Here is a 72,089-nt window from a genome sequence, read left to right on the forward strand (position 1 = left end):
CTATGACCAACCTAGACAGCATATTAAAAAGCAGAGACATTACTTTGCCAACAAAGGTCCACCTAGTCAAAGTTATGGTTTTTCCAGTAGTCATGTATGGATGTGAGAGTTGGACCATAAAGAAAACTGAGCGCCAAAGAATCGATGCTTTTGAACTGTGGTGTTGGAGAAGACTCTTCAGAGTCCCTTAGCCTGCAAGGACATCAAATCAGTCAATCTTAAAGGAAATCGGTCCTGAATATTCATTGAAAGGACTGATGCTGAAGCTCCCAATACTTTGGCCACCTGATGCAAAGAACTGACTCATTGGAAAAGACCCTGATGCTGGGAAAGATCAAAGGCAGAAGGAGAAGGGGATGACAGAGGATGAGATGGTTGGATGGGATCACCAACTCAATGGACATGAGTTTGAGTAAGCTCCGGGAGTTGGTGATGGACAGTGAAGCCTGGCATGCTTCAGTCTGTGGGGTCACAAAGAGTCGGACATGACTGAGCGACTGAACTGAACTGACGTTCCTCAATTCAATCAACTGAAGTTTGGACTCAGCCAACCTTTGCCCCAGTTCTATACTGAATTTTCCTCTGCTCCAGTCCCTTCATGAATATGTATGTACCCCTAGCTTAAAACTTCTAATTTAGGTATTCAGGGAGACACTGCTTTGAGGAAGATCTCTGGTGTTCTCTTAACTTGTAGTAAACAATAATAAAGCCTTCCTTCTCCCCATCTTTGGCTTAGTTGTGTCTATTGGCTTCTACCCACGAAGAAGCGAACCCAGTTTTTGGGAAACATTGGCAGTAAAGTCTGAAAAGAGGAGAAAAACAGAAGTCTAGAGCAAGGTGAGGACTGCTGCCTGCCCTCAGTTCTCAGGGCTGCTGGCATATAAACAGACAGTGAAACACAATACGAAGTCCAGAAATAGATCCAAATGTATATGGGACACTATGACCGTCTCTCCAATCAGTGGAGGAAAATGGAGTTGAGACCCTGGAAAAGCTGGCTGCCATCTGGAAAAGCTGGCTCTAGCCCTCTATCTCCTTTGATGAGGAAAGAGTGAACTGGGCAGATGGGGAACAGAGTTGGGCCAGAGACTCTTGCCCTATAAACTTGTAAGTTTTAAAGTTGGACCTACTCAACAATATTACCTACTTTAAAAAGTGAAAGGGCAAAAAAAGACAGTACTCCTGAACAATGAAAGAAGAAATGTCCAAGAGGAGAGCCTGGAATCTCGCGGACAGGACTGATTTCACGGGGAAATGAGCACACCATCCTTACAATAGGTTAAGCAGGATTGCCGTGAAAAACCTAGAAAAGGGCTCTTCGGGTCCTTCTGTGTCATTAGTCATTAGGTCACAAGCTCAACCCAAATTCAAGCACTATCCAGAAAGGGGTAGAGTCTCTATGCCAGTTTTCCCAGAACTGCGTGAAGTTTGCCAGATCAGCACAGATCTGAGCTGCTGGAGGTGCAGGACCCTGGGCAAGTAAGTTTGAGAGGAGGCACAGGCACAGGGCCTGGGGGTACCCCTGAAGCCATCAGATTCAAAGAAATAAAGGAACAACAGGGCGAGGGAATACAGTAGGATCCCAAAGACAGAAGCACTGAGCATTCACTGAGAGAGGGCAGGGGAAAAAGAAGATCAAGAGACGTTTCTCTAAGTTCACCCTCTATTAGGCCTGGCCTTAGAAGAGTGCAGACTTCCAAAGAAGCTGGAGGCTGCATGTACTGACCTTGGAAAAATCTCTCAAGCCCCACTGTTCTCAGCAGTGATTTAAGTTCAAGTGCCCAACTGATAAAAGTTTACACTTCCCAGATTTGAGGGACACAGGGTGCCTTTCACTCACACAGAGCTAATCCAGGGGAGTTGCTGGTTCCAAGGCACTCCTCCACAGAGCGGGAGGCCCTGTCCCACTATCCCAGCCTTTGATTTGTACCTCCCACCAGTGCTTCCTAAGAGGGCTCACTGCACAGGGCAGAAGGGTACCTCAGTGGGTTCCAGGTGACAAGAAAGAGAGAAGCGGAGAGCAAAATCAATGCAGCCCGTAAACTCTCATTCCCTTGACTCTCCCCACAGCTACAAGGACCACAGTCAAATTCAACTGATGTGGAAGGCACTGCTGAGGAATTGTCTCATTAACATTTTTCCTGATTATAAAAGAACTCTATTTCTTGCCCTCCTGGATCTTACTCTGGAGACTAGACACAGTGACAGCATCATTATTTATAAAAGTATCCAGAAATAAAGGATGAAACATAAGAAAAAGAATCCAAACACCAATTACACTACTACCAAGGTAACACTGTTCTATTGGTATATGTGTTTCCAATCTTAATAAAGCCTAGTTGATATAATTTGGATGATGTGTATTGTGTGACTCTTTTGCGACCCCAGGGACTGTAGCTCTGTCCATGGGATTCTCCGGGCAAGAATACTAGAGTGGGTTGCCATTTCCTTCTCCGGGGGATCTTCTCGACCCATGGATCAAACCTGCATCTCCTGCATTGGCAGGCAGATTCTTTACCACTGAGATACCTGGGAAGCCCCTAATTTGGATGATATTCTAAATGAATAGCATTAATATACTGTTAATACATACATGTATGCAAATATATTATTTGCCTATGGACTTAAATTCCTAATAATGTTCAGTGATAACGTATCATTCCATCCAAAAGTTATACTGAACTTTATTTAATCAATCCCACAGTGTTCAACTTTTTTGGTAGTCAGTTTTCACTAACATAAATAATGTTCAATAGATAATGTTTTACTTAAAAATGGATCTACATACCAGATCAAACCCCTAGGAAAATATTCCTCAATTTTAAGACTACTAGGTCAAAGGATATGTACCTTTTTAAGGTACTACAAAGTGCCAAACTATCTGCAATAAAAGTTACGTCCATTTACATCTCAGCAACTATAGATTTTAACTTTTATTCTCTATATCAAACTCTAAAACCACTTCCCAGCTCAACTGTTGTGACCCAGACTGGAAGGAGGGTGGTGGCCTATCAAACTCATCAGTCTACAAGAAGAGGCAGATCTGAAACCAGCCAGGGAGGAAGAATGCAGTGGCGATGTGCTTTTTGATCCTCAGCCTCCACTAACCTTGTTTCTGCTAACAACTGTCTAGGGATCCAGCTGAGGGCTTTTTTTCTTGACACAAAATATGTGGTATCTTTTCCAACTGGATGTCCACATGAAACACAATGAAGCTGAATCCATTCCTCACCAAATACAAAAATTAACTCAAAATGGATCACAGACCTTCAGATAAGATCTACAGTTGAAAAACTCTTTGAAGAAAAGATAGTAAATCTTCATGACCTTGAGTCAGGCAAAGTCTTCTTAAACACGACACTGAAAGCATAGGGGACAAAAAGAAAACCCAGTAATCAAAGTTAAAAGTTTCTGTGTTTCAAAGGACACCATCAAAAAAGTAAAAAACAAACAAACAAAAAAAACCAACCCACACACTGGAGAAAATATATGCAAATCATATATCTGATAAAGGACTTGTATCTAGAGTACACAAAGAGTTCTTACAACCTGATAACTGAAATACCAAAAAAAAAAAACCCACTGGGCAAAAGATGGGTAATGGATCTAAATAGGTATTTTTTCAAAGAACATTTACAGATGGCCAATAAGTACATGAAAAGAGGCTCAAACATCAAAAGCTATTAGGAAGATGCTAATCAAAACCACAGTGAGATACCCACACCCACTAGGGTAATTATGACCATTGTTGGCCAGGACGTAGAGTAACTGGAACGCCAACATGTTACTGCTGAGAATGTAATGCAGTCGCCGCTTTGGAAAATAGTCTGGCATTTACCATATGACCTAGCAATTCCACTCCTAGGTAGGTATATGCCTAAGAGAAATGAAAACATAGGTCCACACAAAAGCTTTCACATGAGTATTTCTAGCAGCTTTATCACAATAGCTGAACAGTAAAAATGCAAATGTTCATCTCCTGATGAGTGGATCAAACAAAATGTGGCATATCCATATAATGGAACACAATTTGGCAATAAAAAGAAATAAAGCACTGATACATGCTACCAACATGGATGAACCTTGAAAACATACGCTAAGTGAAAGAAGCCACTTACAAAAGACCACTATAATATGATTTCATTTATACTGAATGTACAGAATAGGCAAATGTATAGAGACAGAAAGCAGATTAGTAATTGCCTATAGTAGGAGGAGGAAAGAGATGAGGAGTGACTGCCAGTAGGTATGGGGTTTCTTTGAGGGTGATAAAGAAGTTCTAAACTTAGATTACAGTGAGAGTTGCATAACTTTATCAATATACTAAATACAATTGAATTGTACACTTTAAATGAGTAAATGGTATGTAAATTATATCTTAATAAACCATTAAAAAAAAACTGTTCTGGGCCTTTTGGAAGAGATACCATTAGTGATGCTGGACTTGGCACATTTTCTCATTTCACTCACCCCCCCTACACCCCAAGAAATACAATACTGGGCAATTCTAGTTGGGCTTCACATTTCAGGAGCCTGATCTGAGCCACCTGCTCCCCTCCTGGCTCCTCCCTTGCAGCCATGATCTATTCCCAAGCCTTCCATACTTTCTCTGCCATAGAGATGCTAAAGAAGACATTGTATACTGATCTTCAGAAAGACACTGTCAAAATTGACAGACGACACACTGAAACCACCTTCCCTTCTGCAGGCTTTATTTCTAGGATCATAAGCTCTGTGAGGGACGGTGGAGCCTGGTGGGCTGCCGTCTATGGGGTCGCACAGAGTCGGACACGACTGAAGTGACTTAGCAGCAGCAGCAGCAAGCTCTGTGAAGGCTTGAGCTGTTGACTCTGGCAAAGTCCCCACCCCAGTGCCTAGGCTATGCTTAGTTCAGTTCAGTTCAGTCGCTCAGTCGTGTCTGACTCTGTGGGACCCCATGGACTGCAGCACACCAGGCCTCCCTGTCCATCACCAACTCCTGGAGTTCACTCACACTCATGTCCATTGAGTCAGTGATGCCATCCAACCACCTCATCCTCTGTTGTCCCCTTCTGCTCCTTCCTTTAATCTTTCCCAGCATCAGGGTCTTTTCAAATGAGTCAGTTCTTCGCATCAGATGGCCAAAGTATTGGAGTTTCAGCTTCAACAGCATGCAACAATTCTGGATTACAGAAATGGCATATCCCACCTCCCCACCCCCACCCCCAATGATACCCACCCCAGAGACACATTTGAGAAACCCTTAGAGCAATGCATCCCCATCTATAATGTGCCTACAAATTTAAAGTAGGTCCTGGTTTAGTAGGTCTGGAGTTGGGCTTGAGATTCTGCATTTCTAACCAATACCCAGGAGGTGCCCAGGCTGCTGGCCTGGGAACTACATGTTGAGCAGCAGGGTCCTAGGTTGTTCTGATGAAGATGGGTTGTCTTCAGCTACACTTGAGAAACATCATTCTAAAGTCTCATTGCTAAAGAGCTTTCTTCTGCATTGAGTACATGCAGGGCTCTTGTCTCGGCTTATTAATATTCTAAGGAAGAGGTTGGTTGAGCCAATATTGTGCTCATTAAGACCATTCTCTCTTTAAGCCACCCTCCCTAGCACAGTGGTGAGAAAAGCAGAATTAGCATCACCTGGAAAGTATTAGCAAATTCTTAGCTTTCACCCAGAGCTACTGAATCAGGAACAATGAATACATTTGAAAAAGTCCTATAAGTGATTCGGGTGCTTGCTTGAGTTTGAGACCCACTGTCTTAGGACAACAGAAGGTGTGTGTGTGTCTGTGTCTGTGTGTGTCTGTGTATGTGTACACACGCACACACACACATGTGCGCACATACCATCCATCCCCTGTCCCTCAGCCCCTGCCCTCTAATGTGTCTTTTTAAATTTCTGGCTCTAATGTGTCTTGAAACCTTCCTAATTGCTATTCTCTCTCTCTGGTGTCTCAAACAGTGAAGAATCTACCTGCAAAGCAGGAAACCCAGGTTCAGTCCCTGGGTCAGGAAGATCTCCTGGAGAAGGAAATGGGAAGCCACTCCAGGATTCTCACCTGGGAAATCCCATGAACAGAGGGGTCTGGTGGGCTACAGTCTTTGCAGACACAATGAGCCATTAACACTTCTCACCTGGTGAGGCAAAGAGGAACTTTTTTAGTAAGAACAGCTGCCTCCACTTTCTCCATGGGCAGAGCACATAAATTGCAGGAGTGCACATAAGCTCCTGTAGGGGATGCTAGAGGGGTCCTCCTCTTTCTATAACTTCAGGGAGGAAGTGTCAATGGCCCTGAAAGGGGCTTTTGTGGAACTGGTTTCAACTTCCCCCCACCCTGGGCCCTGGGAACCCAGCACTGTCGCTGGCAGATGAGTGGGGTCAGAGCGCCCCAGAGAAGAGAGAGAGCTGTGTGCTGCCTGCTTCCTCTTCTGAGTCAACGTTTTCAGAAGTTCTCTTCTGCTCTGCAATGGGCCAAAGTCAGCCAGCAGGAAAGGGAACCAGGAAAGGAAACGGATGCCGTGAGGGGTGGGAGCCTGAACTGGTGACCCAGCCTGGGTACACGTACAGGCCTAAAGGGTCACAGGAAAAGACAGCTTTGGCCTGAGCCATTCACATGGGCATGGAGGCTGTTCTTTGGGACCAAGGGCCGAGCACATCTGAGTCTTGCTTCATGCTTTGGCTAGCAAGTCTCCTTCATGAGTATTTCCCCAGCACCCAGACCCGTGGTGGAAAATGGGAGGAATTCAATCACTATTCCTGTGGACAGGCCACCTGCCAACTCCCCCAGAATTATCATCCAGCCCTTTTATTCAACTGGCCAGGAAACTGAAGCCCTCAAAATCTGAGTGACTTTTCCACATCACATGGCCAACCAGTGGCAGAACCAGCCTAGAAACTGGACCCTCAGACCCCCAGCGTCTTCACCACCACCCCCACCCCACCCCCACCATGCCTCACACCCACCTGAAGTCCCCATGGCCCCCACTCATTGACTTTCTATCTGATCCAAGATATACCTGGGGAAATAGTTCAGGGACTGATTTTTTTAAGATTAACATTACATTTTGGTGCAGAGGAAGAGAGCCTCTGAAACAAGCTAGTCATTTCAATACCAGAGCTATTTTTAACCACCTTGGATCTTTGTCATCTCCAGCACCCAGTTCTGTGAATATTGCTGACAGAATGGCACCACACTGGGCCTGAGATGGCAGGCCCAGTCTATGATCCAGTTTTCTGAACTCTATTCAATCATGAAAAGCTAGCAAAACTGGAACACGTGATTGGGCCTGATTTCCTGTAAGCACTCCCTAATTAGTGAGAAGAGGCATGGTGACAATCCTTGTGGCTGGGTTTTGTTTTTTTTCAGTTTTACACTAGAAAAAAAGACTTTCTGTTTCAGACAAGGTCAAACAGTCACAAGAAGAAAACCTCTCTACCTCTCTTAATGGAAAAAAAAAAAAAAAAAACCCTTGAGTAAGTATAAATATTGATTAGATTCTATACAGGTGCCTGGAAATAAAATTATTTTCTAAACTTACCAGAATGCATTACTTACTGTACATGTCACTGAGGCAGGAGAATAGCATATTAGCAAAAGCAGAGGGTTAGGATTTTTTTTTTAAGGGCTAGAATGAGATTTGCAAGCAGCTCAGATGCAGTGTTTCTGAGCAAAGGCTATGGGGCTCCTCTCTGAGGGTTATGTTGGGCAGCCTCCGGTCTACACACATGGCAATGACAATGTCCAGAAGGACCCAGAGGCAACTGCTATTCAGGAAATCTACTCCTAAAAGGAAAGAATCCACCTTCCAGTACTAATAAAATGTTTCAGGTAATAACATCAATGGCACTGACTGTTCTGTTATAAATAATCTTGCTATATTTATCAATCAGCTTTGAACTTGAAGAACCTTTATATTCATCACCAATTTGCCCATGCAACAAACCTATAAGGTCTATGCACCAGGCCAATCTTATTTCTCTATTGAGCACCTACCATGCACCAGGCAACAAGGAGCAATGTAGAGCAAAACAGAAATGTTCCCTGCTGGAATGAAGCCAACAGTGTTGTGGGAAAGTAGATATTAAATAGTAATTCCACATGGAGAAAACTTTTCTCTTTCTATCCATCATGCAGCAATCAGGAAAAGCCCTCTCTCCACTACACTCTTACAAGGCACTACAACTCAAAGATGACCAAGACATAGCCCCAGCCTGTAGGAACTTCCTCTCTGGTTGGGAAGAGAGACTCCAAACAAAAAATATGTCACTTAAAACAAAAAAGTATTTGAATTGAATGTGAAAAAAAATGGTAGGATATTCGCTTTTCCAAAAAAAAAAAAACAAAAAGAGTCTTCTAAAAAAAGAAAAGGAGCCTTCTGGGCAGAAGAGAAAAAAGCATGGTGTGCTCAGGTGTGAGGGAGACTTGTAGTTGGGCTGGGTGGGCAGTGGTGGGAAGGCTGGCTTGTTCAAGGCCTAGAATTCTTATACCATAGACTTAAAACATGGTCTGAGCAAGAGGGGGCCTTTAAATCTCTAAGCAAAGAATCAAATCAACTTTCCATTTTAGAAACAAGAATTCTGTTGCCAAAGCAAAGGATGGATTTGAGGAAGACAACAGTGGAGTGAAAGTCATTTCGGTTACAATCTGCAATCAGACCATTCAAATACGGAAACTCCGGGAGTTGGTGACGGACAGGAGGCCTGGCATGCTGCGGTTCATGGGGAAGCAAAGAGTCGGACACGACTCAGCGACTGAACTGAACTGATAAAGGAAAAAGGAGAAGACTGTTCAGTAAATCTAGGCTGATACTACTGTGTGCTAAGAGTGCCATTTACAGGGTTTCATTTAATCCTCACAACACATTTACCAAATATTCCCATTTTATAAACTGAGGCACAGAGAAGTTAAGGAATTTCCCAATGGTCATGGGTCTAGCAAGAAGCTGCAGGCTGGATTCAAAGCCACCCACACACCAGTTGTCTGCGCAGAGCAGCCAGTCAGTAAAAGTTTGCCTTGGCCAAGTGGGCAAGTGTTGTTCGCCCTGTGAGAAACAAAAGCAGTGACTGTTGAGGCAGCTCAGAGGACAGAGAGGGGACAGAGGGACTCTCCCCCACCTGCTATCTCTGGAAGTGTCATCCAGCCCCTTTGTCCTCCAACGGAGAAACACCAGGGATACAATCACACAAAGAGCAGTCTCTGGGAAGATCCACCAAAACCTCATTAACTGAACAAAGGGTGATTAAATGGCAAGAAACAGACCACAGGGAACAGAAACTGTGGGTTCTGGCTGAGACTTCTCTTTCCACCCACTCTGCCTGCTCCACAGGCCCATACATCACTTTCCCCTCAGACTGTTAATTAGAGAGACACCCGCCATCCTGACACAACATGTTTATTATGAAAACAGAGCACTGCGCACAACATAACATGGAAATGAAGTGACATGCATCCAATTAATTAAACTTTCACAGCTCCGATGGGTTTTAATTAGGGACGCTATCCTTTTCGCTCTCCTCTCGATCGATAAATAAACTTTGCAATACATACATATTTTTAATCAATTAGCAAATGGTAGGGGGAGGGTGGAATGTGAGTCAATTGCTAAGGGCCACCATGAACTCTTCCATCAGCCACCTATGTGCATGGTACATTTTGATTCTCAAGCAACACAGGCTGAACCCCTGCAAACCGTTTCCAAGTTAAATCAAAAATAAGGGAGCTGAAAAATGGCAGCCCCATCACTTCCACGCCACCTGTCCTCATTTTTATCTGGCAAAAGGGACTGAGGGCTTCAGGAATTAAGAAATGTACAATGGCAACCCACTCCAGTATTCTTGCCTGGAAAATTCCATAGACAGAGAAGCCTGGTGGACTACAGTCCGTGGGGTGTTGCTAAAGAATGGGATACGATTGAGCATGCATGCACAGTGTCAGTGGAGAAGTTCAAAAGCTGTGTTCTTTGGGTCATCAGGACAGTGTCAGTATACCTCGACCAAAGGACAGCTCTTCCTCATTGACCAAGCACACAGCCCCTAAGGAGCTGCCCACAGATCACTTAGGCAAGATGAAGGGGTCACTAGCCTAGCCTCTTGAATCAGCCAGCCCAGACCAAGCCATTGCTGGAGTCATATAGCCAACAGCCAAATGGGCCGCATGTGCGTTCTTATCACCAACAGCCATCTAGTGCTTCTGATGGGCTGCAGTGTTCTGTGTTCCTGTCCCATCTCCTGAGTGGACTTTTAAATGGCCACTGATGAAGAGAGAACGTCATATAGACGTTCTCTAAGCAAAAGGTCCATAACCAGAGAGTCAAGAGGAACAGAAGTGAGGTATAGACTGGATTGGGCAGTTCAGGATGAAAAGCACAAAACAAGATATAAAAGCAGGGGACTCCCTTTAAGCAATAATCACCATGGGTATCTTCAAAGCACAATTCTGGGAAGTAGTGAAAGCAAAACAAGCACAATAGAGAAACCCCATACAAGATGCTGGGGAGGAGTCAAGGGGCACAGGCTGGCAAATATTCACACCTCCACCTGACAGACACAGCTAGTCGATCCCTGCTCCCTTCCATGCTGATTCCAGAAGTGACTTCAAAAATCCTATCAGTGAGTTTGACTTCAGAAACCTTGACTCAAACTGGCTTCAACAGTATGGAAAGGCATTACCTCAACTGATAGGAAGTCTGGGAGGCCAGAGTAGAGGTGGACTTAAGGGTTGCTTGATTCAGTGGCTTAATGAAGTTGTTAAGTATCCAGTTTCTCACCATCTGTCTCTTCTGCCATCCTCACAGTTGGCTTCATAGTCATCCGTGCTGCAAAATGGCTGCAGCAGAAATCATATCCAGAAGAACAAGGCCCTGAGGACAGACAGAGATCATCACACTCTACCTGCAGGAAAAGTTAACTTTCCGAGAAGTCCCCAGCAAGCTTCTTCTCACAAGTCAGTCTTCAGAGCTGGGTTGCTTGTCCTTTTCTAAATCATTTCCTAGCCCAAGGAAGGTAATCCTACCTGACTTAGACTTATCCAACTATGTTGGAATGAATGTTGGGAAATCAATTATCATATCCTCTATGGAAATCTAATTCTTCATAGCATCATGGAACCAACAACTAGCTATTGATCAAGCTGGCAACAGAGATAGCCATCTCTTGGTCATGCTTGGATTGTGAGAAGACTCAACAGCTGAAGAACTAGAGAATATGACTCAGTAAGGGTGAGGGAGTAAGGAGGTGAAGAGTTTGAGTTCTTGGCACTGAGGAGAAGGCCCATGCTCCCTGGCCAAAAAGACCTGGCACAACCTACCTAAACTTAAGAAGAAAAAGGGAAAAATTAGTTTTCAGTGAATGTGATGCAAGTCAGGAGAAGTCGTGGTTTCATATTATTGGCAAGAACTCAAGTCAATGTGCAGACTCTCAAGCAAGGAATCTAAATCGGTCATTAGCCTGCAAAAGAAAGGTCAAGAGACAGCCAGAAATCTAGAATTCAGGACCACAGAGAGCTACCACAAGCAACGGTCACATGAAGGACACTCAGAGAAGTGGGGTACCTAAAGGATGAGACATGTGCCAGTCTCTTTTCCTAGAAGAGATTTCCTCTTTTTCTGAGTGGTCATCTTAAAGATCCTTTCATGTGTCTTGAGGTGAGAAGGAAACATATAACAATCAGAATTATTATTTTTAATAATAATAATCTGATCAGATCAGATCAGATCAGTCGCTCAGTCATGTCTGACTCTTTGCGACCCCATGAATCGCAGCACGCCAGTCCTCCCTGTCCATCACCAACTCCCAGAGTTCACCCAGACTCACGTCCATCGAGTCAGTGATGCCATCCAGCCATCTCATCCTCTGTCATCCCCTTCTCCTCCTGCCCCCAATCCCTCCCAGCATCAGAGTCTTTTCCAATGAGTCAACTCTTCGCATGAGGTGGACAAAGTACTGGAGTTTCAGCTTTAGCATCATTCCTTCCAAAGAATCCCAGGGCTGATCTCCTTCAGAATGGACTGGTTGGATGTCCTTGCAGTCCAAGGGACTCTCAAGAGTCTTCTCCAACACCACAGTTCAAAAGCATCAATTCTTCGGCACTCAGCCTTCTTCACAGTCCAACTCTCACATCCATACATAACCACAGGAAAAACCATAGCCTTGACTAGACGAACCTTTGTTGGCAAAGTAATGTCTCTGCTTTTGAATATGCTATCTAGGTTGGTCATAACTTACCTTCCAAGGAGTAAGTATCTTTTAATTTCCTGGCTGCAGTCACCATCTGTAGTGATTTTGGAGCCCAGAAAAATAAAGTCTGACACTGTTTCCACTGTTTCCCCTTCTACTTCCCATGAAGTGGTGGGACCAGATGCCATGATCTTCGTTTTCTGAATGTTGAGCTTTAAGCCAACTTTTTCACTCTCCACTAGTAATTATCAAATATTGAAAGGAAGGGGGAAGATGAGAGATGAGAGTCCTGGACATGGGATGAACTAAGTCCTCATTTTTCATAATGGGAGTTAAAAAAATATTATCTAACACTCCTAATTCAAGAAACAGAGGTATAACATATTATAAGGAGATAACAACCAGAAGAATTAAATCTAAACAGATCAAATCAGGGGCTGGGGAGAGGTAACACCCAGGCAAAAGACTGCTGCTTGCCGCTACAAGCTCTTCTATACCATTTCTCTGATAAAACACTGAAAAAAAAAAAAAAAAAAAAAAAAACTTGAGAAAATAAACTGTTGTTCACACTCACATTCACATTCACTGACACATAGGTGTTTAGCAACTATTTGTTGAAGGAAACAATGAACTGTCCCCAGTGAGAGCAATCATGTGGTAAGCACCCAGCTAAGAATGTGACAAAGCTGCGCTTCACTCCCCAGAGCTGAAACTCTGGACTTTCTTAGGTGGAAAGGTGTGGGGCTGCCTATGTCATCCTCTCTGGACTCTCAGTCTGGGCCTGGCCTCTTACAAGCCTAGAAGAGCAATTTGGAACAGCTGTCAAGTTGAAATTCTGACATCTGAAGAGTATCTCCTCTAGGTGATTGAGTCCCAGTGTTGCACCGTATCCCCTAGCGTAAGTCCCATACTTGATCTGGGTGTGGACCAGGTACCCAGCTGAACAGCAGCATTCAGAGCTGTCAACATGAGTAATGTACCCACAGTGGGATCTGCGCAGAGAAGTCAAAGGAAATGGTTGTTATCTAGAGCTGTCTAGCAACTTGACCTGATGGCCCGACGCCTAATCAAATGTCTACAACAGATTACAGCACAGGTCAGTTCACTCAGCTACTGTGCCCAACTCCCCTATCTGGTCATGGGCACTGATCAAGGAGCTTTCACAATAAATGATTTTCCTGAGGATTTTTCAGGAAAAGAACTTCTGATGGTGATAGAATTTTCTTCAAGTGCACAGTAGGAAAATCCCCTTAAGGACCAGTGCATTCCTGGAAGGTCACTTTATGTTTTCTTTGATGATTCTGGAAGGCCTTTAAATTATAAACAATTGTTCCGATGTAGTGATTTGTGGTATATATTGGGCAGGAACTGACTAAATGGGCTTAGAAGGGGATGTGGACCAAGCCACAGAGTCCTCGGGGGGGCCAAGGTCTGCCTGGACCGTGTCTGCTGCAGGAGACCCCACCATCAGGAAGGGTCCCACTCCTCCTCCCCATCCTCCTCTCCTGCTCATCCAGGGCTGCTCAGAGGATCAAGGGATGATGGCCACAAAGCTGCTGTGAGGGTAAGACCACCATTGGCCACTGTGCAATCTTTGAATTCCCCAATGAATGATTTTGAGGGACTTGCTAAGTAAAAAAGAAAACACAGGCAGACAAAACTTCCCAGCACAGAACCAAGCTGTCACCCAGTCAATAATTGTGTCAAACTTCTGCTGCAGTGAGCCAGGTCTGCCGCAGTTATTTGCAAAGTGGGGCTTGCCAGATACTATGCCTTCTGCCCTGGTTTTGCTATTGTGTCATGACCCACAGATGATCAGCCTGAAAGGATGGTACAGTTAATCAAGGATATCCGGACATAGACTGAGAAAGTCTGTATTGTTGAGCTGCCAGTGTGGTCATCTCCAGCTGGCCTTGGGTGTCTCAATCGGTTTTAGCCAAAGAAAAATAAAATCCAGGAGTACTGAAGCACCATTGTTTATATTATCTCTCCTTATTTTTAAGGTGCTGCGGTTACGGTAACATGTGGCACCACCGTGAAATTGATCTGAGGTGGACTCCCAGAGAACACAGAGCTTTTGTTACTCAAGGGACTTATGCCAACAGTGATGTGACATCTGTGTATTGATCAATATCAAAGGCATCTCTCCCGGGATGAGAGGACAAGGGATCATTTGAATTATCTCCTTTCCAGCCTTTCTCTGTCCGTCTGTACTTCCCGAAATCTCACAGAGCCAAGAAGAGGAGCACCCAATAATGGTTTGGGGTAGGGGATCACAATGACTGCTGTTTACACAGCATAATAACACAGCTTCAGCTTCAAGGAAGAGTGCCCCTTACTGGCTCATGACAGCCAAGCAGAGGAAGCAAAGAAAGAAAGAGAAACGCTTGTATGAGGCAGAGGGCCCCTCGATCTAGTTTAGTCATTTGTCCCAATGATTTATAGAGGGGCTGTTCCTACAGCATTTTCACTCCAATAATGAGTCATTTATGGCAGATTCCACAATGCTTGCCTGTTTTACTGCCATACTGGCCAGCAAGAAGACCCGTGGAACACTCTCTCCACAGATTTCCCTCCCCATCTGGGAGGCTAAAACCCTGAGACGGTCAAGTTTCCTTCCCAGGGGCACAGGCTCCAGCCATGATTTGTAGTGGGTCAGCCTGACCACCAGAGGGTGCCCTGTGGTCACTTTTCCCTCTCCCTCAGCTCTAGCTTGGCGTCCCTCCTGAATCTGGACAGAACCAAATGTCAAGTGCATCACATAAATTAATACTAACGGTTTTTTGTTTTTTTGTTTTCTTAAGAATGTCTCTTGGGATGATGTCTGAGTCTCACCATACATAATTATTTTGCTTTTGGCAATGCCCTTTGACCCATGCTATTGTGTACCCTAACCAAGGAATTATTCTCTGAACATTGTGCTTTCATGGCAACAGCTGCTCATGTTTGCAAACCACTTATTTCAAAACAGTACACTATTCAAACCTCTGTGACTCTAGGATGCCAGAGAACAAGGACAGAAGTGACCCTCTTACCAGCTAATTCAGGGCTCATAGCTCTGACATGACGGTCATTCTATGGGTTTTCCATCCCACAGGTTTGATCCCCACCAATATCCTATCTGCTCTTCTATCACAGGTCTTCCCAGCCATCTTCCTTTAATGGGAAGATAATGATGCCTAACACCGTGGGTCACAGAGAGCTTTCAGCCGTGTTAAGGGAATGAACAGGTTTCATCATTCCTGCAACAAAAATCTCAATTTACAAGCTGGGTGTCTGTAACGCCCTTGGTCTATGGCCACAGACCTGAGTTTTCTCTGTGTAAAACTTACTGGTCCATCAGAATGGATGACAGCTTCCCTTCTTTTCTCAGCCATCATTTTCCTCTCTGATCTCTCTCTGGAGCCTCCCAAGTCACAATAGCAACCAGTGCGCAGTGTGCTCCTATGTAATTCTTTCTAGTTTTCAACATATTTTCATTGCATTATCACACTGGCATCTCATAATACAAAGTGGAGGTGAGGTGAGAGAGTACTCGTGAATTTTTTCAGTTCTCCGAGGCAAAATCAGTTGGTTTGTTCTGTGTTCCCATATTGTACATCCCTTTATGATAAATGTTTTCACTCTGTTGTCATTGTTTATTTACCAGGTTCTACCACTGAGTGCTTCCCTAAGGCAGGGACCAGATCTATCTGGCATGCATATTAAGTTGCTTCAGTCGTGTCCCATTCTTTGTGACCCCATGGACCATGGCCCACAGGCTCCTCTGTCCATGGGATTCTCCAGGCAAGAATAGTGGAGTGGGATGCCATGCCCTTCTCCAGGGGATCTTTCCCACCCAGGGATTGAACCTGCATCTCTTATGTCTCCTGCATTGGCAGGTGGGTTCTTTACCTCTAGTGCCACCTGGGATCTGTCTTACCATCTTTCTATCTCAAAAGCTTTGCACAGTACTTGACATACAATTAGTACTGAATAAATGTTCATTTGAAATATGACACTCATTTGACAATTAAGGTTATCAGTATCCCAGGGGGAGGGGGCAGGTGTACCACATGCCATATCCACTGCCTGAAATGAGTAAGGAAGAACCTGCATTAGCACACATTTGGTCCAACCAGAGGAATAAACAATCAGTGAGAAAATATGCATTGGATGCTGACTTTAGAACAAGCATCCTGATAAATGCAGAAGATTTAATAAAGAGACATGATCAAAGTCCTAGATTTCCATTCAGTGATTAGTGTGGTCCTTTGACTTCTGTGGGTTTCAGCTTTAACTTATTCAGGATGAGCAGTTTGGAGGATAAGATCTATAAAGGCTCACACAGATGTATCCATGTATCTGGCTTCTTCAATAGCCCATTAATGTTCTTTTATTATTATATTTTGGCCCACTGTGGGGCATGTGGGTTCTTAGTGCCCCAACCAGGGATTGAACCTGTGTCCTCTGCATTGCAAGGCAGATTCTTAACCACTGGACCAGCAGGGAAGCCCTCCCTCATCAATATTCTTGTTGGGCAGATGCTACACGTACATTTGCATAGATGCACTGCACACAGATGAACAGACACAGGTGTCGCCGGTGTAACAAGACAATATGTCATATTGCCAAGAGGAATCAAGGTGGAAAGAGCAGACCAGACACCTTGAAAAATGTCTAGAAGACAAGAGCTCAGGGAACAGAAGGCTGCACACAAACCGAACTAGCGTGTGAGTCAGGAGTGACTGAGAAGGGAGGTAAATGAATCGAGAAGGAAGTCCATTGAGTGTGTATTCAGAGGACAGACAATAGTATCAGGAAGCAGGGGAACGGCTTTTCCCACAGTAAATGCCTGTCTGTGAAAAGAAAATTTATGTTAAAAAAAAAAAAAGCTGTCTCCACTTCTGTTCAATGTCTCTCATCTGAACTCACTCCCATTTCATTTCTTTCTGCTTGCACGCTAAGTTGCTTCAGTCATGTCCGAGTCTTTGCAACCCTACGAACTGTAGCCCACCAGACTCGAGTGTCCACGGGAGTCTCCAGGCAAGAATACTGGAGTGGGTTGCCATGCCCTCCTCCAGGGGATCTTCCCAACCCAAGGATCAAACCCCCGTTTCTTGCATCTCGTACATTGGCAGGCAGGTTCTTTACCACTGGCGCCACCTGCTGCTGAACCTCAAATCTAGATTAGGTTTTACCCCACTGTACAGTCTCATACCATTCTGAACTTTTACTTTATGGCAAAAATCTCAATTATACCCTTATGTAGGGTATTGTCTGTTGCCTTTTTTCCTTATGAGATTAAGAGGTCTCTGAAAGCAAGACTTGACCTATTTGTTCATTGTTGAATCCTCCCCAAACCTAGAATAGAGTTAAGTACTTATAATAAATGTGCAATTAATAAATGAAAATTGGCCAAATTTGGAAAGTGGGTCCCTGTCTAAATGGCGGGGCTGCTTTGTAGGCCCCAGTTGCTGTGGCTGCCTCAGCAGCTTATCCCCAAGTCAAGCGAGGACATTACTGACAGGTGCAAACTCAGCCTGCCCTGCAAACCTGGACCTGGGCCAGCAGCTGGAGAAACACTCCCGTGCGGTTTCATCAGCAACCCCTGTCTCTGGCTGCTCACCACATCCCCTCCCCATTTCCTCTCAGTCAAAACAGAAGATTACACTCCCTTCCAAACAAACGTCTGATGATCTTCAGACCCCTCCCAGCCCTCCTCAGTTGCACTAAATGAAGCATCCTGCCTCCAACTCATCCTGTAGTAAATGACACTGTCTGTACACACCCAAACCCCCACCTGCACAAGTGGATGCATGCACGCTCAGTCATGCCTGACTCTTTGTGGCCCCATGGACTGTAGCCCGCCAGATTCCTCATCCCACGGAATTTTCCAGGCAAGAATACTGGAGTGGGCTGCCATTTCCTACACAAGGGGATCCTCATGACCCACGGATCAAAGTCGTGTCTCCTGCATTGGCAGGCAGCTTCTTTACCACTGAGCCACCTGAGAAGCCTTGCACATCCCTGGAGCAATTTGTGTTTAAAAGATCTGAAGCAACTCATTCTCAGAAAGCAGAGGTGACCCTGTGAAGCTCACACAGCTAAAAACCCATACAATGGAGCGGAAAAAAGCAAAGCTGTTTATCATCACATGAGTTACTATGCAATGCTCACCATCAACCAGTCATTTTGCTAAAGGCTTCCTTACTTTGATCCTGTGAATCCTTACAATACCCTGTGAGATACATCTATCACTAATCCAAATTTATAGTAAGACCAAAGTCACAGGTTCATTACATCTCCAGCCCAAAATCATTCCGCTTGAAGTCAAAGCTCTGGATTCTACTGTTAGTTATTCAGTCAGGTCTGACTTTGTGACCTCCTGGACTACAGCCCTCCAAGCTCCTCAGTCCATGGGGTTCTCCAGGCAAGAATACTGGAGTGGGTTGCCATTCCCTTCTCCAGGGGATCTTCCTGACCGAGGGATCCAACCCCAGTCTCCAACACTGCAGGCAGATTCTTTACCATCTGAGCCACCAATGGCTCCTAACTCAGGCTTCTAAATCCTGGATTCTAACTCAGGATCAAATCTGACCCCATGGCCTAAACTCTTTCCCCTGCATATTCATCACACAGATAGTGAGATGACATCTTCCCTAGCTTCTCACTCACTCACTCAGTTACAAACTCCTTAAGCAATGGGGCTACATTATAGGAAAAGTGACCCATGATAAAAAGTGTTTGGTGGGAGGATTCATGCAGAGGGGTCTTTCTTCAGAAAAATTATAAATCCAGTCTCCAGTGTCCCATATCCACTATCCCCATTTTTTCCAGACATGGCCTCTCTTTCTTGCTCTCCCATTCACATCAGAGACTGGACCTTTGATGCCTCTGCAGAGGCCTCCATTCAGGTCTTCCCTTCTTCCTTCCAATTGTTTCCCCACCACTCTTGAACTTACTCAGTTTTCCAGGAGGAGTGCCTTCAGCAAACCTAGCACCTGTAACTAGCACATGCCTGCCCTGCATATAGATCATGGTAGGTGCACAATTCAAGCACATCTTATTCACAATCTCTTTACAATCCAAGTGCATCTCACTTCAGCCAAGTCTTTACTGTTAGTTCTGCAGTAAAGTCTCATTCGGTTCTCCAACACGACTATCTGATGCTGCTGCTCTTGGCCAGCATTTCTGTCATCCTGGGAGTAACAAAACTCTCACAGCCCTGGGGGCGCCCCCTACCTGTGGCTCCTGTACTCACATTTTAACAGAGAAGGCCAGAGCATGAAGGCTGTAGGTATAGATGTTTTCCTCCTTGCATTGTCCTGCCCAGCCCTCTGAAACCAAGAGCTTAGAAATAGCTCCTATATATTGAGCACCTACTGTATACCTTCCTTCCTTTTTCCATTTGACCCCTAAAAACACTCCATAAGTAGACAGTACTGTCCTAAATTTACAGGTGAAGAAAATGAGATCCAGAGAGATCAAGATAGCTTCCCAGAAGGTATAAAGGATTTGGAAGTCAGCTTTGCCTGACCCCAGAACTTATAGTATCAGTCACCACACTAAGCTGCTTCATCCACTCTCTTAAGATTTTGCAAAGCAAAATCCAGCTCTCCCCTTCCCAGACAATGCTGGCTAGAAGATCAATCCGGGGCACTGTGTATAAACAGCACACAGAAGAGACTGCATATGACATACACTCAGACATTTGTGTTCTAATCTGCAATAAGACTTCTGCTCCCAGCTCTGAGGTTTCTTCCTGTATAATTGTTCCCACAAACCCAGTTTGATTTGCTGCTCCTCTTATTTATTCTTTAAATTTGGATTGTTTAGCTTCATTGGACCAACCAAACTTATAAATGGCAAATTAAACCAGAGGACAATGTACTACATGCACACACTATTGATCAGGCAGAGACAATGCAGAGCACGAAGCAGGCCTTTAAACATATGGCCAACATTTCTGCGAATATTGATGATTCTCTCTAAGGCTTTTTAATAATAGCTTGTGTGTTTTGGCTTTCGAACTGCCTAACCTTTGGGTGATGAAATCATAGCATGTTATTTTAATCTTTTTATAATGGACTGAAGTTGAATTCAAATAAATATGTCTCCTGAGTGCCCACACCAAGAGGCAGGAAGGGTCCAGAAGCAGGTCTTACTGCCTGCCACAAGGATCCTGAAAAGGCTGAACTGCCTCCTCCAGCTGGAATTTACAAGGGCTACTGGGTCTGCTGCTCTTTTGTCTAAGCCAGGGTTCCCAAAATGTGGTCCCCAGACTGGCAGCATCGTCATCACCTGGGAAATCGTTAGAAATGCCAGTTCTCATGCCTTCACTCCGACTGACCCTACATCCACATCACCCATTAGTAGCCACTGAATAAATATGCTCATTGAGCGCAGGGAGAGGGATGAGTACAATGGAGAGCCACACGAATGGATGCTGAATGTCACCTCCTTCCCATCCATCCAGTGGAGGCTTCTATTCCCCAGCACAGTGATGCTCTAATACAGCCTGCCTCTGAGTCATCTTAAAACAGATTTCTGTGCCCCAACCCAGAGTTTCTGACTCAGCAGGTCTGGGCTGAGGGCCAAGAACACACATGATAACAAGTTTCCTGATGCAGACGCTGCTGCTGGAGCTGGTTTGGGGACCACACTTTGAGAACCTCTGTCCCAGAGATAGGATTTGCCTATTTCCAATTCCAGGCTCTCTTTCAGGCTTTGGATACCAGACTTGTTTTTAAGGCCATCTCCCTAAACTTTTGGAGAAGGCGACGGCACCCCACTCCAGTACTCTTGCCTGGAAAATCCCATGGATGGAGGAGCCTGGTAGGCTGCAGTCCATGGGGTCGCGAAGCGTCGGACAAGAGTCAGACTGAGCGACTTCCCTTTCACTTTTCACTTTCATGCATTGGAGAAGGAAATGGCAACTCACTCCAGAGTTCTTGCCTGGAGAATCCCAGGGACGGGGGAGCCTGGTGGGCTGCCGCCTATGGGATCGCACAGAGTCGGACACGACTGAAGCGACTTAGCAGCAGCAGCAGCAGCCCTAAACTTTTAAAACTTCGGTTCAAAATACTGCCTGATCCCCAAAGAACTAAAATCAAAGCAAGAATGAATTTCTTTATCTTTCAAAGAACAAATGAGACCTTCAAAATGCAACAGCTGCTTTCTTCATTCAGGAACTAGAGAAACAGGGATGGACAGTTGTTAGGAGGTCAGGGTCAGTTTTCTCTGCTGAGCAGGTAGAGAACACGCATTCTGAATGTCTGGTTCCTTTTAGAACGAGGTTCAAAGGAAGGTTGCTCTAGAGTCGCTGGTAGCCATCAGGGTTCGCCCAGCCCAGCTGCCTGATGGCAGGCCTCAGTCAGGAAATGCTGGATCCAATCCTCTGGGGGACTGACTACCCAGAGCAGGACAATAAGCCACAAACTAATATATTTCATGAAACCAAAATAGGCTACAGCTCTTCCTCCCAGGAAACCTGGCACTGAAGACATTCTCCAGCCAGCAAATGCAAACCCTGGAGCGCAGACCCAAAGTAGGGCTGCGGGCATTCTGTTCAGTCTTTAAAGACAGAGCCACAATTTCTCACACTTGACAAGAAACACAGGGCTGCTGTCTGCTCAGAAGGGAGCAGAGAGACAATGGGGCAGCATAATAAGATCTCTGGTTCCCCCCAAAGCATCTGGGACATGTAGCCATCTTAATTACACGGCAACTGATGGTGACCTAAAATTATACACTGAAAGGTGCATTAGAAGTTTTACATCCTACACAAATGGAAAGGTGTCCCCAAATCTATCCTTTTGTGGTTAGCCAAAGCAGGGTGCATTATAAGCAGCAAGCATCATTTTGCATGCCAGAAATGGGGATTTGTGGTTACTGAAACATGAGTACTTAGCAATAAGCACACATGAAGAAACTTACAGCTCATCCAGAACACATGGAGACCACACTGAGAGCAAAACTGCTCGGAAAATGCAATTCATCCTTCTCTGGTCAACCTCCCGCCACTATCACCTTTTCCAGAAACCTGGTTAGAGCTGAAATAGGTAAGATTTTGCTTCACCGGTACGTTTTCCACCCAAATGTCTCCGAAAGAGTTACTCATGATTCACATAATTCTAATTAAAACGTGTTTTTGTGCTGGAATTATCTGAATAATTATTTCCATTTTCCTTGGCCTTGGCGACAGAACCCCAAATTTTGTACGATCCTTGCCTTCACTGGATTAGTTCACTGGATCCAGTGTTTCCAAATTTGGCTTTTGCTCAGAATAACCTTCAGAGTTTTGTTTCTTTGTTTTGTTTTTCCAGTAGGGATTCCAGGTCCCAGTCCAGACTGCGGAGTTAAAATCTTGTGGAGAGGAAGAGAGCCAGCAAGCTGTGCTGGCTTCTAACACATATGCAGGAACAGTAACCCAACTGAGGGGGTGCCCTGACCAGTTAGGTTTAGGAATGGGTGAACCAGGGAACTTCCGTGGTAGTCCAGTGCTTAAGACTCTGTTTCCACTGCAGGGGGCACGGGTTAGATCCTAGGTCAAGAAACTAAGATCCCACATGCCTTGTGGTGCAGCCAAAAAAAAAAAAAAGAAATGGCTGCACCAGATAACATGGCTTTCCAGGTCTCAGAGCACATTCTCTGTTTTATTTACAGAGTGAAGTAAATAACTTTGAAAGACCTTCTTGACAGAGACAGGACAGAAAGAGACTTGTCCAGAATCTGAGAGGCTCACACAGGAAGAGTCAAGAGCAGGTCCTCTAATGATCTGTTTCTAATCCATCCTCTCCTATCCTCAGAATTTTCTCATTTGCTGTAGGCACGTAGACTCAAGTTTACCAGATACACAGTTGCATGGGCCTTCCAAAGCTGGGAAATGACTCGCTTCCCTACTCTACTCCATCTGCACAGAGGCCTTGTAATCCATCCCAGAATTCTGGCACACCACCACGGACAGGAAATGAGGGCAAACAAAGACATATGAGAAAAGGGTCAAGTTGCTGGGACTCTTTGAACAGGAGAATCAAAGCCTTGGGGAGGAGCTGCTCACGGCTGGGAGGGCACTGGGGGTGGTGGGAGCCGGCCCGAGGCAGCTGGTGTGGCAAGCCGAGCACCCTCCACCAGTACTCACGCCCACACGGAACATCTGTTCACGCCCATGGACATGCAGGGAGCTTTTGTTGTGACTAACTAGGGCGGGGTGGAGGGGGCGGTGGCGTGGCGGGGGGCTGCAGGGGGAGGGAGAAGAAGGCATTTGGTTGGGGTGGGGCTGGGAAAAGAGAAGAAAATGAACAGTTTGTCTTAGCACCTCTAGCCCCATCAGCCTTGTGGTCTGAGAATCTGGTTATGAAGGTGATGGTCAAACACTAGACCCTGTTCTCACCAGAGGCTTTTATAAGGTTTTAGCAAAGCAGAGCTGCTCCTAGACCCAGGTAATTCCATGCTGGGTGGAAACCTGTCTTAGGGTCCAGAGAAGCAGAATCACTGTGAGTGATGTGGAATAAGGCATTTATTACAGGGGTCAGACCTCATCCGACTGGGAAACAGGAGAGATATTGCCTTTGTGAGTGCCTGCTAAGGTGCTTCAGTCATGTCTGACTCGTTGCAACCCCATGGACTGCAACTCACCAGGCTCCTCTGTCCATGGGATTCTCCAGGCAAGAATACTGGAGTGGCCTGCCGTGGCCTCTTCCATGGGTTGCCTCTGTGTCTGGTGCTAAACTTGAAGTTGCTGATCGGATCGGCTAGAAGAAAAACCGTATGTGGAGAAGAACAAGGACAAACTGGAACGTACAAGAACTAACAGGACCTGCATCTATCTTCCATCACCTCCAGTTTCCATGCCCTGGGTGATTTGCAGGAGACAAGAGACACCTCCACTTCCAAGCTGCCTATGCACCTGGCCAGGGATGCCCAGAAGCAGAGGACCTGGAGGGAGCTGCCCCAGCCAGACAGCAGACCAGTGATGCTCACCATTGGAGTGGGAAGAATGGCTGCTGTTTCCCTCCTGCCTTCTAAACCTCAGGCAAAATGTCTCTCGTAAGCAACACTAACTTGATCCTATAGAGAAAGGGAGATTCTGTGGAAGGGCATTCTTGCAAAAGCACAGTAAGTTTTCCTCCCTGCTCTGAGACTGATTTGGGCAGACCCAGTGTTTCATTGGTGGCTCAGCAATAAAGAACCTGCCTGTAATGCATGAGACACAAGTTTGATCCCTAGGTTGGGAAGACACCCCCCACCTCCCCTCCCTGGAGTAAGAAATGGCAACCTACTCCAATATGCCTGTGCCTGGAAAATCCCATGAACAGAGGACCCTGGCAGGCTACAGTCCATGAGATCACAAACAGTCAGACACAATTGAGCAGCTAATCAACAACAACAGCCTTTCAGTAAGTTTGGACTGAATTCTGGAGTTCTCCCAGTGGACAGAACTCCAAAAAAGAACAGAAAAATGAATGCAGCTTCTCAGGTCAGCTTGCTGGGCAGTACATGTCAAAAGTGTCTTGGGAAGAAAAGGGAGAACACAAAGACTCTTCCAGGAGCAAACAAATGAAAGCACAATCTGAGAGTCCCTTGGAAAACTGGGGGACACTGTGGGCATGCAGGGGGTTACCACTGCAGTTTGCACAGAAATGGAAAGGTGACCCACTTTGTGTTCAGGGATGGGGATGCCTGGACAAGCTGGTCACACCAGTGAGTGGCCTATTATAGTGAGAATTTCGTAAGAATTTCTAATTTCCCTAGCACTGCAAAGGAATCTGAGAGCCACTGCCTGGCTCTCCTCTCCAAACACCCTGTCAATCCCCTACTCTAGCCCCGTCCCCCACCCCGACCCAGTCTCCCGGAGGCAATCCACCTCCCAGGTCTCTAAACACATCACACGCTTATGTGCGCTAGAACCTGCACATTTGGTGTAGCCTCCACATGGAGAGCTCCCCTTATTCCTGCCCTTCTTCACACCCTACCTTGAATAACAGATTCAAATTTCAAACCTCAGGTCAGGCGTCCCATCTTCCGGACTTTCCTGTGTACTGTCTATTGATAGAATTCTGAACTCACCATTTCCAAGGCACTTTATCTTTAAGGAACCTTAGTGTGGCTAGATAGTATTATCACCAATTCAATGGATATGAATTTGAGCAAACTCTGGGAGTCAGTGAAGAACAGAGGGGCCTGGTGTGCTACATGGGGTTCAATGAGTCAGATATGAGATATGACTTAGTGAGTGAACACCACAAATTGAGGCCTACAGTAAACTGCACATATTTAAAATAAATACTCTAAATTCCACATATAAGCAATATCATATGATATTTTAAAAAATGACACAAATGAACTTATTTACAGAATAGAAATAGAATCACAACAAAGAAAACAAACTTAAAGTTACCGGGGGTGGAGAGAGGGTATAAATTAAGAGTTTGGGATTAACATATATATACTACCAAATATAAAATATATAACCAACAAGGTCCTACTGTATAGCATGGGAACTAAAAAGTAAAATAAAGTGAATAACTTCATACATCTTTGACATAGGTATACACCCCTGAAAGTATCACCATAGTCAGGATAATAAACAAATTCACCACCCTAAAAGTTTGGAACCAGAGATCAAATTGCCAACATCCGCTGGATCATAGAAAAAGCAAGAGAGTTCCAGAAAAACATCTATTTCTGCTTTATTGACTATGCCAAAGCCTTTGACTGTGTGGATCACAAGAAACTGTGGAAAATTCTGAAAGAGATGGGAATACCAGACCACCTGATCTGCCTCTTGAGAAATTTGTATGCAGGTCAGGAAGCAACAGTTAGAACTGGACATGGAACAACAGACTGGTTCCAAATAGGAAAAGGAGTTCGTCAAGGCTGTATGTTGTCACCCCGTTTATTTAACTTATATGCAGAGTACATCATGAGAAACGCTGGGCTGGAAGAAACACAAGCTGGAATCAAGATTGCCAGGAGAAATATCAATAACCTCAGATATGCAGATGACACCACCCTTATGGCAGAAAGTGAAGAGGAACTCAAAAGCCTCTTGATGAAAGTGAAAGTGGAGAGTGAAAAAGTGGGCTTAAAGCTCAACATTCAGAAAATGAAGATCATGGCATCTGGTCCCACCACTTCATGGGAAATAGATGGGGAAACAGTGTCAGACTTTATTTTTCTGGGCTCCAAAATCACTGCAGATGGTGACTGCAGCCATGAAATTAAAAGATACTTACTCCTTGGAAGGAAAGTTATGACCAACCTAGATAGCATATTCAAAAGCAGAGACATTACTTTGCCAACAAAAGTTCGTCTAGTCAAGGCTATGGTTTTTCCTGTGGTCATGTATGGATGTGAGAGTTGGACTGTGAAGAAGGCTGAGCGCCGAAGAATTGATGCTTTTGAACTGTGGTGTTGGAGAAGACTCTTGAGAGTCCCTTGGACTGCAAGGAGATCCAACCAGTCCATTCTGAAGGAGATTGGCCCTGGGATTCTTTGGAAGGAATGATGCTAAAGCTGAAACTCCAGGACTTTGTCCACCTCATGCGAAGAGTTGACTCATTGGAAAAGACTCTGATGCTGGGAGGGATTGGGGGCAGGAGGAGAAGGGGATGACAGAGGATGAGATGGCTGGATGGCATCACCGACTCGATGGACGTGAGTCTCAGTGAACTCCGGGAGTTGGTGATGGACAGGGAGGCCTGGCGTGCTGCAATTCATGGGGTCACAAAAAGTCGGACACGACTGAGGGACTGATCTGATCTGAAAACATCTCCACCATCACTGCCTGGAAATTTCTTCCAGTGATCCCACTATAGGCTGCTGGCCCCAACCACGGTTTTCCACAAGAACCAGACCAGCAGTGATGATGGCTCCTTCAGGTCGACAGCAATGACAGGCCTATCTAAATATTGTTGGAATGTTAAACTCAATAGAAAATAAATAGGCATCTGTCTTCTGGAGTCCTGAAACTTCCATCTTTCACAACAAAGGTATCCTAAGGACGATTCCAGTTCTGGATATATAGGAGATTAAAATAACAACCAAAAATAACAAAACTACTTGCTTCAAAAACCAAGAATTGCTGATAAAATACAATTTCAAAAATATATTGTTAGACTCACAAGAAAAAAAAAAAGGTGGAAATTTTAAGATGCCACAAAGGAGCACACAACCAGAGTAGTAGCTTAGAATCTAGTGATGCTGTGGTTACCACATGGTGAATAATACAATGGCTTGAGTTTTTAAACTGTAAGAAATAAGATGCTGGACCCAATGCAAGACTGGAGAATTGGAATTAAGAACCCTCAAATTGGAACACTCAAAAAGTGATAGCCACTAAAAAGACAGACTAGATAAAAATCTATAAGTACAGATAAATAAGAAGTTTGTTTCTGAATTCTAGATGAGTAAAAATATCTCCTTGGGGAAATAGAAGGCCCAGACAGACCCAGGGCTAAATTACTCACATTTTCTAGGAACTCCTAGAGTTGAGAGATTAGCGAAGTTTGACCCTATACCAATGATAAATCTGAGGGTCCAAGAAAAAACAAAACCATTAATGCCACAGGCATTCAGGGAAGAAAAATAGACTAACCAATTAAAAATTTCAAAATCCACAAGGAGAAACCTACCATATGCAAAAGGCAGAACCCATAATAAATATAAGACTAGACACTCAAGAACTTGAAGTAATGGAATTAAAATCTTTAAAAGAATTTTTAAAAACACTGTGTAGTATTTAAGATAATTAAATATCCAAATTTTAAAAAGCAACCTTTAGAAAAGTCACATAGCAGGCAGACAGTAGAGGTTCTAAAGAGTGTGACTAGTAAGCTTAATCTAAAGGACATTTTTAGATCTCAATCTACTCCCAACAATGGTAACCCTTCAAGCTCTCCTGTGTTCAGAAATAATTCATGGATCAATAAAATAATTATAATAAATATTATAAAATATTTTGCACTGCAAGAAATGAAAATACATACATCAAGATGTGGGGAATGCAGCTATGCTGTACTTAAAGGAAATGTTTTATAATGCATATAACAACTTAATAAAGATTCAACTAGTAAGCTAAACATCCAACTCAAAAAGTTGGGAAAAGAGCAACAAAGTAAACCTCCCCCCCATCAAAAACTGAATAATAAAGGAAATTTTAAAACGAAAGTTGCTCAGTTGTGTCTGACTATTTGCAACCCCGTGGACTGTATCCCACCAGGCTTCTCTGTCCATGGAATTCTCCAGGCAAGAATATTGGAATGGGTAGCCATTTCCTTCTCTAGGAAAAAAAAAATCAGAGGGAAATTAATAAACTACAGAAAAGAAACAATAGAAAAACAACAAAACTAGAAGGTTTTTTTGAAAAATGACTAAATAAACCTCTGACAAGATTGAGTATGAAAACAGTGATGGATTTAAAAATTACACTTGTCTCATTGCATGACCTTGCAATAAAACTTTGCTGAAAAAAAAAACAGCAACAAAAAATTTACACTCATACACATAAATCACTAATAAAGTAAAATAAAAAGGAAGCTAGTTAGACATACAGTAGGGATTGTCAAAAATCATAAGAAAATACTATGCACAACAAAACTATGAACAACATCGAAATAGATTCAATAGACAATATTTCAGAAAAATATAATTTACTAAAAACTATCCAAGAAGATGTACACAATCTGAATAGATCTATTATCAGTAAAGACAATGAGCCAATAGTATAAAATTTATTCACACACAAGCACACAGACATACACATACGTAAATATACCCACAAAAAACAAATGCAACCTCAGATGATTCCATGAGTAAGTTCTACCAAACACTGAAGGAACAGATATTTTCAATCTTATTCAAATTGTTTCACAAAACAGAAAAAGAGGAAATGCCCCCTATTCATTTTATGAAAGTGGCATATCCTTGATACCAAATCAGACAGGGCAGTGCAGAAACCGAAAACCATTGGTCAACCTCATAAACACAAGCAACAGGAAACTTTTATAAACTATTATCAAACTAAATTCAGTGAGCCTAACAAAAAAATCTCAATTGTAGGCTGCCTCCCAGGAAGATTTAACATTAGAAAATCTTTTTATATAATCTATCCAATAAAAAGTAAATAAGAAAAAGAGATGTTATAAAAGCAAATCAAAGCAAATGATAAAATTCAATTCCCATTTTGGGGGAAAAATTCTTAGTTGAAATAAAAGGAATTTATTTTAGATAAAGAAAATCTAACAAAAACAAATTGCCAATATAACAATAGTGAAAAATTAGTTTCCCCTTTAAAATGAGGAAAAATATAAAGAGGTCAGCTATTACTACTTCTGTGCAAACTTGTACTGTTAATCAGTGCAGTAAAATAAGAAAATGAAAAATCTTAACGTAAGAATTAGGAAAAAAAAAAGTCATAATTCTCAGATAAGCTTGATGAACACAGAAAAGTCAAAAACCTCTAGAGACAAACTCAGTAAAGTTGCTGGCACAAAACAATATAGACAGTCAATAATATTTTCACACACTCACAAGTAGAACATGTGATTTTTTTTAATTTATTTATTTTTAATTGGAGGATAATTGCTTTACAATATTGTGTTGGTTTCTGCCAAACTTCAGCATGAATCAGTTGCAGATACGCATATGTCCCTTCCCTCTTGAAACTCCCTCCCACCTCCCACCACAACCCACCCCTCTAGGTGGTCACAGAGCCCCAGTTTGAGTTTCCTGAGTCATATAGGAAACTCCCACTGGCTATCTATTTTACACATGGTAATGCATATGCTTCCATCCTGCTCTCTCAATTCGTCCCACCCTCTCATCCTCCCACTGTGTCCACACATCTGTTCTCCATGTCTGTGTCTCCACTGCTGCCCCACAAATAGGTTCACCAGTACCATCTTTCTACATTCCATATATATGCATTAATAGATGATATTTGTTTTTCTCTTTCTGACTTACTTCACTCTGCATTAGTTCTAGGTTCATCCACCTCATTAGAACAGACTCAAATGCATTCCTTTTTATAGCTGAGGAATCATCGTATATATGTACCACAGCTTTTTTATCCATTCATCTCCTGATGGACATCTAGGTTGCTTCCATGTCCTAGCTATTGTAAACAGTGCTGCAATGAAAATTGGGGTACATGTAGCTTTTTCAGTTTTGGTTTCCTGAGAGTATATGCCTAGACCACTCCAGTACTCTTGCCTAGAAAATCACATGGATGGAGGAGCCTAGTAGGCTGCAGTCCATGGGGTCGCTGAGGGTCGGACACGACTGAGCGACTTCACTTTCACTTTTCATTTTCATGCATTGGAGAAGGAAATGTCAACCCACTCCAGTGTTCTTGCCTGGAGAATCCCAGGGACGGGCGAGCCTGGTGGGCTGCCGTGTATGGGGTTGCAGTGTCGGACACGACTGAAGCGACTCAGCAGCAGCATGGTGATTTTATTCCTAGTTTTTTAAAGAATCTCCATACTTTTCTCTATAGTGGCTGTATCAATTTACATTCCCACCAATAAGGCAAGGGGGTTCCCTTTTCTCCACAGCTTCTCCAGTATTCATTGTTTGTAGTTTTTTTTATGATGGCCATTCTGACCGGTGTGAGGGGATGCCTCACTGTAGTTTTGATTTGCATTTCTCTAATAATGGGCAATGTTGAGCATCTTTTCAAGAACATGTGATTTTGAAAAAGATCCATGTAACAATAACAGCAAAAATTATGAAGAACATAGAAATACATCTAACAGTTCCAAACTTCTACATACTCATCCAGAGCAAGTCTGTTACATTGTTATAACTCAGGGGGAAAGGACCATCCCAGAGCCCCAGGTCTCTCTGAACTGGGAATCAGAGACCTTGCTGGGTTGACCTTGGCCAAGTTACTGCCCTTCTCTGGGCCTCAGTACCCTCATCCCTGAAGTAAGAGGTAGATCCACACAATGGGTTTTCACTTCCTGTACCCTCCACTTAAATAAAGGAATCGTATTATACTTTAAGAACAATAAAAAAAAAAAAAAGAAATACATCTAACAAATGAGGTGAAAATATTTATGAACAAAAAATTTTTTAAATTTTAAGAATATGCTTAGAGAAACTAAACAAATGGAGAGACAGATCATTTTGTTATTTGGGATATGGATTCAATTGGGTATAATAGAGATTTTGAAATAACAGCAGTATAAACTATTAGTCTCTTTCTCTCTCAGTTGTAATTTGGAGGTAGGTATTCCAGAGCTGGTATGGAAACTGGGGCAACTATGCCATATTCATATGTATTTGCAGAAATCAGTTTTCCAATATTAAATTCAAGTTCCATTATAAATCTCAATGAATCTTTGTCTAGGATAAGCTCATCATAAAATCCATATAAAAGAGTAAAGGTCCAGAAATAGCAACACAATTTTGAAGAAGTAAAAGGAAGGTATCATTTACTGAATATCGAAACACATGATGAAACAAAGAATTTGAACAAACATTTCTCCAAAGAACATATGCAAATAGCCAGGAAGCACATGAAAATAAGCTCAGCATCACTTGACATTAAGGAAATGCAAATCAAAACCACAATTAGACATGGCTTTATACCTATGAAGATGACTACAAAAACTGAGACAATAGCAAGTGTTTGTGAGGATGCAGAGAAATTGGAACCTTCATAAATTACTAATGAGAATGTAAAATGGTACAGTTACTTTGGTCGTTCCTCAAAATACTAAACACAGAGCTGTCATTTCAGCCGGCAATACTCCTCCTAGGCATCTACCCAAAAGAAATGAAAGCATGTCCCACAAAAACTTGCACATGAATGTTCAAAGAGGCATTACTCATCATAGCCAAAAAAAATGGAGTGAAGTGAACTCGCTCAGTCGTGTCTGACTCTTTGTGACCCCATGGACTGTAGCCTACCAGGCTCCTCTGTCCATGGGATTTTCCAGGCAATAGTCCTGGAGTGGGTTGCCATTTCCTTCTCCAGGAGATCTTCCCAACCCAGGGATCAAACCCGGGTCTCCCACATTGTAGACAGACACTTTACCGTCTGAGCCACCAGGGAAGCTTAAAAAAAATGGGAACCACCCAAATGTTCATTAACTAAAGAATGGATAAACAAAATGTTATATATCCATTCAATAGAATATTATTTAGCCATAAAAAGAATGAAGTACTGATACATGCAACATGGATAAAACTTGAAAAGTGCTAAGAGAAATAAGTCAAACACAAAAGATCACCTATTGTATGATTCCTTTAATATAAAATGCCCAGAATGGTAAAATCTGTAGAGATAGAAAATTAGTGGTTGCCAGGAGCTAGGGTTTAAAGGGAAGCAGGGAGTGACTACTATTGTGAAGATGGTTTCTTTTGGAGGTGATGAAAGTGTTCTAGAATTAGACCATGATTGTAGTTGCTCAACTTTGGGAATACACCAAATTTTATATTCAACCAGGTAAATTTTATGGTACATATATCTCAATAAAAATAACTTATGGGGTTATAGCAATTAAAACAATGTGGTGTTGGTATGGAAGCAGACATCTTGACCCACAGAACTAAATACATAGCATAAAAGGGATCTACATACACACAAGCAGACTTATGGCACAGGTGATATATACAGGGAAAGGAGGAACTACTGAAGCAACAATTAAAAAAAACTAGGTTCCTTCTTCATACTTTCACCAAAACTAATTCCAAATGGATTAAAGATATGGATGTGAAAAATCAAAATGGTAAAACCTATAAAATAAAATATAGTAAAATATCTTTCATGAATTTGGGATAGGAAAGGACCTCACAAGCCACAAAAAAAGGAAAAAGAAACATACAATCAATTTTAAAACATAAAATAATCATAGTATGATCACTTATGAATAACTACACTGTAGTTAAAATAGGAAGACATTCATAAGAATAACTTACATCAGGTTCAAGTGAGCAGTTACCTTTGAAGAAGGAGGGAGAAATGAGAAAAAGATATGGTGAGCAATAACTGTGTGGGTACTAATTTATATTTCTCTTTTTTAAAGAACTCTATGAATAAAGGTAGCAAAATAATAACCATTGTTAAAACTTTGTGATGAATATATAAGGGTCTGTTTCCTCTAAAATTCAGTATTTTTGAAGTGTTTGGGGAAATAAGATTTTTTTTTCCACATATTAACATACTACCTTGCCTAGAAAGTTGAAATCCCCAGATGCTTCCTCCTGCCTTTCCAGGATCAGCATTTTTGTGGTGAAAGCATAGAATGTTAATGATCTTCACAAAGTTATAGAGCAAACTTGTGATAGAAATGGGCTCAAGCCCAGCTACACTATACTTCAATTGCCTGCTCTTTCTGGAAACAGCACATGTCTGCCATGCTGGGCAAGCGTTCAAGTTCTTTCCACTTTAAAGTGTTATGTGGATTTACTAAACCAAAGAAGTCAGGGGAGAAACTTAAATCACTGCCTTTGCAAATCATTATTTGGTGCTAGTCCTGAGGACTTATTCCACCATAAAATCAATGAGGGCAGAGGGAGTAAGGGAGTGAAAATGAAGTATTTTCATTCCTCTGAAATTCAGAGTATTACTCCTGCGCTCCATGGGGTTGTTCTTCTGCTTCCCTGCTCACCTGTGGGAACACAGATGCCCAGACAAGGGCATCCACCTGCAGCTGCCAAGTCAGGACTGGGAAAAAGCACATTTAGAGCACCTCCCGCTAAACTGGGCCTTCAGCAAACAGCTTGCCAATAGCAAGAAGGGAGCCAAAAGCTGCAAGGAAACTAGAGAAAGCCCACCTGCCTAGCTCTTCTTCTTCAGTGTCAGAACATGAGGGAGTAGCTCTGGTACCAGGTTAACGGTACAGAGAGATGCAGAGCTGGGTTCTGGGAGCACACACAACATGCCCAAGGCAGTGATTCTTAACTCAAACCACACATTATCATAACTAAGGAACACAAAACTTAAATTTAAATTTAAGTCAATTTAAATTAAAAAAATAAAATACAGATGACCAAGCCCCACCCCCAGCAATCTGATGCAATTGGCTTGAAGCAGGTCACTGTTATTATTTAAAAGCACACGAGGTAATTCTAATGTGCAGCCTCTCCCGTAACAACTAACAGCAATAATTTAAGAGAAATGATTTCCTCAGGCCTGACCATAAAAAGAATGAAATCAGTAAGTCCAGGCTTATATGACCTGGGGCCAGTTATGCAATTTGACTCAACCCCTATTTTTTTACTCAAACATGGAGACAATAATACCTATCCCTCAGTGATGGTAGTAATTGAGATGATGCACTCAAGAGTGCCTACCACGTGGCTATTATCAACAGTCATCTGGACCCCAGGAATGGCTCATCTGTGGTCAAGTGCATCCTTGTGGTGCTGACTCAGAACCAGACAGAAGCCAGAGTCTGGCATGTCTCAGCCACACCCACATTTGTGGAAGAAGCTGATGTCCCACCGCACCTATCTTGTTCTTTCTGGATCAAACATCGGGCTTTGGCTTGGATAGCAAATCCTTAAACAGTTAATTCTCAGTTATTCAAAGGAATGGAAAACATCTAGTGCTAGTACTACAGACTGAAGGCTTATGTCTTCCAAAATTTGTATGTTGAAAACTCTCAGTATGATAGTATTAGGAGGTGGGGGATCTTTGGGAGGTAATTAGCTCATAAGGGCAGTTCAGTTCAGTTTAGTCACTCAGTTGTGTTCAACTCTTTGCAACCCCATAGACTGCAACACACCAGGATTCCCTGTCCTTCACCATCTCCCGGAGCTTGCTCAAACTCATGTCCATTGAGTCAGTGATGCCATCCAACCATCTCATCTTCTATCGTCCCTTTCTCCTCCTGCCTTCAATTTTTTCCAGCATCAGGGTATTTTCCAATGAGTCAGTTCTTCGCATCAGGTGGCCAAAGTATTGGAGTTTCAGCTTCAACATCAGTCCTTCCAATGAATATTCAGGACTGATTTCCTTTAGGATGGACTGGTTGGATCTCCTTGCAGTCTAAGGGACTATCAAGAATCTTCTCCAACACCACAGCTCAAAAGCATCAATTCTACAGTGCTCAGTTTTCTTTATAGTCCAACTCTTACATCCATACATGACTATTGGAAAAACCATAGCTTTGACTAGACGGACCTTTGTCAGCAAAGTAATGTCTCTGCTTTTTAATATGCTATCTAGGTTGGTCATACCTTTTCTTCCAAGGAGCAAGTGTCTTTTAATTTCATGGCTGCAGTCACCATCTGCAGTGAGTTTGAAGCCCAAGAAAATAAAGTCTGTCACTGTTTCCACTGTTTCCCTGTCTATTTGCCATGAAGTAATGGGACCAGATGCCATGATCTTAGTTTTTTGAATGTTGAGTTTTAAGCCAGCTTTTCACTCTGCTCTTTCACTTTCATCATGAGGCTCTTTAGTTTCTCTGCACTTTCTGCCATAAGGGTGGTGTCATCTGTGTATCTGAGGTTATTGATATTTCTCCCAGCAATCTTGATTCCAGCTTGTGCTTCTTCCAGCCCAGCACTTCACATGATGTACTCTATATTTAAGTTAAATAAGAAGGGTGACAATATACAGCCTTGATGTACTCCTTTCCCAATTTGGAAACCATCTGTTGTTCCATGTCTGGTTAGAACTCTTCCTTCTTGACATGCATACAGATTTCTCAGGAGACAGGTCAGGTGGTCTGGTATTCCCATCTCTTGAAGAATTTTCCAGTTTGTTGTGATCTACACAGTCAAAGGCTTTGGTGTAATCAATAAGAAGGAAGTAGATGTTTTTCTGGAATTATCTTGATTTTTCTATGATCCAAAGGATGTTGATAATTTGATCTCTGGTTCCTCTGCTTTTTCTAAATCCAGCTCGAACATCTGAAAGTTCACAGTTCACATACTGTTGAAGCCTGGCTTGGAGAATTTTGAGCATTACTTTGCCAGCGTGTGAGATCAGTGTAATTGTGCAGTAGTTTGAACATTCTTTGGCACTGCCCTTCTTTGGGACTGGAATGAAAACTGACCTTTTCCAGTCCTGTGGCCACTGCTGAGATTTCCAAATTTGCTGGTATATTGAGTGCAGCACCGTAACAGCATCATCTTTTAAGATTTTAAATAGCTCAACTGGAATTCCATCACCTCCACTAGCTTTGTTCGTAGTAATGCTTCCTAAGGCCCACTTGACTTCGCATAAGTGCAGAGCCCTCATGATTAGGATTAGTGTCCTTATAAAAGAGACCCCAGAGAGCTCCCTCAGCCCTTCTCCCACATGAGGACACAGAAAGAAGATGCCATCTATGAACCAGGAAGGGGGTCCTCACCAGACATCGTATGGGCTGGTGCCTTGACCTTGACTTACAGCCTACTGAACTGTGAGAAATGAATGTCTGTTGTTGATAAGCCACCCAGCCCATGGTGTTTTGTTACAGCAGTCTAAATGGACTAAAACAGGTAAGTAACCAAAAGATTGCCTATTGGGGATTTGAAAATGCATCACAGGCTGGCATAGGCAGAATAATGAGCCCATGAAGACATCCATATCTACTCCCCAAAGTAGTCCACTAGTGAGTACAAAGTGAATACAGTAGGTTACCTGGCAAAGAGGAATTAAGGCTGCAAAGGCCATTCAGTCTGTGTACCACCTGACCTTAACATGAGGAAATGACCTTGTACTGGGAATGAGCCCAATGTCATCAGACGGTCTTTGTAAGTGGAAGAGGGAGGCAAAGGAGAGAAAACTAGGGAGATGGCATCACAAGAAGGACTGGACCCACTTCTGCTGGAAGAAGCTACAGGAAGAACACAGCAGCTGTGAGTGAACAATGTGGGTGACCTCGAGAAGCTACCAAGTGAGGAAACGGACTTTCCCTGGAGCTCCCAAAGGGAGGCAGCCCCACTGACATCTTGATTTGACCCCATCGAGACCTGTATCAGGCCACTCACCTCCAAAATTGCCAGATCATAAACCTGTGTTGATTTAAGTACTGTTTATGATAACTGTTTTTTTCCAGCTTCTGATTCCATTTCACTTTTTTTCCTCTTACGTCTCTACTTAAATGTATAGTCTATCACCTTGGCTCAGTATACATCACCAAAATTCCCCTGAGACTTCATAGTCTCTGACAGTCGGTCACACTTGGGGTGCCCACCTTAAGCCTGTGGTAACCGCAGCAGCAGAAAACTAGCAGGACAAATGCTTGTATAACCAGAGGTTTTCAAGTCCTCTTCTTCGGGTGTCCCTGGCTAAACCGGATGACTGAGCGGTGACACAGGGAAAAACGACCTTAAGAACTGGTGCTTGAGAAGGAAATTCTAAGACCTGAGGGTTACTCATTCATTCACTTGAGAACAGTAGCTGAGCACCATCTTTGCGCCAGACAGCGGGCACACCAGGTGAGCGAGGCATGGCCGAGGACTGCAGGCCCTCCCCATCTAGACACAGGAGGCAGCAACAGAAACAAGGAGTGCTGTGAACTATGTCTCCTGTCAGCAAATCATCCCAGTGAAATGATGTTCCAGCTGAATTTGGAAAAACTAGCAGATGTCTGTGGAGCAAACCAAATCCCAGGAAAAGAGACATATGAGGCAGTGCAGGGCTCTTGTGAACACAATCCCCCATAAACCACCCCACATGGTCTGAAAACAACAGGTAAGTCTCGTGCCCTGCATGCGTGTGTGTGCTCAGGCGTGTTGGATTCTCTGGGACTCCATGGACTGCAGCCTCCCAGGCTCCTCTGTCTATGCCTTCCCCCAGAACAGATGCTCCTCCAGGACATCCCTGGCTTGACCTGCTGCAAAATGCAGGAGTCCTGGCTCACCCGTCTGTCACACAACAGTATGTTACAAACCTCTGACAGGTAGTAGGTACTCAGTTAAAATTGTTGAGGGAAGGAACAGAAGGAGGGAAGGAGGGGAAAACACCCATTTTCAGATCTTCCTCACACCTCACCCTCAGTTCTGAGCTTACTTCAGGGACCACTACTCATCCTCACTCTGACGCTCATCCCATGAGCCACTGTCAGCCCAACTCCCACTTCAGAGGTCCCCAGGACACAGTCCTGCCCATCTCCTCCCCGATGGACCAGACTCCTGAAGTCTGCACCCAACCCTCCCTCTGGTTTTCCTGTACCGCTGTCCATGGCCCAGCACTGGTGAGAGAGAAACTAAGATGCTAGAGCCTCCCTAGAGGCTTTCCACAAACCTCCTTCTCCTCTGGAGAACAGGGAGGGAGACCAGGTCACACAAGTGTCTATTCTAACGCACCAGAGACTAATCCTCCTTCCAAACCAGGAGAAAGTCACCCTCATTCTCTTTAGAGAAAGAAACAAAGCACCACGATGGTGATGCTTTTTTACAGGCCTCTGGCTCTCACGTAGAAACCCCAGTTTTTTAGAACAATAACATTCTGTGACATGGACAGCTGTCATCTCATTTTCATTTGAAGTGTGATTAAATATCTCTTAGGAAAAATACTATTTCTTCACTGATCAGTATTTTATAATCTAACGATTGTTTATTTAAACTTTAAACAGGTCCCTATTCTTCCACTCTCTTACTGCTCAATAAGATTACTATTCATACATGCTACCAGGTATAAAGTCTAGAGCCTGCCAGGGTTCTTACCACAGTGATGACTAATTATAAATATTGGCTGACATTTGCTTCAAAATACGTTCATATCTGTGTGCCATTTCCACTGGTTCCCTGAACTCTGAGCTTTTCATAAAGAAACAAACAGAAGAAAATATCAAGCTAACATGGCACAGATTTCGATCAGCCCAAAGAAGTGGAAACACAACTTTGAAGAGTAAAGAATTTCCAAACCATGATTTTAAACCAAGAACATATTCAATTCTACAGTCAACAGCACCTGTGACATTCTGCCTGTCATGCATCACTGTCCAGTCTAGACCATTAACAGGGGGATTTGCAATGGCTTCAGATGGTCCTAAGGAAGAAACCTCACCTGTTTCAGAATTTTGCAGAGGACTGCCTGGGCAGAAACCACATAGCCAAAGCCTAACATAAAAAAGAAGTACTTTACACAAACCAAGATGGAAAAGATGAATAGGTGTATGTTTTTTCCTCTATTTGTATGACTGTTTGAGGACCTAATGAGAACAACATTCAGGCTGTGTGTGGGGGAGGTGTGACCCACACGGTGAGCAGCCTGCTGCCCCAGCACTTTGTAGACTGTACACTCTCCAGGTCAGAACTTGATTTGTGGCTGTGAACCTAGCTCAGCTAGTTGATGGTTGCCTTTCTCACTCTGCCTCTGACCACGTGTGCAAAAATCCTCGGCTTGGATCGTATGGGCTGCATTGCCCACGAAGTGGATTGGCCTGCCCTAGAATGGTTTCTCACCTGTGCATAGCTCTGTCAAAACGCTCCAAAAGGCTTCAGCCCTGGGCTGAGTGTTCTATGTGACTTTCAAGCTGTTCTCACCCATCCAGAGAAGTTGCTTGCACACTTCATCTACCTCTGTGTGCAGAGCAGGCTTGGCGAGCTTCCCACAGTCACTCTGAGCATTTAATACTCAGTTCTTGATCCCTTTTTCCAGACCAGTTGGTGCCCTTATCTGTACTCCCCTTGTGTCCTGTATCCACCTCTATTATTAACATTCAACAGAGTAATATGAGGATAATAGGTGAATATATATTAGGTTGAAGCTGCATCTTATTTATCTTTGTACCTCCAATGTGTAAACTATGACTAGCATCAAATAGGTTCTCAATAAATATGTAGGTGAAGCAGATGTATGTCACTGCTGAAGCTCTCTCCCATCAAAGGAAAGTTCAGAAAGTAAAGCTAGTCCTGCAAGGGCCTGACCAATCCCAGCTAGAGGCTGGCTGGGTGGGGAGACTTTCCTGCCCCCTCTGAAGCCCACAGCTGCTACTCTCTAGTCTTGGTAAGCTGCTGGAGTTTTAATAGCTAGTGAGGGGTGCCTGACTCTATTGTAGCATCACTCTGCCAGTCTGACTCTACTTTTCTCTTAATGTTGGAGATAAAGGACATCTGGTCTGATGAGAATAAACATCAAATGGGACATTAAACAGATTTGCTGTCCAGAGTCTAACTCTGCAACACATAAGACTGTACAAATCATATCTGGTCCTCAACTTACTCATCCTTAAAATGAGCTGGATGCCACTTTTCACCCACTATCATGGCTATAATAAAAAGACAATAATGTGTCAGGGAGGATATGGAGAAATTAGAACCTCCATATAATGCTGGTGGGAATGTCAGATGGTGCAGCTGCTTTGGAATATAGAGACAGTTCCTCAAAAGTTGAAATGAGAGTCTTCAGCAATTTCATTCCCAGGTACTAACCCAAGAAAAATAAAAACATGTTTCCAGACAAAAACTTGTACACAAATGTTCATAGCAGCATTATTCATAATAGCCAAAAAATGTAGAAACAACCAATGAATTAACCAATGAATGAATAAATGAAATGTGGTATATCCGTATGATGAAATATTATTCAGCCATAAAAAGGGACAAGGTACTGATACATGCTACAATATGGATAAAACTTGAAGACTATGCAAAATGAAAGAAGAAATGGGGACTGTTTCATGAGTACAAGATCTTTGGGAGTGATGAAAACGTTTCAGAATTAGAGATGATTACACAACACTGTGGCTATACTAAACACAGTAAAATATACTCTTTAAAATGCTTAATTTTATGTCCTGTGAATTTACCTCAATTAGAAAAAAAAAACCTTTCAGTTGAAGAAGTGTTTTTTTAACCCAGCCTAGATTAATCTTTTACAGAGTCATAAAATATCATTTTAATACATTTTTAGTGGAAAGGAGGGCCCCCAAAAACTTTCTGCAGCCCTGCTTGGAGTGGAAGCTGACTGTCCCACTAGAAAGGGATCCATCACATAGAAATATAACTAACTGAAACAAAGTATCCTTATTTTAACATCAGGCTGGGATGGCCCTTAGAAACTAAAACAAATGAAATCAGTAATAATTACTAATTTTTCAGTCAGCCTCTTTTCTTTATTCATCTGGATACTGCTAGACATTCTGCCTACAAAGGAGGCCTCCCCATTTTACAGATATGCGAAGTGAGGCTGCTAAGAGAAGGTACATGGTTTACCGAAGTCACAGAGCATGGGACAGCAAGAACCAAGGAATCACATCCAAGTTTGTGTGTCTGACTTTTTCTACTATACCATGCGGCCTCTTACAAAGGGGTATTTGGTTCTTACACAAAAGCATCCCAGCTATAGCAAACCCTGAAAGTTGTGCCTTACCCTGAGCTCAGTATCTGAAAACAGTCACCGTGGGCTTTCCTAAATGTGCATGCACTTAAATGTGGGCAGGACTACCAGGAGGCTCTGCAGATGACCTTGTAGAGACAACAGACCATAAAAAATGTCAGAGATGATAAACAGGAGCACAAATAGGATCAGAAATGTCTGTGGACTGTCACTGGGGGCATTTGCTTTCCTTAGCCTGAAACCATCACTGATCAATTTCACTTGTGGACTGACAGCTAATCATTTTCTGATCTCATTAGCTGGTGCAGGGCTTAAGTGTATTAGTAAGTCTGGGAGGGAAAGTAGGTTTCACTCCAACTAGCAAAGGGATGGGGAAAACAAGTCTCACACACTTGACTCTCTAGAAAGTTCTGTGCGAATCAGCAAGTTCAAGATTTGCTTACATAAAGGTCAGTAGCAGGCTTATAAACCCAACCTAGAGGGCTGCCCTTTGTGAAACAGGTGAAGGAGGGGGTGCTTTTAGACCCAGATACAGGAAGATGACCTTTCAGAATCTATGCCCAATTACCCAGTTAAACAAAAAGAGCCCCAGGCACCTCTCTGGATACCATATTTTATCATCTTTTGGCTGTGGACAGTTTCCAAGAAAGCTGTCCTGTTGAAAAATTGCTGGGCGGTGAGAGAAATCAGCAAAAGGTGCATATTTGTAAACAGAATCTCTAAAATTCATTATTTTTCCCAGAAGGGATTAAGGCCAGCTCCACCGCCACTGGATAAAAATGGCTTTGACAGCTGCGGCTGTCATTTGGATGACAAATGTATTTTTCTTTGCTTCCCAGAGTGCACATCTCTTGACACACTCACGATGAGGCGATGTTAATTGCTAAGCCCCATTGGAAAAAGAGAAGAGTGCTAACAACGCACATGTTTTAATGAGAGGGTCTGTGCCACCAAGAAGGGTTGGTCTAAACACTTTGCTCAACTGCCTGTTCTCCAAGGAGAGTTTTCTGTCTCATGGAGAATATGGGGAGCAGGGGTGTGATTAGCAAAGACAGTGTGACTGCTGAGCTGCCCAGAGCAGGTTAAGAGTCATCCTTGAGAACTGTTACTTTTGTTGGGGGGGGGGCGGGGGCGGGCAGCTTGTTCTCAGGAGAGGCAGCTAGTACAAGAGTGAAGCTGGTGTGGAGAAGATGCAGGCAAGCCTGGCAGACACGAATGCAGCAGGGTCTGTACTGGATGCTCAACTGCCTTGACCCCACCCCTGTCTTCTAACCCAGATCCCTGTGGCCCACATTCCGCCCCCAATTCCATGCTGAGTGTCTCAGGCCAGGGCCTGGGAAATCCAGAAGGGACCACAGAGATCAGTTGCAGTTGCGGGTGGCAAATACTTGCCCCTGCGCCTCCTCTTTCACCTCCGGTGCCCAGATCAGACATCACTGATTGATACATTGCTCCATCTTTTTGACCCTAAATGCAACCTCAGAATTCGCTTTAGCTCAGCATTCCAAAAGCCACCAAGAGAGTCAGTCAATACACCAGATAAAACTTGTTTTCCAATTTAAGTTTTGTCTAACTTCATCTGATTTTTTTCTATTTTAACACATTTCTTACTTATTTGCTAAAGATTACATAGTACACTAATATTCTTGATTTTTTTTCTTCTGCCCCTGACTCGTCTGCTTAAAAAAAAAACCAGCTTTATTGAGATATAATCCACATACCATAAATAAACCACTTTAAAGTGTACAAATCAGTGATTTTTAGTATATTTCTAAGGTTGTGCAACCTTCATCACTAATTTCAGGACATTTTAAATCACCCCAATAAGACACCCCCCCCAAACCCATTAGTAGTCACTCCTCAATCCCCACTTCTCCCTAGTCCCTTGCAACCACTAATCTACTTTCTTTCTCTTGGGATTTGCCTCCTCTGGACATTTCATTAAATAGAATTAGGCAACATGCAAATTTTCTGTCTTAAAGTTTCATTTTTTTCTGTTATCAATTATTGTTATTATTATCATGATTATTATTATTACTTTTGGCCACAGCTTGAGGGATCTTAGTTCCCCAACCAGAGATCTAACCCTATCCCTCAGCAGTGAAAGTGAGGAGGAGTCTTAACCACTGGACTGCCAGGAAATTCCCTCCTTCTGATTTTGAAATAAAGCACCACATCACTGTGGCTCCAACAAGTGTCCTGGGCCCCAGGCACTGAGTCTGTGGGAGAAACTGGCCCCACCTCCCACCCCCTGGAGCAGGGCCAACCCTGCAGCCACCACACACGCCTCTGCCAGTTTCTGACACCTTCTGGGCAGGTGCCCAAAGGGCCAGGTCCTGAGAGTGAACAAGTGCCAGCCACCACCCGCCCAGGCCCACCACCGTGTCATGCCGGTCCACCCTGCTCCCCACAGCCTTGCTCATGGCACTGACCCAGAAGTTAGATGCAACTCATCCTCGACTCAGCTCACCCTGCGAGGCCCAGAGCTTTGATCTCAGGCCAGGAGTGTCTGCCTGGTCTCTTTCTTACTTAACAACCGTTCCCTCCAGAGAGTTTCCTTATGCAGAGAGGATGTCCACCATGGGGCTGAATCCCAGGGTGGGCCAGCTTACAAGCAAATGTGCCACCGCTAACAACTCTCTTTGGCTTCCTCTGTCACCAACGGGCCATTCTGGAGGCCCTGCAGAGCGCTGCTTGGACAGCAGGCACAGGAAGCTCAAACTTGTGCCTTTGTCACTTTTCCTGGCTCCTCCTCCCCAGTCTGTTCCCAGAAAACTCCTTCTGTTCCCTGAGCCTCTCCATCTGGAGGGATGGGAAAGGGAGACTGTCAGACCCTCTGAAGGGACTTCCAGAAACTGTGGTGGGGAGACAGACTTTGAGGAGAGGACCACACAATGGAGGCCTCGGGGAATTTACATTTCCTGCGTGTGATTAAGTATCCGACAGGCTGAAGGGAGAGCTGACAGCGAGAGGCCTGGCCAGGAGTCTGCAAGGCTCAGGACAGTGCCAAGACCCGTTAGCCTGCAGGGGGTGGTGCAGTGGGTGGGATTCAGGCGACCATCACTCCTGGGTCCTACACCTCTCTCTGTCCCTCTCCATCTCTGGATCCCTCAACCTTTCCAAAACCCTTCCAAAACTTCTACAAAGAGTCAATCTACAAGCAGTTATCAGACCTCTTATTCATTCATGCATTTGTTCACCTACCTTTTTCCAAGTTCAGGATGTGCCCTGTGCTAGAGGCCAGAAATGCAGACATGAACCAGGTGTGGCCCTCAGCAACAAGTGGACCGGGGGGCACAGCAAGCAGGGAAACAGCTCAATAAGGTGACCCGGTGAGAGCATCAAGGGAAGAAGGTTAGTTCTTCCTGAAAGTGGGGCTCAGCATCAGGAAAGGGTTTAAGGAGTGTATTGCTTTGCTAGGGCTTCCATAACAAAATAGCACATTCTAGGGGGCTTAACAGAGAAGGCAATGGCAACCCACTCCAGTACTCTTGCCTGGAAAATCCCATGGATGGAGGGGCCTGGTAGGCTGCAGTCCATAGGGTAGCTAAGAGTCAGACACGAATGAGAGACTTCCCCTTCACTTTTCATTTTCATGCATTGGAGAAGGAAAAGGCAACCCACTCCAGTGTTCTTGCCTGGAGAATCCCAGGGACAGCAGAGCCTGGTGGGCTGCTGTCTATGGGGTCGCACAGAGTCGGACACGACTGAAGCGACTTAGCAGCAGCAGCAGCAGCAGGGGGCTTAAACAACAGAAATGTATTTCCTTGCCATTCTGGAGGCTAGAAGTCAAAGATCAAGGTTAGGCAGGGTTGTTTTCTCCCAAAGCTTCTTTCCCTACCTCGCAAGTGGCCTTTCCTTATGTATACACATCCTCAATATCTCTACGTATATCCAAATATAAGGACACCAGTCAGACTGGGTTAGGGCCCACCCTAAGTTCTCAGGTTTAATTTAATCACCCCTTTAAAGATCTTATGTTCAAATACAGTTCCATTCTAAGGCACCAGAATTTAGAGCTTCAACATAGGAATTCAGAGGAGATACAATTCATTCCATAACTGAGAGGCTGTCTTTGTGCCTTGAAAGCCGAGCCGGAAATAGCCAGATGCACAGAACAGGGACCTACTCTTGATGTCAAGCTCAGCAGAGCAAAGACCCAGAGAAGTTAAATACCTGTCTCCTTTGGGGAGTGGCAAGAGTTCTGATGAGTGGAAACACAGGACAGAGGTCAGAAGAAAATGCCACAGTATTCAGGAGGGCTGTGTGTTTCCTGGCAGTTGTGCACATGCCAGTGGATAGTGGCTTAGAGTTCAGATTCTGAGAGTCCTCATGTGTAGACTGACTGCACACAAAATCTTATTTATTGAGATTAAATCTTATTCATTACGATTAAATAAAATAAAGTTCATTAAATACCTACTATTTAGAACAGACACTTAGCACTCTTAGATTGGGCGCTTTCCTTCGCCACTTCTGTATTTCTTTACACCATTCGGTGACCATACATTAGTTTTAAACTGAAAACATCGGCTTAAAAAATAGTAGAGGCAGCAAACGCTGAGGAATTCAGAAGGGTGAGAAAATCCATTCCATGCTGCTGTCTAATCATGGAGAATTTACTGGGTTTGGTTTTCTGCTCAGAGAGCGACAAAAATCTAAGGCAGGCTCCTGCTGCAGTGGAGTTGACAGCTCATTTGGGAATGTTCCTCAGAAGATGAGCCCACCCCCCAGGAGGCTGGCAGGGGTGATGCAATTGTAATCACGGCCCTCGATCCTCTAACCCCCAGGAGGCACAGTACTCAGAACTGGTAGCTGAATCAAAGCATGAGGGACAGAAATGACTTAAAAGACCTCCCAGAAAGTGGCTGACAGCCAGAAGCTCTCTTGGAAAGGGCTCAGAGCTCACCTTCAGATTTTCTTGAAATTGTAAGTGAACGAAAGCTTGGAAAATCTGAGTGTGCCAGTCTCTGAGAGGGATGTGGATGGAGCTGTGAGCTTGGAGCCAGAGGAGCTAACCCAAGTTCTGGCTCTGCCTTTTCTAAGCTGGCAACTCTGGTGGAATCCCGGGTCAATGAATCTTTCTGAGGGATTGATTCCTTCATCTCTGAAATCAAGAGCAGGTTATGATCCACTTCCATCTGCCTTACTATCAAATAGGGCAATTGAAGAGAACACGCTCTGAGACCCCAAAGTTCTACACACCCTTAGCGGTCCTCCAGAAGGGCAAGGCTCTTGGGCTTCCCAGGGTGGAAGTGCAAAGATATCTCCCTAGTCCCAGCGTGAGTGTACATGGAAAGTGTCCAGTTGCTGGTGGGAACAGACTGCCTGAACTCTCTGGCTGGGTTCTGTGTGTTGTCAGTACTGCCCAGGTCATTCCACTGTGAGACCAGAGTTAAGAAGCACAGCTTATAGGCCAAACTGACCAGGCTGCTTGACTCCTTCACCGAAACACACTTCCTTCCACAGTTGCCATGGTAGAGGAATATCTCTCTTCCCAAACACTTTCTTAACAGTCAAAGCCTTCCACTTAATCACAAAGGGCTCTGGGTCTCAAAATCTAGTGTGTGAAAGACACACCGGAGATACTTGTTCAAGAGGAAGAGGCCTGGGCTTAGGCCTAACCCTAACCACCCCCAACCACTCCTACAGAGGTTCTGATTCAGTCAGTCTGAGAAGTAACTCAGGAAATCTCCATTTAATCACATATAGTATAAACACATGTTTGCCAACAAGGGTCCATCTAGTCAAGGCTATGGTTCTTCCAGTAGTCATGTAGGGATGTGAGAGTTGGACTATAAAGAAAGCTGAGCACCAAAGGATTGATGCTTTTGAACTATGGTGTTGGAGAAGACTCTTGAGAGTCCCTTGGTCTGCAAGGAGATCCAACCAGTCCATCCTAAAGGAAATTAGTCCTGAATATGCACTGGAAGGACCGATGTTGAAGCTGAAACTCCAGTACTTTGGCCACCTGATGTGAAGAGCTGACTCATTTGAAAAGACCCTGATGCTGGGAAAGATTGAAGGTGGGAGGAGAAGGGGACGACAAAGGATGAGATGGTTGGATGGCATCACCAACTCAATGGAAATGAGTTTGAGTAAACTCTGGGAGTTGGTGATGGACAAGGAGGCCTGGTGTGCTGCAGTCCATGGGGTCGCAAAGAGTCAGACCCAGCTGAGTGACTGAACTGAACTGAGTGTAACGAGAATTCATTGGACTCAAAAGTGAAAAAAACAAACTCAAAACTCAAATCTTTTGTTTGTGTTCCTACTAAAACAATGAGTAATCTTAGCCTTCTGTCAGCAAGAATAACCACAGTAACTATTGTTTATTGAGCACATACCATACCCCAGGACCATAAGGACAGTGTCTGGAGTCTTCCTAAGAGCTGTGGCATGCTATTCTGGGTTCATGCATGTGCTCCCAGCATCCCTACCTCTGCTAAGAGTGTGCTTCCCCCATTTCATGTGACTCAAGTGAGGCTGCCAATCAAATTGCCAGTACCTCCCCCACGGGGAGAGGGAGGAGTCAGAGGAGGATATGTGAATCAGTCCCAGCCAATCAGGTTCCTCCTTCTGGGAGCCAGCCTTGAGTGGAGACAGGTTAGGGCCAAGCGCAGGTGCTGCCTGTTTTCCCAGAGCTGAATGTGTGAGCCAGCTTTTCCTAAAACTTGGTTTTGTTCTTTTTCTCATTTCATGAGTTACCCAATAGGCTACCTATAGGTCTTTTTCTGGATTACATTAATCAGAGTCAGTTTCATTTATTACAATACGAAGTTAATGAAGTGTTCATTTTATAGGCACAGGACTGAGTGGAAGTAAATGATTGACCCAAGGTCTCCACAGCCATAAGAAGGCAAAGCAGATGCACAGCCAAGCATGTGTGGCTTCGTGTGATATTGTACCCCTTCCATCCTCCTGGGAGCTCAGAAAACTTAGAGGAGGAAAAGGAAGGGAACTTTTAAAAAATACATATATATGCTTTGAATGGTATGAAGAGAAATTTAAAAGTTACTATTAACTCCCACACTCTATAGGTTTAAAAAGGTTTAAAAGCTCCCAGAGACCTAAATGTTAATTTTATCCATTTCTATTAAATGTCCCAAGGAACTAACTTGCAAATCTCTTACTAAATTATGTATTACATTACAACACATGATCGAGTAAAAAAGAGGCAAAGACATGCAAACAGTGGTTCAGTCCGGAAAAGGCAAAAAAAAAAAAAAATTCTGGCAAAATAACAATCAGGAGCAGAATTCACCACCACTTTGACTGAGTGTCTATTTTATTTGATTAAATTACTGACTTTTTGGATTTCATGGATCCTAGATTATAAACCTAAAATCATAAAACAGAAGCTTGACTGGCCAAAAATTTCACCAAGCCATCCTTCTGAGCATTTAATCTTCCCACTCTTGTTCTAGAACAGATGGCTTCCCCTGCTTCCTCTTTCTTCTTCTTCTTTCCAACCATACACATGAGACTATCGGGGGGGTGGGGAATCTATATTCTACTCCACCATATGATTTTTGTTCTGCTGTTTACCACAGCACAAAGCCGAGACCAAGCAAGTATTGTGACTAAATAGAAACTAGTTTAGCAAAATTTACTTTAAAAACATTCACAGCCCCTGTTCACTGAGTTTTGACTATTTCAAACTGACCTTTTTGGAGGATTCCAGGCAGCCTTTTCATGCCTAATATCCCCAATGTAGCCCCCATACAAATGCCCCTCAATGATAAGCCCTTGGCCACGTTACACGAACGCTGCTTCACTGCACTTCTAGGCCAGTAGGTTTGTTGGAGAACCACTAACCCCACTTCTGGGCATTTAGTCTAAAAACATTACCACCAATGTTTAATGATCAAATATTTAGCTCTAAGGCTATTCATCATAGTATTCTTTACAATAGAAAAAAAAATGGAAACAATGGAAATGTCTCAAAATAAAAGATTAATTCAATATATTATGGCATAATCATTATAAAAATATGGTTAAAGAATAGTTAAATGTTCATTAGAAAAATGTTCATGGAATGTGTTCATGAGATTGTTAATTTAAAAAATCTTACGGAAAAGTATGTCTGGTATGATTCCAATTTTGTAAATATATATTACCTATTTCCCCCTCCCCAAAAGATTGGAAGGATATTCACCAAAATAGAAAGGATGGTTATCTCTGAGAACTACAATTATAAATTATTTTTATTCTATTTTCTTATTGGTCCATATCCCTTAAAGTTTAAAAAGAGAGAATTTTTTTAAAGCCTACCATTGGGTTGGCCTCAGAATGTCTAAGTTGATTATGTTGACTGTTCCCAGGCAGATCTCAGTTAGCTGTTAATATCCCCCAGGACTGAACTTTCTGATCCTTAACTACACTCTGAGAAGGCCATTCGGATGATGTCAGGTATTGTCATGCACAAAGCTGTGGAGAAAGAGTCCACAGAGAAAAGTCTATAAATTGAAGGGATTTAACAATAAGAGATTAAAAATTGCTATTGGTCTTATTTCTGTTCATCATCGTCTTGATTTGTAATAGAATGATTTCTCCAACTTTTCAGTGTCTCTTCGAGTTTTGTGTTTAGATGACTTCCAAATAATTTAATCTGACAAGCAGATGTTTTTGGTTTAAAAAAAAAAAAGTGAGAGGGAAGAAAAAAGTAAAAGAATTGGCATAGGTATAAAACGTAACTGGTCAGAGTTAACAGGTGATTTGTAAAGCTTTGCCAACTCATTTTAAAAATAAGAAAATTAGTCAGATGCAAGTAAAAGGTATTGATTTGAAGACAGTCTCTAGTCTGTCTAGAAGGAGCATTACCACCTTGGTGGCCTAAAGCAGGTCTGACAGAAATGAGGAATTACGTCTCCCTCAGGTTCCAAATCCATTCTCAGCTCTATCACCAGGCATCCTGAAACAAGAGGTTGTTTCAAAAGATGTGAAGAATTACTTTCTTAACATAATTCAAGGTCCACAGATTATTGAAGACACCATCTTGGTTTTGACACAATCTCCCAACGCATCTCATATATCAATAGAGACTCCCCCTTCTCTCTCTGCCTCTGCCACAAAGACGCAAAGGAGCAAAAGGGAGTTGTTACTTCAGGCTGTGACTCCACTCCACAGTCCACTAACGTGGTCAGCTAGGTATTCAAACTCTTAATGCCATTTACCACAACAGCTAACGGCTCTGTGTTACCGTTAGAGTAATTTCAGAATAAGCACTTCATAAAAACACCTTTTATATATCAGGAAGCATGATAGGCATTAAGGAAACAAAGATATAACTACATGCATATTCCTGCCCTCAAGAACCTCATACTCAGAGATCAGAAATGGAGGATGGAAATCAGAGGCTGAAAGTCTCCATTTAAATATCATTATACCAAAAAAAAAATTATTATGCAAATTTTTTCTGATTTGAGCAGTGTTTTCTGTGCTATACAGTAGGTCTCTGTTTGCTTCCCATTTTAAATACAGCAGTGTGTATAAGAATTTGAAAAAGAATAGATACATGTATATGTATAACTGAATCACTTTACTGTATACCTGAAACTACCAGAACATTGTTAATGTAGATACTTAATGTATGTTAAGAAGGCTGAGCACCAAAGAATTGATGCTTTCAAACTATAGTATTGGAGAAAACTCTTGAGAGTGCCTTGGACTGCAAAGAGATCAAACCAGTCAATCCTAAAGGAAATCAACCCTGAATATTCATTGGGAAGACTGATGCTGAAGCTGAAGCTCCAATACTTTGGCCACTGATGCAGAGCTAACTCATTGGAAAAGACCCTGATGCTAGGAAAGATTGAAGGCAGGAGGAGAAGGGGATGACAGAGGATGAGACGGCTGGATGGTATCACCAACTCAAGGGACATGAATTTGAGCAAGCTCTGGAGAGATGGTGAAGGACAGGGAAGCCTGGCATGCTGCAGTCCATGGGGTCTGCAAAGATTCGGACATGACTGAGTGACTGAACAACAAAATGTATGTTAATGTGTAGATACTTCAATATAAAATAAAATTTAAAAATAAAATAAAAATAAAAATCATTAAAGGATATCTACTGTATGTCACAAAAAGTGCTGTATACTTGATATATGTAACCTGCATTTCTACATGTACACGGGTGACAAATGAATTTTCTGTAATAGTAATAAGTAAAACTTGCTTCTTCTTGGCACAGTGGAGAACAACAACAAAAAGCAAATAGCTATGAAATATCCACATCTTGACATCTCAATGGAAACTCTGAAATAGTTCTCTTTGTTTAGGTCACTTTTCATAGACCTAAGATCTTGGATAATTTGGGGGTGTTCTTATGTGTTCTCTATATCACATTTGTTATATAGCCCAAATGGTCTCCTGGCTTCATAGCCCAATTTCAGGATCCCAGGGCACTCAGTCCTCTCTGCCATTGTCCTCTGTGGAAGGGGAAAGGCTGGTTCCACCTCTATTTGTTGCCTTCCAACTGCCACCATTACCCTTCTTCCCTATAGGCAGTCTGCCTCCCACAGCAGAGACTGCGGCTTCGTCAGCCTCTCTTGCAGCAGGGTGAGCAAGTGATCCCATTTTGGGCCAGAAGTGTAAGAAAAATTCTGCTGAGAACTCCTGGGAAAAGCATTTTTTCCCTTACAAGAAGAGTCACACAGAAGGAGAGCTTTTTCCCCCACAAGCTTCCCTTCCTTCTGAGGACATAATTGCAGGACAATTTGGAGCTGCAGCAGCCATCTTTAAGCCATGAGGAGAAACATTGTTAATTTACTGTGGATGGGAGGGCAGAAAAAGAGAGAGAGCCTGGGAACTTGAACTACTGCATGAACCCTGTATTCACTTACTTCTTGACTTTTTAAGTGAGATGTTAAGTGTCTATATTTTTTCAAAAAACTTTTATTTGCATGTTCTGCCATTTACAGCTGAAAGCATTCTACCCAAAAAGTTCCACATTCCCCTCAGACCTCAGAGCCTTCCTCCCCTCCTTCAAACGACTTTCCATTATTCAAAGCATAAATAACTTCCCAGTCTTACGAATAACTTTTGAAATACTTCACCAATTTTGGGGCCTCCTAGAAAATAATGAACAAGCATTTCCCCAACTCTCTGAAAGCTTTCTTGTGATTTAAAAAAAAAAAAGTCTAAAAGACAACCATAGTGTATCTTTTACCTATTGCTGTGTAACAAACCATCACAAAACTTAATAGCTTAGAATGACAATGAATTACAATTCTCTAGGTCAGTAATTTGAGCTGGGCTCAGCTGGGACAGCTTATGGATACTACTTTCTAAGATGTCAGCTGGAGTCATTCACTCTGCATTTTCAGTCCATTGTTAACCCTCATTTGACAGGTCAGCTGAAGGCTGGCTGATCCAGGACGGTCTTGCTTACATGTCTGAGATTTGACCTGTCAGTGAGAATGACTTGGTTCTCTTTCATGGCCTCTCAAGCAGGCAGCTCAGCTTCTGCACATGGCCACTGAATTCCAAGAAGGTAAGACTCAAAGCCCCTGAGGTCTGAGCATGGAAGTCACACATAACTTTCCTGCACTATTGGCTAGAACATGTCAGAAGGCCAGCCCAGCTTCAGGATGTCTGGAAATAGGCTCCACCTCCTGATGAAAGAAACTTTCATTAATTTCTGGCCAAGTTTAATCTATCACCCAAGACACTTGCAGTCCCCATAGTTTAAAATTGTCAGAAATGTAAATACAATTCTCTAACGGCAACAAAAAAAAATTCTAGTTCTATACACTGATCACAGAGCTACATATATGTTAATGTGTTCATGAATACAAATATGTTGACTAAAAAGGAAGGAAAGGAGGAAGGCAGGTATATTAGTTATTTTCCAATTTGAAAGCTAAGACTACAAAACAAAATTAAACAGTCTTAGAAAGAAAATTTGGAGAAGGCAATGGCACCCCACTCCAGTACTCTTGCCTGGAAAACCCCATGGACAGAGGAGCCTGGTAGGCTGCAGTCCATGGGGTCGCTAAGTCAGACACGACTGAGCAACTTCACTTTCACTTTTCACTTTCATGCATTGGAGAAGGAAATGGCAACCCACTCCAGTGTTCTTGCCTGGAGAATCCCAGGGACAGGGGATCCTGGTGGGCTGCAGTCCATGGGGTCGCACAGAGTCGGACACGACTGAAGCGACTTAGCAGCAGCAGCAGCAGCAGCAGAAAGAAAATTTGTTTGTTTTTCCCCAAAATTTGTGTTTCTAGATAAATTAGAATTATTATTCTATTTAACCACAGATTACCTTTGCAAAACTTTGCTACAGCGGTTCTCAAACTGGCTGTTATTAAATCTCGTAGAGAAGCTTCAGCCCCTGGAGATGCTGATGCAATTGGTTGAGGATGGAAAATCATTTATTTGGTGTATGTCCAGCTGTTTCAGTTCTGCCCCCAGTCCACAGAGGATGCACCCTCTCTGAATCTCAGACCTTGGAGCATTAGTTTTCTGACTTTTCTGTTAAATTCAAGGCACAGTTTGGGTTCCAAATTAAAATTACATTCTCTGTGGTCATCTGACCCCAGAATTATTTACTTGGGCCCTGATAAACAATCCTTGTACGATCCTTCTAAATTCTTCATTTAGAGGTTGTGAAATGGTAGCCCACAAGCTAAAAATAACCCAACTTTTATCTGACTTGCATATACACTGGTAACCCAAATAATACATTCTAAAAAGTGGGGGAGGAGTTAGGTGCCCACATTTATTAATCAGGAGGTTTTACCTTAAGACCAGAATGAGGTTTCCCTTGAAAACTTCTGAAGATCTGATAACACACAGCAGAGCTAATAGCCTCTACTCAGCAGGGGCCCTAATTCTCAGTCCCGGCAGTGTTTATACCTGGATGCTTTCACTCATTTACATTACCTGTATCAATTCTGTAAGCATTTACGTTTACAGACTTACATAAGTAAGTGTTAGTTGCTCAGTTGTGTCCAACTTTTTGGAACCCCATGGGCTGTAGCCTGCCAGACTCCTCTGTCCTTGTAATTCTTCAGGGAAGAACAGGAGAGTAGATTGCCATGCCCTCCTCCAGGGAAACTTCCCGATCCCGGAATTGAACCTCGGTCACCCGCAATACCGGCAGATTCTTTACTATCTGAGCCATCAGGGAAGCCCTACATACACCCTTCAATTCAGTTCAGTTCAGTTCAGTCGTTCAGTCGTGTCTGACTCTGCAACCCTATGAACGGCAGCACGCCAGGCCTCCCTGTCCATCACCAATTCTCGGAGTCCACCCAAACCCATGTCCACTGAGTCGGTGATGCCTCCAACCATCTCATCCTCTGTCGTCCCCTTCTCCTCCTGCCCTCAATCTTTCCCAGCGTCAAGGTCTTTTCCAATGAGTCAGCTCTTCACATCAGGTGACCAAAGTACTGGAGTTTCAGCTACAACATCAGTCCTTCCAATGAACACCTAGGACTGATCTCCTTTAGGATGGACTGGTTGGATCTCCTTGCAGTCCAAGGGACTCACAAGAGTCTTCTCCAACACCACAGTTCAAAAGCGTCAATTCTTCAGTGCTCAGCTTCCATTATAGTCCAACACTCACATCCATTCATGACTACTGGAAAAACCATAGCCTTGACTAGATGGACCTTTGTTGACAAAGTAATGTCTCTGCTTTTTAATATGCTGTCTAGGTTGGTCATAACTTTCCTTCCAAGGAGTAAGTGTCTTTTAATTTCATGGCTGTAATCACCATCTGCAGTGATTTTGGAGCCCCCCAAAATAAAGTCAGCCACTGTTTCCCCTGTGTCCCCATCTATTTACCATGAAGTGATGGGACCGGATGCCATGATCTTAATTTTCTGGATGTTGAGCTTTAAGCCAACTTTTTCACTCTCCTCTTTTACTTTCATCAAGAGGCTCTTTAGTTCTTCTTCACTTTCTGCCATAAGGGTGGTGTCATCTGCATATCCGAGGTTATTGATAATTCTCCTGGCAATCTTGATTCCAGCTTGTGCTTCCTCCAGCTCAGCATTTATCATGATGTACTCTGCATATAAGTTAAATAAGCAGGGTGACAATATACAGCCTTGATGTACTCCTTTTCCTATTTGGAACCAGTCTGTTGTTCCATGTCCAATTCTAACTGTTGCTTCCTGACCTGCATACAGGTTTCTCAAGAGGCAGGTCAGGTGGTCTGGTATTCCCACCTCTTTCAGAATTTTCCACAGTTTATTGTGGTCCACACAGTCAAAGGCTTTGGCATAGTCAATAAAGCAGAAATAGATGTTTTTTCTGGAACTCTTTTGCTTTTGCAATGATCCAACAGATGTTGGCAATTTGACCTCTGGTTCCTCTGTCTGTTCTAAAACCAGCTTGAACATCTGGAAGTTCACAGTTCACATATTGCTGAAGCCTGGCTTGGAGATTTTTGAGCATTACTTTACTAGTGTGTGAGATGAGTGCAATTGTGTGGTAGTTTGAGCATTCTTTGGCATTGCCTTTCTTTGGGATTGAATGAAAACTGACCTTTTCCAGTCCTGTGGCCACTGCTGAGTTTTCCAAATTTGCTGGCATATTGAGTGCAGCACTTTCACAGCATCATCTTTCAGGATTTGAAATAGCTCAACTGGAATTCCATCACCTCCACTGGTTTTTTTCATAGTGATGCTTCCTAAGGCCCACTTGACTTCACATTCCAAGATGTCTGGCTCTAGGTGAGTGTGAGTGATCACACCATCATGGTTATCTGGATCATGAAGATCTTTTTTATACAGTTCTTCTGTATATTCTTGCCACCTCTTCTTAATAACTTCTGCTTCATTTAGGTCCATACCATTTCTGTCCCTTATTGAGCTGATCTTTGCTTGAAATGTTCCCTTGGTATCTCTAATTTTCTTGAAGAGATCTCTAATCTTTCCCATTCTATTGTTTTTCTCTATTTCTTTGCATTGGTCACTGAGGAAGGCTTTCTTATCTCTCCTTGATATTCTTTGGAACTCTGCATCAAATGGGTATATCTTTCCTTTTCTCCTTTGCTTTTTGCTTCTCTTCTTTTCACAGATATTTGTAAGGCATCCTCAGACAGCCATTTTGCCTTTTTGCCTTTCTTTTTCTTGGGGATGGTCTTGATCACTGCCTCCTGTACAATGTCACGAACCTCCGTCCATAGTTCATCAGGCACTCTGTCTATCAGATTTAGTCCTTTAAATCTATTTCTCACTTCCACTGTATAGTCATAAGGGATTTGATTTAGGTCATACCTGAATGGTCTAGTGGTTTCCCCCACTTTCTTCAATTTCAGTCTGAATTTGGCAATAAGGAGTTCATGACCTGAGCCATAGTCAGCTCCCGGTCTTTTTTTTGCTGACTGTATAGAGCTTCTCCATCTTTGACTGCAAAGAATATAATCAATCTGATTTCAGTGTTGACCATCTGGTGATGTCCATGTGTAGAATCTTCTCTTGTGTTGTTGGAAGAGGGTGTTTGCTATGACCAGTGCATTTCCTTGGCAGAACTCTATTAGCCTTTGCCCTGCTTCATTCTGTACTCCAAGGCCAAATTTGCCTGTTACTCCAGGTGTTTCTTGACTTCCTACTTTTGCATTCCAGTCCCCTATAATGAAAAGGAGATCATTTGGGGTGTTAGTTCTAGAAGGACTTGTAGGTCTTCATAGAACCGTTCAACTTCAGCTTCTTCAGTGTTACTGATCTGGGTATCGACTTGGATTACCATGATATTGAATGGTTTGCCTTGGAAATGAACAGAGATCATTCTGTCATTTTTGAGATTGCATCCAAGTACTGCATTTCTGACTCTTTTGTTGACTATGAGGGCTACTCCATTTATTCTAAAGGATTCCTGCCCACAGTAGTAGATATAATGGTCATCTGAGTTAAATTTACTGATTCCAGTCCATCTTAGTTCACTGATTCCTAGAATGTTGATGTTCACTCTTGCCATCTCCTGTTTGATCACTTCCAATTTGCCTTGATTCGTGGAACTAACATTCTAGGTTCCTATGCAATATTGCTCTTTACAGCATTGGCCCTTGCTTCTATCACCAGTCACATCCACAGTTGGGTATTGTTTTTGCTGTGGCTCCATCCCTTCATTCTTTCTGGAGTTATTTCTCCACTGATCTCCAGTAGCATATTGGACACCTACCGACCTGGGGAGTTCATCTTTCAGTGTCTTATCTTTTTGCCTTTTCATACTGTTCATGGGGTTCTCAAGGCAAGAATACTGAAGTGGTTTGCCATTCCCTTCTCCAGTGGACCACATTCTGCCAGACCTCTCCACCGTGACCCATCCATCTTGGGTGACCCCACACAGCATGGCTTAGTTTCACTGAGTTAGACAAGGCTGTGGTCCATGTGATCAGATTGGCTGGTTGTCTGTGACTGTGTTTCAGTCTGTCTGCCTTATGCACCTTAGTCTAGTTCAATACCAGCTATCATTTTATGATGGAAGATTCTGAGTCCTAGAATCTTGGGTAGCATGGGTGGTACTGAGGTTTTACGTTGTACCTGGCAGCACACCTATGCTACTTCTTTCAGTTTTCATTTCAACCCTGGAGGAAGGCTTTTTGTGCGTGTTAGTTGCTCAGTTGTGTCCAACTCTTTGCAAACCCATGGACTGTGGCCTGACAAGCTCCTCTCTGTCCCTGGAATTCTCCAGGCAAGAATGCTGGAGTGGGTTGCCATTTCCTTCTCCAGGGGATCTTCCCCACCCAGGGATCGAACCCAGGTCTCCTGCATTGCAGGAGATTCTTTACCGTCTGAGCCACCAGGGAAGCCCTGAGGCTTTAATAGGCCCATTTTATAGACGGTGGAACTGAGGCTCAAAGAGGTTGAGTAACTTGCCCACAGGCACATATAGCTGTTAAAAGATGGAGCTGATACTCAAACCCAGATTTTTGTGGGTTTAAAACCAGTCTATTTATGCTCCTTCATGACCATACTTGCCCACCATGATGACTGCTTTTTCTTATCTCTAATCTTTTCTCACCTCTTCTGCCCCCTCACCACCCATTTTCCCTCTGCATTAGCACATACCAACATTTCCTGTCTCCTCTCTCACACCTCATATTGTCTGATCCTGTCCAGCAACTTCAGCTCCCTATTAGTCCCAAGGCCCATATTTCCATATCTTACAGTGTATCACAGTCATAAAATGACTTGTTCTGTGGCAGGAAGGAGTCCAATTACCACCCATATAATTGGCAAAAGAGAGTCATTCATCACCATGGTCGTGGTATAGGAGGTCATCAGAGCAATTCCATTTGTTGGACATTTTCCTGTTTGTTTCAGGCACCCCTTCATCACACTCCTTTACAGATCCCAGTGGACTCACTGGGACATTTCACAAGTTATCAGATACATGCGTTGAGGCCTGTTAATAGCAGCCAAGGAGCAGAAACCATTATGTGAGAATAAAATGAACTGCATAAAATGCACTTTTGGAATCGTAGACTGGAAAAGGGTGAATTTTTTCCCCTCCAAGTGACCTGTAGCTGAGGCCCAGTGGAGTTACTATCATGTATAGAGGAAATCCTATAAATCTGAAAAAAAACATGAGGGGAGTCCCATTGCCTTGCTACTTGAACCAATATTCCCACATTGTGTGTTAATTTTCTCTGTGTCATTCAAGAGACAGTTAGTGGTTTTCTGGGGAGTAAACTTTTCCCTGTCAGGTTGGGAAGGCAAAATATGATGGCCTAGTCTTTCCTGTTTAAATCACATAATTTGGTTTGAGTTTGATGAGTCTCTATGCTTTCAGAACAGAACAGGATAGAATAAAATAGATTTCTAGAGGGAGAGTGTCTAGTCCAGAAATCCCATCCTGGTGCTTGCCTCTCGGACCTGACTCTCAGATGTCTGAATTACACAATTACAAGGGTTTTGTAAAAATGAGTCTTGGTTACCAACACTTAAAACTCAAGTGAATTCACTTTTTTAAAGTCATTTTCTGGCCTTTCTTAAAAGAACAGCTTTAAAATCTGGCAGTATTGAGCCAGCACGCCTGGGACAAGAGTTGCTGGAGCTGTAGAGCAGCTGCTCCCTCGGACACAAGGGAGCCACTCCCAGAAGTTTAACGCAGCCCCCTCCCCAACCACAACTGTCTCCCCAACTCTCAAGCCAACGGGCAGCTTCTGCTTTACTCATTTATGCTTTGGACTTGCAGAAAATTTAGGTAACATGCCCATGGTCATTCATTCATTCAATTTATTTAACAGGCATTTATTGAGGCACAGACTGTGCCAGGTACTATTCCAGGCACCAGGGACACAACAATGAACACAGCAACCTACAGTTCTGGTCCTATAGGACTGACATCCAGTGAAAGACACAGGCAGTGAACAAGATCAGGACAATATACAGTACGACAGATGGTGGTTAAGTGCCATGGAGAAAAATCAAGAAGACAAAGGGGAGAGGCAGTGATGAAGAGTCACAATTCTAAGTGGGATGATGAAGAAGGCTCCTCGAGGAAGGTGAGTGGCATTTAAGCACAAGCTCAAAAGATGTGAAGGAGGGAGCCATATACAGTTTTAGAAGGAGAGAATTCCAGGCAAGAAGAGCAGGACTTGGGAAGAACGCAATACATTGGCACCAGTACTAGGACTTAAAGCAGGGCCAAGCTGTCCTTCCAATTAGAGATGATGCCACTGCCCATTAACCCTCAGCAGAAGTTCTAGGATATGCTTTTCCAGAACACCTGTCATCTATTTTCTCATGGAAACCCAAAACATCCTAAGTGAAAATACAGATTTATGCCAAAGATAAAATGGGTAGAGATTATTCACTTTACCCAGGGCTTCACAATAGGAGCCTTTTATTCAGGAAACTCCCCTAGCACGTATAAAATGGTTTTTGCATTTAAAATTGTGATTCTCACAATTTTTCAAAAGCCTATTTATCGCACAAAACTAGGAACCCCTATAAAGCAGATGGATTTAGGGTTGAGCCAGCCATACTCCCTTTCAGGTCCTAGGGTCTCCCCACATCTCCTGATCCAGTGTCCTTTGCCAGCTGCCAGCTAAGGTTAGAAGCATGACCCTTAGTGGGAGCCAGCACCAAGTGACAGGCTGGGCTGGACTCCACAGTCTGGGGCCTCTAGTGCCAAGAGCACTGGGTGCTGGCCCCCAGCTTCTGTCTTAGCTGCTGTTACAGCCACTCTGCCCCCTCCCACTTCACCCTACCTCCAAAGTGGTGGAGGTTGTTTCATTGTTGTTGTTGTTTTAAGTTAGAGGTTATTGTTTTTCAGATTCAAACAATACCCCATTTGGAAGATATAGAAAACACAAAAGAGAATGAATAGGTTTTTACAGAACATCCATAATCCCATCATCTAGAGAAAACCATTGGTGTCCAGCCTGGCTGGCTACTCATTATTAAAATTGTAGACATTTAGATTGATCAGAGGTCAAAGCATCTGCCTGCAATGCGGGAGACCTGGGTTCCATCCCAGGGTCGGGAAGATCCCCTGGAGAAGGAAATGGCAACCCACTCCAGTATTCTTGCCTGGAGAATCCCATGGACGGAGGAGCCTGGTAGGCTACAGTCCACAGGGTCGCAAAGAGATGGACATGACTGAGTGACTTCACTTCACTTCACTTCAGATTGATCATCATCTTCTGTGTCTCCATAAGCTTTTCTGCCATGATGCCATTTCCCTCAAGAATGCTAAAAGCAAAGGCTTGGATGTGGATAACCACAAAGGTAGAAAGGATGGAGATCAACATAAATTGGCCGATTCAATTTAAGCTGCAAACATCCGTGTCTGTAACCAGCTGGGCAGATGCTGAACCTATAGACAGAGTGAGGAGGCTTCCTAGACATGCAGGTGCACCTTCAGAAATGTGACTTCAGGCAGAGGCTGGGAACCACCTCACCCACAAGAGAGATTGCAGGAGAGAGCAGTAACAGCATTGTAAAAGGTAGGAAGAGGACCCAACTCCTCCCTTTCCAGGGTCTGTATGTTCTATGAAAGGTCTGGCTCTGCATGGTGCCCCTCAGGAATCCAGCTCTGTGGTGAGAAGCTGCCTTAGTACCTGGGGCTATAGCTACTGCCAGTGTTGCTGGCACCCCAAAACAGAAATGTGGCGGTGATGGTGGAGACAGTGGTGGGAAGGGGTGGATATGACAATTGTAAGACAGAATGTATCCGTCAGACCTTGCCATAATAATACTGTATGACAAGTCATCCCAAAATAAAGTAGCTTAAAACAATGATCAGTTATTATTACTTAGGCATCTATTGGTTTAACTAGGGGTCAGCTGACCTAGGCCAGGCTCCACTCGGCTAGGTTTCAAACTGCTAAAAGGTATAATCTCCATGTCTCTCTAATCAACCTTGGAGCAATGGAGTAGCTAGATTATGTTTTCATGCCAATGGCAGACATGTACAAACATAAACTTGATTTCAAGGTACATTTCAAGCTTTGGTTTACATCACATCTGATAACAGTCCATTGACCAAAGTAAGTCATGTGACCAAACCCGGTATCAGCGAAATGAGGAGATATTCTGCTTCTAGGGAGGGACCAAACACTCACATAGCAATGGAAGAAGAATAGTGCAATCTACCACATAGTTGATAGGCCACCAGCATAGACATCAAACATCTGCAACAATTCAAATAGGACCACAAGGTGGTAGGGAGCCAGGGGAAAAGTATGGGACCAGTTGAGTAAAATCACCCCAGGATTAGGGGCAGCCAGGACACACCAATGCCTGGACCCCCAGTGCTGGCTGTCCTGAGTCTTCTATGCCTTGGCAGCCTAGAGGGTCTGCCATTCTGCTGGTTGGTGGAGGCCCTGGAAAATCTCTCAGCCACTTGTTATGTACTGAATGTTTATATTCCCCCCAAATCCATATGTTGCAACCCTACCTCCCAGTGAGATGGTATTAGGAGATGGAGACTTTGGGAGGTCATTGAAATAAGATGAGGTTATGGGGTGAATCCTTGGGAATAGAATTAATGCCTTTCTAAGAGTCACAGAAGAGTTTTCTTCCTCCCTCTGCTGTCTGCCATGTGAGGATACAACGAGCCATCTGCAACACAAAACAGGGCTCTCACGAGAACCCAATCATGCTAGCATCCTAATCTCAGACTTCCATCCTGATCTTCAGCCTCCATAACTGTGAGAAGTAAATTTCTATTATGTGTAAGTCAGATGCACAGTCTATGGTACTTTGTTATACAGCAGCCCAAACTGACTAAAATATCAGTCCATGCCCTCAACTTTCTTCTTTATAAACTGCAACAGTTAGAGGATTTCTTCTAAACCCCCACCTCTGTCCTGCCCCCTTTCTTATCTTTATACTCTTTTCTCTGTCTTCCTCTTCATTAATGTTACTTCTTCCATAGTGTACTTATCCAAAGCAGGTAGAACTGCAAGTACCACCAGAAACTGGTCAGAGGCAGGTATTTCCAGGTGGGTTGGACTACCTTGGAGAAAGCAGTCTAGCTGTATAGCAAGGCGTTCTGACTTTAGAGTCAGACAGAAACATGGCCAAGTCTTAGCCCTACCCTATCAGCGTGATCATTTTAGTATCTCTTAGCTTCAGTTTCCTTACCTACAAAATGTGTATAATCACTTTTACCTTGACAATGCTATGAAAATTAACTATGATAATTTGTATAAGGTAGGAATTGTCCAGCAAAACCTTGGATGCAAGAAATATTTCATTAAGATAAAAGTAAACCTAACCTTAAATCCCCATCCTAAAAGTTACTAGCAAATTCAATCACAAGCATTATCAGGGCTCTCTCCTGAACTGTGATGTGTTAGTTTCTCTAAGTTGAGCTCCAGGGGCTGTCACTTGCTCTTTCCTGAAGGCCTACAGGTGGTCAGCTAATATTCAAAAGAAAGACCACCCTCCAGAGGTAGCTACTGCTCATTGACCTGTTATCTACATTGTGATCACCAGAAAACTTGCTGTATAGCATCCTAAATAACAGAATCATTGATACGATGAGTTAGATTGTGACCCTCAAAATATGCTCATGTCTGAAGCATCAGAACCTGTGAAAGTGACTTTATTTGGAAAAAATGATCTTTGTTGATATAATTAAGTTAGAGATCTTAACATAAGAAGATAAGGAGATTATCCTAGATTATAAATTAGAGATCTTAAGGAGATTGTCCTCGATTATCCAAATGGACCCTAAATCCAATATCAACTGTCCTTACAGAGGGAGATTATACAGACAGAAGTGAGGACACTGACACCCTGTCAGTGTCAAGACAGAGGTAGAAATTGGACTGATGTGACCACAAGCCAAGGAACGCCAGCAGCCATGAGAAGCCAAAATAGACAAGGAACAGATAGACCTCTAGAGTCTCCAGAGAGAGTACAGTCCTGGCTCACCTTGATTTCAGATTTCTGGCCTCCAGAAGCATAAAAGAATAAATTCCTATTGTTTTAGGAAACCATGTTTGTGGTCATTTCTTACAGCTCTCACAGGAAATTAATACATTGATAACACTAATAGTACGCTGGTGTATATAAAGATGCTAGAAAGAGGTTCTCATTGGTCAACTATGAGAACGGATTGAAATAGATGAGAGAAATGATGCTACAAACATGGGGTTAATTTCCAAAATATACAAATAGCTCATCCAGCTTAATATTAAAAAAACAAATAGCCCAATCAAAAAATGGGCAGAAGACCTAAATAGAAATTTCTCCAAAGAAAGATACAGATGGCCAACAATATGAAAAGATGCTCAACATCACTAATTATTAGAGAAATGCAAATCAAAACTATAATGAGGTATCACTCACATCAATCAGAATGGACATAATAAAAAATCTACAAACAATAAATGCTAGAGAAAAGGGAACCCTCCTACAGTATTGGTGTGAATGTAAATTGATACAGCCACTATGGAGAACAGCATGGAGGTTCCTTAAAAAACTAAAAATATAGCTACCATATGACCCTGCTAACCCACTCCTTAGCGTATATCCAGAAAAGATGAAAACTCTATTTCAAAAAGATACACACACCCAATGTTCATAGCAACACTTTACAATTGCTAAGACATGGAAGAAACCTAAATGTCTATCAACAGTTGAATGGATTAAAAAGATGTGGTACATATGTATACAATGGAATATTACTAAACCACAAAAAAAGAATGAACTAATCCCATCTGCACCAACATGGATAGACCTAGAGATTGTCATATTGAGTGAAGTAAATCAAACAGAGAAAGACAAATATTATATATCACTTATTTGTTTAATCTTAAAAAAATGATACAAATGAACTTATCTACAAACCAGAAATAGACTCACAGACATAGAACACAAACTTAAGGCTACCAAAGGGGAAGCGGGGTGGGATGTGGCAGGGAGATAAATTAGAATTTGGGGATTAATATATGCATACGATGATATATAAAATAAGTAAACAAGAACCTACTGTATAGCACAGGGAACTATATTCAATATATTGTTATAACCTACAATGGCAAAGAATCTAAAAAACAGAATCTACATATATGAAGAAAAATAGTTGAGAGATACTCCCCATCTCTGCACACACCTAGCATAAGAACCTAGCAAGGCCTTTACCCTGGACATGTAGGGGTGATGCACAGACTTGTTCTACAAACAATCCCTTGTTGAGCTATTGATCTGGAAAATTCTGGATGCCTGAAATCAACTATACAGGGACTAGACCCTAGCTCTGATGTACTATTATATCTGTATCAAGTGACTATTACATGTAAGGAAGTGGTTGAACCCTCTACTAGAGAACTGGGACTTCATAAGAGTTCAAGAGGAGGTGGTAGGAAGTGCATGCCGACTCAGTTCAGTTCAGTTTAGTCGCTCAGTCGTGTCCGACTCTTTGCGACCCCATGAATTGCAGCACGCCAGGCCTCCCTGTCCATCACCAACTCCCGGAGTTCACCCAGACTCACATCCATCGAGTCAGTGATGCCATCCAGCCATCTCATCCTCTGCCATCCCCTTCTCCTCCTGCCCCCAATCCCTCCCAGCATCAGAGTCTTTTCCAATGAGTCAACACTTCGCATGAGGTGGACAAAATACTGGAGTTTCAGCTTTAGCATCATTCCTTCCAAAGAAATCCCAGGGCTGATCTCCTTCAGAATGGACTGGTTGGATCTCCTTGCAGTCCAAGGGACTCTCAAGAGTCTTCTCCAACACCACAGTTCAAAAGCATCAATTCTTCGGCACTCAGCCTTCTTCACAGTCCAACTCTCACATCCATACATGACCACAGGAAAAACCATAGCCTTGACTAGACAGACCTTTGTTGGCAAAGTAATGTCTCTGCTTTTGAATATGCTATCTAGGTTGGTCATAACTTTCCTTCCAAGGAGTAAGTATCTTTTAATTTCATGGCTGCAGTCACCATCTGCAGTGATTTTGGAGCCCCCCAAAATAAAGTCTGACACTGTTTCCACTGTTTCCCCATCTGTTTCCCATGAAGTGATGGGACTGGATGCCATGATCTTCATTTTCTGAATGTTGAGGTTTAAGCCAACTTTTTCACTCTCCTCTTTCACTTTCATCAAGAGGCTTTTGAGTTCCTCTTCATTTTCTGCCATAAGGGTGGTGTCATCTGCATATCTGAGGTTATTGATATTTCTCCCGGCAATCTTGATTCCAGCTTGTGCTTCTTTCAGTCCAGCGTTTCTCATGATGTACTCTGCACATAAGTTAAATAAACAGGGTGACAATATACAGCCTTGAAGTACTCCTTTTCCTATTTGGAACCAGTCTGTTGTTCCATGTCCAGTTCTAACTGTTGCTTCCTGACCTGCATACAAATTTCTCAAGAGGCAGGTCAGGTGGTCTGGTATTCCCATCTCTTTCAAAATTTTCCACAGTTTCTTGTGATCCACACAGTCAAAGGCTTTGGCATAGTCAATACAGCAGAAATAGATGTTTTTCTGGAACTCTCTTGCTTTTTCCATGATCCAGAGGATGTTGGTGATTTGATCTCTGGTTCCTCTGCCTTTTCTAAAACCAGCTTGAACATCTGGAAGTTCACGGTTCATGTATTGCTGAAGCCTGGCTTGGAGAATTTTGAGCATTACTTTACTAGCGTGTGAGATGAGTGCAATTGTGCGGTAGTTTGAGCATTCTTTGGCATTGCCTTTCTTTGGGATTGGAATGAAAACTAACGTTTTCCAGTCCTGTGGCCACTGCTGAGTTTTCCAAATTTGCTGGCATATTGAGTGCAGCACTTTCACAGCATCATCTTTCAGGATTTGAAGTCGCTCAACTGGAATTTCATCACCTCCACTAGCTTTGTTGTAGTGATGCTTTCTAAGGCCCACTTGACTTCACATTCCAGGATGTCTGGCTCTAGGTCAGTGATCACACCATCGTGATTATCTGGGTCGTGAAGATCTTTTTTGTACAGTTCTTCTGTGTATTCTTGCCACCTCTTCTTAATATCTTCTGCTTCTGTTAGGTCCATACCATTTCTGTCCTTTATCGAGCCCATCTTTGCATGAAACTACTCATTACTAAATGCTAGTTCAAGCTACTCAACACTCCCCATCTCTGAAATTCACTTATTCTTACTACTGGTGCTACTGGTGTTTCTTTTACATTTTTCTTCTGAGTATTTCAGACCAGCTCTTAATATGCTGGGCCAGATGCTAAACATAAAGATTTGGTCCTCCTGTGTTTCATATATAAGCTAGCAGATGCAGATGTGAATACTTAACAGTAAGGAATATAAACAATTTGTCACAGAAAGTGGATTTTAAGTGAGCTGTAAGAAAGAATTCCTTAATGAGACATCAGGATGTTGTGGAAACTCCTTTGATGGACGTCTTTTCAAGCAGCTCACTTTTTATTTCTGGACAATTAAAGCATCACTTTCCTAAAGAAAGGGATGTTGATATTCCTTCCAAAGTTAAAAGATTTTATTTTTTATTGCTTAAATTAATAACATTTTCTCCCAAAAGTTAAAAATAATAGCAATAATAAATGTTCGTTCAGTGATGGTTGTGTGGCAATATTTGACCTGAATTTGGTTTCATTCTCACCTTTGCAAGAGAATTAAAGACTGGTGTGTGATCAAAGTAACTTAGATCAGTTCTACAAAGGCCCTAAAGACCACATGAATCCTGAAACATCAGGGACTCTACAATCATCACTCCACACTGGTCAGCAAGCAGGTGCCACTGTCAAGGTCTTCATAGGCTCTTGTGTCCGAGAGGCTCAGTGTTCTCTGTACATATGGATTTGACGGCTGTTGCTTTGAGCATAAGTAACTGGAGTCTTCCTCCTCCTTGATGTGCTGCCAGCCTTCCCCTCTGATTCACCCAGGGAGAAGGACACAGATCCCCACCGATCTCAGCCAGCCCCATCTGTCCCCTGTTCAGTTCTGTAGAAATTTAGTTCCCACCTCTGCCTCCTACAACCACAGTGCTCTCTTGCCTCCTCCTCTGGGGCCCCAGCCAGGATCTCCTCTGAGATTGTGCCCAGAGGCCTACCCAAAACACAAAACAAGAAGGTGTCCCTGGTAACATGAACTTCACCACTGGCAGAAGCACATCAGTGCAGCCCAGCACCCTTGGAGTAGGGAGAAGGAAAATCTCTGAAAGAATACACATACAAAATTAAAGAAACTAAATTTCCCTGACACATGCAAACTGCTAGGCTTCCCAGGTGGCACTAGTGGTGAAGAACCCGCCTGCCAATGCAGGAGACATAAGAGATGCAGGTTCGATCCCTGGGTCAGGAAGATCCCCTGGAGAAGGGCATGGCAACCCATTCCAGTGTTCTTGCCTGGAGAATCCCATGGACAGAGGAGCCTAGCAGGCTACAGACCACAGAGTTGCAAAGAGTCAGATATGATTGAAGCGACTTAGCACACACATGCACATGTGCAAACTGCTAACACGGTGCTGGCTACACACTCCGTGAGTCCTATTAATACCTGTCAGCATCCATCAGATCACACCGCCTAGGAATGGCATATGTGTACCGGCAGACCCATGTCTGGTTTGCTCACACCCTGCTAGGCCTAGCAGGGTTCCTGGCACATGGCAGGTATTCCATAAACAGTGTTCAAAGGCTAATTTGCTATTCCATGAATGAGGAGTGCAAACTTTCCTAGAAACTGGTGCGAAGTTGGAGATACGACTAGATATAAGAACTAGTATGTTTGTGGGTAAAAATCAGGCAGTTGCTCAAAAAACACAACCATTTTGGTTGCTGGCACCAGGGTGAAATGTTCGCCATTCATCTTCATAGACAAATGTTCCTTCTTTCTACTTTTATGTATGTTCCAAAATGTCTGTAATAAACAGATAGCAGTTGTACTTTGGGTAAATTAACTGTCTAAAAACATGATTTCTTCATGTCCTCACTTCCCCACTGCCTATTTTCCTACTAATTTGGAGACAGAAATATGCATGTGTTCCCCACATTGTATGCTCCTGATTGGTCCCACTTGTTGGTGGGGTAAAGAATGCCATTTGCAGAAAGTGAAAGAAAATAGATCTAAGAAGCTGCTATGAGTAGTTAATGACACTGTCTAATCCCTCCCAGACTTCATGGATGGGGTATGAGGGAATTTCCAGTTCTTCAGTTCCTTTATTTGTTTACCCAGAGCTTCTGGGTAGGAACAATTTTCCTGATATGTTGATCTCCCATAAAACAGGTGCAGAACTGTACCCTGAGGGTGTCTAAAGGAAGTAATGGTCAACACAAAAGTAAGACCTTTGGGACATTGGGCTTCCCTGGTGGCTCAGCTGTTAAAGAATCCACTGCAACATGGGAGACCTGGGATTGATGCCCGGGTTGAGAAGATCCCCTGGAGAAGGGAATGGCTACCCACTCCAGTATTCTGGCCTGGAGAATTCCGTGGACTGTATAGTCCATGGGGTCACAAAGAGTCGACACAACTGAGCGACTTTCACTTGGGACATTAGTCTTGCCTCCTCTGGTCACATGCCAGTGATGCCATGTCTCTAAAAGGAGCTCTCTCCAGGATCAGGATTCTGAGGGTTGTCACTATCTAAATGACACCATGGGGTGAGGATAGGGCCAGAGAAGATTTTGCTGGCTCCTTTCCACCCCCAGTCCTCAGAGAGCTTCTGAGGGACTGCATGTGGGTGGGAGCGGTTCCTTTCCAGGAAGAAGAAAGCAGAGTTGGCAAGCTCACAGCACTAAAACACACCAATGTCCAATGCCCCTCCATCCTCCATTGCTCTTGTAGAAAAACAAGAGGAAGTAACTTACTCATCAATTGCAAGAAACATTTAAGTCACTACGAGAAAAGCTTTCTGACTCCAGGAGCAGCTGAGATGCTGGGAAAGGCTCAAAGGATGAATGGTACTCAAATCCACACCCTCAAGAGGAAGAGGTAAGGGTTTCAGGTTATCCTGGCTGAGAAAACTGAGTAAGAGGGTTATACAAGGCCAGGGACTGCCCTGACCCATGGTCTTGACCTTGAAGATAATTGGAGACAATAAATTGATAGGAGAAGGCAAAGCCAAAGAACATATCCAGGACTACACAGATGCACTGGATGTCAAAATGCCTGAAGGGTCAGGATGTTTCCAGCTCTGCATGGATGGGAGCCAGGCACGGGGTCTCAATCTGAGGACAAAGTAAGTGTCCAGAGTCAGAATCAGCAAAACAAGAGCAAGCAAGGATGGAGTTTGAATGAATGAGAACATCAGTGAGCGAATGAACAGTGTCACAGGAACTAGGCTGGAATGTGACCTGGCAGAAAGATTTTGGGCTCCAACCAAAGAAAGATGTCAGGGGCTTGTCCAGCTTTAAGACAGAACCAGTGTGGAAGTGGTTCAGTGTTGCCTGCAAGTAGAGCACAGGCTTGGATCATTATTTCCAAAACCCCATTTCTCAGAATGCTTGTCCCAGGATATCATCGTTGAATAAATAAAATAATTTGAGGAGGCGCTATAATACCATGGTCTAGTGATGGAGCCCTGTAACACACTTGAGTTTATTGAAAGTTCTGGGAAGGAACACATTAAAGAAACCTGTTAAACCAAAAACATTTCCCAAATGGATGAGACCATAGTTTATCTCTCATCCATTAAAAGATATCCCCCCTAAAACACCAATTAATACCATACAGAACATGACCCCTCCTCTGAATACACTTTGGGGAGAGCTGGCCTGAGAACAGAATCCCTTCAGCTATTTTTTGGTGAAGATTAAAGGCAGCACCTACAAGTGTTACACAGTCAATACTCCATACCTACAGGTTTCCCGTCCCTAGATGCAACCAACTGCAGATGGAAAATATTTTTAAAAAATTGCCAAGTTCTGAAAAGCAAAACCTGAATTTGCTGTGTGCAGGCAACTATTTACATAGTTTTACACTGTTTTATGAATTATAAGATGATTTAAAGTATATGGGAGGATGTGTGTAGGTTATATGCAGAAGTGTTAATTGCTCAGTCATGTCTGACTCTGCGACTCCATAGACTGTAGCTCCTCTGTCCAGAGGATTCCCCAGGCAAGAATACTGGAATGGATTGCCATTCCCTTCTCCAGGGGATCTTCCTGACCCAGGCATTGAACCCATGTTTCCTGCATTTCAGACAGATCGTTTTTGGTCTGAACCACCAGGGAATATGCAAACACTCTGCATTTTATATAAGGGACTTGGGCATCCAAGGATTTTTGGGTCTGAGGGGGTCCTGGAAACTATCCCTGCACCCATACAGATGAAGGGCTGTAGTCCCTCCCTCCCTCCTTTATTCCCCCCTTTTCCTCTCTCCTTCTTTACCTACCTTCCCTTTCTTAACCCAGGGGTTCCCTTTCACTTCCTTCTTTTTCTTGCCCACCTTCCCTGACAATGCATAGCCATTCCTTGGTCCTGAGAGTGAACATCCCACCACAGCTGTAGCTCAGCTGGTTTCCTCTCATCCCCAGAGCCATCCAGAGATCCCTATCTCAGCAGTTTGCCCAAGGCAGGCACTGCTCCAACAATGGCCCTATTAACTGCCAGCTGCATTTCACCAGCCTGCTTCAGGTTAATTGGTTCACACGACAGAGATGGAAAGTAAACTGCACCCCCATTGAACTGATCCTTTCTGGGTAACAATCCGTTGTACTCCCCATCTGTTTTCACAAAGCTTCCGAGAAACAAGTGAAGGCACAGGGCTTAAAAAAGAGGAATGGTTTCTCATTAGCTTGACTGCTCTGGAAGATGGCCTGGGCTCCCTGTCCCCTCCCTCACCCCCATGCCCCCCAGCAAACACAGTGGGCTCACCATTTCTGTGGCCTTAGAAACCTCCACAAATTCATCATAGGCTCTGCATTTTTGGGTTTCTAGTTTTCTGTTGAAATAGCTGCTCTTTATTTCTGAGAAGCTTTAGCTGAATTTTTGGTGGGGGGGGGGGTTGTTTTTCTTTTTTTAAAAGCACATTTAGAGTCTCCCCAAGACTTTTCAAATAATTGCCAGACCGTGGATTCTAACATGCTTTTTCATCATATTCAAACATTGACTGCCCAGGTAGAAATCTATATTCCTTCTCATACTTAAGAGCCTTTCCCCCTGAGTATTGTCTGCCCTTCTCTTTTATTTCAGGTATAATCGATCTTCCTGCTCTCCTCAAAAGCGCCTTGCAGAGTGCCAATAATTTTGTAATAAAAACCTTTTATTAATGGACTCCCCACAGCTTAAATTTGTTTAGATAAGTTTAAACACACACACACACACACACACACACACACACATTAGAGGAAGAAAGGAACAGTT

General features: G+C 43.3%; 1 long non-coding RNA gene across 1 annotated transcript; it reads right to left on the reverse strand.

Annotated features, from left to right (window-relative positions):
• Positions 1 to 2,670: 2,670 nt before the first annotated feature.
• LOC123331583 lies at positions 2,671 to 44,846 on the reverse strand. Its single transcript, XR_006548300.1, has 2 exons — positions 44,580 to 44,846; positions 2,671 to 3,360 (listed from the first exon to the last, which is right to left on the reverse strand). It is a non-coding gene; the product is annotated as an uncharacterized LOC123331583 (long non-coding RNA).
• Positions 44,847 to 72,089: the final 27,243 nt, after the last annotated feature.

This window comes from Bubalus bubalis, chromosome 2 (assembly GCF_019923935.1).
Source record: "Bubalus bubalis isolate 160015118507 breed Murrah chromosome 2, NDDB_SH_1, whole genome shotgun sequence".
Lineage (NCBI taxonomy): Eukaryota > Metazoa > Chordata > Mammalia > Artiodactyla > Bovidae > Bubalus > Bubalus bubalis.